Source organism: Muscardinus avellanarius (genome assembly GCF_963383645.1).
Source record: "Muscardinus avellanarius genome assembly, chromosome: 12".
NCBI lineage: Eukaryota > Metazoa > Chordata > Mammalia > Rodentia > Gliridae > Muscardinus > Muscardinus avellanarius.
In genome coordinates this window covers 70,041,775-70,113,628 of record NC_137798.1, presented here as the reverse complement: position 1 = coordinate 70,113,628, position 71,854 = coordinate 70,041,775, and the positions used below count along the sequence as shown (strand labels likewise).

General features: G+C 44.2%; 1 protein-coding gene across 5 annotated transcripts; it reads left to right on the top strand.

Moving 5' to 3' along the window:
- Positions 1-35,035: 35,035 nt before the first annotated feature.
- On the top strand, positions 35,036-66,459 carry MAX (MYC associated factor X; the record flags this gene model as incomplete). Of its 5 annotated transcripts, XM_080708101.1 has the most annotated exons (5): positions 35,036-35,071; positions 35,786-35,812; positions 44,424-44,531; positions 64,920-65,043; positions 66,272-66,459. In XM_080708101.1, the coding sequence occupies 5 exons, from the start codon at positions 35,036-35,038 to the stop codon at positions 66,457-66,459; spliced, it is 483 nt and encodes a 160-aa protein (XP_080564227.1). The 5 variants fall into 5 exon arrangements, with proteins under 5 accessions (XP_080564227.1, XP_080564228.1, XP_080564229.1 ...); XM_080708102.1 differs by lacking the exon at positions 35,786-35,812; XM_080708103.1 differs by lacking the exon at positions 44,424-44,531.
- Between the last annotated feature and the right edge of the window lie 5,395 nt (positions 66,460-71,854).

Genomic DNA, 71,854 nt, shown 5'->3' with positions numbered 1-71,854 from the left:
GCCACCATGCCTGGCTTATTTTTACTAGCTTTTAATTTAAAAATTAATGCAAGCTGGGTGTGGTGGCGCACGCTTGTAAACCCAGCATTCAGAAGGCTGAGACAGGAGGATCACAGTTCGAGGACAGCCTCAGCTACTACTTAGTGTGGCCCTTTGGAACTCAGTGAGACCCTGTTTCAAAAAAAAGAATAAAAAATAGGGTTGGGGGTGTATCTTGGAGGTAGAATGCCCCTGGGTTCCATCCCCAGTACCAAAAAAAAAAAAAATTAATGCAAGCCAGCCATGGTAACATGGGTGTGGTGGCACACATTTGCAATCCTAGTACTTGAGAGGCTGAGACAGGAGAATCACAGGTTGGCGGCCAGCCTCAGCTACTTAGTGAGGCCCTCTACAACTTAGTGAGATCCTGTTTCAAAATAAAGAATAAAATATACAGCTGGGGGTGTATCTTGGAAGTACTGGCCTCAATCCCCAGTTCCCCCAAACGAATTAATGCAAATATGACGATTAAGAAAGACTGAGAGGAAAAGCTGAGCATGGTGGTGTACGCTTGTAATCCCAGTGCTTGAGAGGCTGAGACAGGAGGGTCGCACAGGTTCAAAGCCAGCCTCCTACTTAGTGAGGCTCTCAGCAACTTAGTGAGATCCTGTTTCCAAATAAAGTATAAAATAAGTCTGGGATTATAGCCCAGAGGTAGAAAAGCCCCTGGGTTCCACCCCCAATACCACCAAAAAAACGAAAGAGAAAGAAAGGAAGGAAGGAAGGAAGGAAGGAAGGAAGGAAGGAAGGAAGGAAGGAAGGAAGGAAGACTTGTGGACTCTCTTAGAAGGAAACTAAGGAGATAACTAAATGCAATGTGAAATCCTGGGTCAGAAAGGTCATTTTGGGGAAAAGTATAAAATTTAATTATGGCTTCTAGATTGGTTAATTTGTCAGTGTTAATTTACTGGTTTTGGTTATTGCATTTATTGTAATATCACTACGTGAGATATTAACATTATAAGACTAGGTAAAAGATATATAGGAACTCTATATTATTTTTGCAATGTTTTTGGTAAGCATAAAATTATTTTAAAATTGAAACTTATAAAAAAATATTGCAAGCCGGGCGTGATGGACATGCTTGTATCCCAGTACTTTGGAGACTGAGACAGGAGGATTCCAGTTCCCAGCCAGCCTTAACTACTTAGTGAGGCCCTTCACAACTTAGTGAGACCCTGTTTCAAAACTAAAGAATAAATGCCATGAGTGGTGGCACACACTTGTAATCCCCGCTCATGGGAGGCGGAGACAGGAGGATTGTACAGGTTTGAAGCCAGCCTCTCTGGTTTAAGAGACCCTGTTTCCAAGTAAAAATATAAAATAGGTCTGGGAGTGTAACCCAGAGGTAAAAGGGTTTCCAGGAACCCCAGTAGCACCAAAAACAAAAAACAAAAAAAAGAAAAACAGGCTGGGGGCATAGCTTGGAGGTAGAATGCCCCTGGGTTCAATCCCCACCACCACACACAAAAAAAGAATATATATTTTATTTATTTATTTATTTATTTATTTATTTATTTATTTATTTATTGCAGGTCTGGGGATGGAACCCAGGGGCATTTGACCTCCGAGCTACACCACCTGCCCTATTTTTTATTCTTTATTTTGAAACCAGGTCTCACTGAGTTGCAGAGGGCCTCACTAAGTAGCTGAGGCTGTCCCGAATCGTGATCCTCAGGTCTCAGCCTCACGAATGCTAGGATTACAAGCATGTGCCACCACGCCCGGCAAGAATATATATATTTTTAAATTGCTTTTTTTTTTTTTTTTTTTTTGGTGGTACTGGGGTTCCTGGAAGCCCTTCTACCTCTGGGCTACACTCCCAGACCTATTTTATACTTTTATATTTTTGGAAACAGGGTCTCTTAAGACAGTGCAGCTGGCTTCGAACCTGCGCGATCCTCCTGTCTCCGCCTCCCAAGCGTGTGGGGATTACAAGCGTGCACCACCATGCCCAGCTAAATTGCATTTTCTTACCGGGCGTGGTGGCTCACGCTTGTAATCCCAGCATCCGGAAGGCTGAGACCAGAGGATCGCAGTTTGTGGACAGCCTCAGCTATTTAGTGAGGCCCTCTGCAACCTAGTGAGACCCTGTTTCAAAATAAAGAATATAAAATAGGGCAGGGGGTGTAGCTCGGAGGTCAAATGCCCCTGGGTTCCATCCCCAAACCCGCAAAAATAAATAAATACATAAATAAATAAATACATAAATAAATACATAAATAAATAAATAAATTGTATTTTCTTAAGCTGGGCATGGTGGCGCATGCTTGTAACCCCATGCTTGAAGGCTGAGACAGGAGTATCACGCGGGTTTGAAGCCAGCTTCAGCTGGCTTGACCCTATTTCCAAATAAAATATAAAATAGGTCTGGGAGTGGAGCCTGGAGGTAGAAGGACCCTGGGTTCCATCCCCAGTACCACTATAAAAAAAAAATTGCATTTTCTTTTTTTTTTTTCTTTTTTTTAAATTTATTTATTTTTTTTTTTGGTGCACTGTATTCATACATCATAGTGGGATACAACCTTTTGTAGACATACATGCACACATCGCCCAGTCAGCCCCCACCCAATCCCCACCCCATTCTCTCCCCATCCCTCCTTCGCATGCTTGGCTTAGTGGTTGACATCTAGTATTATAGCAATTTATCCAAAATTAAAAATGATAATCTCACATAACAGTTTCATTTGTCTGATACCAAGCTTTTGATGACTTAAAGATAACATTTCAATATTTCTTTTTGCTTTCTTTTTTACCAGAGAATATTTTTTTTCTATTTTTTTAGGTGAAACTATCATATATTTATATATTTATTTTTCAGGAAAAAACTATCCTAATATGGAATATGGATTCTAGATACCCAAAACGATCTTGAAAAAGAACAAAGCTAGAAGATATATATTTTCTGATTTCAAACCATATAAAGCTACAATAGTTGAAACAGTGTAGTACTATTCTAAAGGCAGATATATAAACCATTGGAGTTAAATACAAGCCTAGAGCTAAATTCTTCCCTATATTATCAAGTTATTTTTGACAAGGTTTCCACGAACATTTGGTGGTGGAAATAATAATCTTTTAACTAAATATTGTTGAAACATAATAATTACATGGAAAAGAATAAAGTTGGACCCTTACCTAATCCCATATACAAATATTAACTCAAAATAGATAAAAGACCTAAATATAAATCTTAAGACTATAAACTTTTAGGAGAAAATCTGGGTCATAAAACCTCACAGCATTGAAATTGGCAGTGATTTCTTGGATATGATTTCAATGGCACAGGCAACAGAAGAATATACAAACTCCCTAAAAAATAAAAAATATTGTATATCCAAAGACAATGTAAACAGAGTTAACAGTTACTAATAGAATGGGATAAAATATTTCCAAATGCTATATCTGAAGGTATATTAATATTCCAACTAGAAATCCTAAAAATTAACAACAATAAAGGCAAACAATACCATTTAGAGATAGGTAAAAGACTAACATAAATAACGAATCTCCACAGATAACCAATCTTAGTTGTCTGTTGGATGGAAATTCTTGTTTCTCTGGTTCTGGTGTGTGTTACCTATTTCTTCTTTGTAGTTAATCTCTTTGAGTATTTTCTCTAGCGCTGGTTTTGAAGACATAAATTCCTTCAGTTTCTGTTTGTCATGGAAGCTTCTTATTTCTCCATCTAATTTGATAGAAAGTTTTGCTGGGTAGGAAATTTTTGGCTGGAAGTTGTTTTCTTTCAGAGTTTGGAATATGTTACTCCAAGCCCTTCTGGCTCTCATGACTTGGTTTGGGAAGTCTGGAGTGATTCTAATTGGTTTGCCTCTGAATGTCACTTGGCCCTTTGCTTTTGTTGCCTTTAAGATTCTCTGCTTGGCTTCCACATTGGTCATTTTGACAATTATGTGGCGTGGGGATCCTCTTCTCTGATCCTGTCTAAAGGGAGTTCTATAAGTTTCCTGGACCTTTGTATCAACCTCTTGCTCTATGTTTGGAAAATTTTCTGCTATTACTTCCTTGAAGAGATTGTTGATCCCTTTGGTATCACTTTCTTTTCCCTCCTCTATTCCAATTATTCTTAGGTTAGCTCTCTTAAAATGGGCCCATATTTCTTCAATGTCAGATTCCTGCTGTTGCATATTTTTTTCTAGCTTAGAAACTATGCGTTCATTTTTGGAATTATCATCTTCAAAGAGCAAGATTTTGTTCTCCATGTGGTCTAATCGGTTGTTTGTGCTTTGAATTGAGGCCTTTACTTCATTAATTGCATCCTTTATCTCTTTTTGGCTCTCTCTGAGTTCTTTTCGAAGCACCTCTATTATTTCTACAGTTATTTTCCTGATTTGATCTTCTAGAAATCTCTGATTTTCTGTTTTATCGGGTTCTGATGTGGGGTTGTGGGCATTCATTGCTCCATTGTTATTCCTCTTTCCCATGATTTCGGAAGTTTGTGCCTTCTCTGGGTTCTTCCCTTGGGTCACTATGACTTCACTTAAGGTGCTCTGGATTTCGAGTCTGTGGTATCTCAGACCCACTACTCCTTTACTGGGTTGTATCACAGAGTCTCCAACCCAGGGAGTCGATAGAGGCTGCTTTAAACTATGGGGGGTGCCAGGTTGCACGTTCTCCTATGGTGTGATATCTTTGCTACCGCCACTCCCCCACTGGGTCAAGTCCCAGGAAGTACAGTACTGGGATTTCTCCTCTGTGGCCCGCAATTTGACTCACTGTTCTTGAGTACGCAGATGTAGCTGTACTGGACTCGGTGAATTCTCTGCTGCTGCCGCCGGTGGCAATATGGCACCGCTGCTACGCCCTCGGCCGTGAGGCTGGCGTATTTCTTCTTGGTTTTGATTTCCACTCTGAATCCCTGCAGTGTGTGCTGAGCTCAGCCACTGGGAGCTTTAGATTTTACCTGCAGCGAGAAATCCCACCTGGCTGTTCTGCAGCGGCTCACCTCGGCTTGCTGTAGCCGTCGTTGCCGCCGGCAGTATGGCGCTGCTGCCGTGTCCTCGGGCGTGAGGCCGGTTATCTTCTCTGTGGCTCAGAGCTCTGTTCACAGTCCACTTTCTCTCTGGAGCCTGGTGATTTTTTTGTTTCTCTGGTGATGGTGTTTTCTGGCTATGAAAGGCGCTGATTTTGTGGTAATGGAGACTGGTTGTTAGCAGGGCTCTTAAGCCCCCGCTTTTCTCAGTCGCCATCTTCCCGGAAGTCAAAAAATTGCATTTTCTTTAGAAGAAACTTTTTTTGTTTTGGTGGTACTAGGGGTGGAACCCAGAGGCATTATATCTCCAGGCTATACTACCAGACCTTTTTTAATATTTTATTTGGAAACAGGGTCTCACTAAGTTACTGAAAGCCTCACTAAGTAGCTGAGGCTGGCTTCAAACCTGTGTGATCCTCCTGTCTCAGCCTCCCAAGCGCGGGGATTACAAGCGTGCACCACCAGGCCTGGCTAGAAGAAATTTAAAGAACATAGAAATATTCCAGCTAGCCAGGCGTGGTGGCGCACACTTGTAATCCCAGCATTGGGGAGGCTGAGACCCAAGGATTGAGGTTCCTGGACAGCCTCAGGCACTTAGTGAGGCCCTCGGCAAATAGTGAGACCCTGTTTCCAAATAAAGAATAAAAAATAAGCCGGGTGTGGTGGCACACGCTTGTAATCCCAGCATTTGGGAGGCTGAAACCGGAGGATCGCAGTTTGCAGACAGCCTCAGGTACTTAGAGATACGGTTTGGGGCCCTTAGAAAGAGGGAAAGCTAGAGCGTAGAGCAAAACACCAGTGGGATGACCCGAAACAAAGTCGGCCCCACGTGGGTGCCAAATATGTCACGGATTGAGAGAATATGGTTGTGGGGAAACTGTTCCTGGGGACCCCTGTTAGGGTCCCAGACACAGTTTCCCTCAAACCACAACAAAACCCAAAACGACCAAAAACAGAAAAAAAAAAAGTGGGTTCTTGTCCAGAGCTAAGGATAAGTATACATAGCTCGAACACTTGCTGACGACTTAAAGAAGTTTATTAAAAAGATAGAAATACAGAAAATAGTTACAGCCCCATGCCATTCTGGCATGGGGGGAGGGTGGTCCAAGCCAATTCACCACCCCCAAGATACAGCACGTTTATACCCATGACCTCCATCTTGTTTACATAATTCTGACTTAGTGAACGGCCCTGTAAGATACCTCCCCCAGCAAGGTGTGGCAAGGTGTTTCCTTTCTTGAAGGTCGAAGGTCAACCCTCTGCTCCATCCTCCCTAGACTATCTTATACATCTGTCTTTAAGAAAGGGGAAACCCTAGCTCTCCTCTATTGACTTGTTAATTACTTTTAGCTAGGTTAATTTACATTGGAATAGCTGCCTGCTTTTAGGCAGAAATCAAGTCCTTTCTTTACCCAAGTCTGCTGCCATTTTGACACAATTAGTTTTGAAATATATTAATAATCAGAGCTTTCTCAAATCTTCCTAAGCCATTCCCAATACTGGTACACTTAGTGAGGCCCTTGGCAACTTAGTGAGACCCTGTTTCAAAATAAAGAATAAAAATAGGGCAGGGGGTCTGACTCAGAGGTCAAGTGCCCCTGGGTTCCATCCTCAGGCCCACAAAAAAAAAAAGAATAAAAAAATGGGGCAGGGGGTGTAGCTCGGAGGTAGAATGCCCCTGGGTTCCATCCCCATTCCCGCAAAAAAAAAAAAAAAAGAAATATCCCAGTTAAAAAGATGAGGGAAAGCATAAGAGAGAAATTGTTTTAATTTTATGCAAATTTTTTCAGAAAATATGAGGAGAGAATGTTTTCCCCTTACTATTCTGATACCAAAGTCAGAAAAAGACATTACAAGATAATATTATAAATCAATATCTTATGAACCTAAACGTGATAATTTTTTAAAAATATTAGTAAGTCAAATCCAGCAATATATATAAAACATAATATATAAAGACCAAGTAGAGTTTAATCCTAGAAATGTAAAGTTGGTTCAACATTGAAAAAAATTAATTGGAGCTAGACATAGTGGCACACATTTGTAATTCTAGTACTTGGAGGCTAAGACAGGAGGATCACAGGTTCAAAGTCAGCCTTGGCAATTTAGCAAGGCTCTCAGCAACCTAGTAAGACTGTTTCCAAATCAGAAATAAAATTGGGCTAGAGGTGTATCTCAGAGGTAGAATGCCTCTGTGTTCAATCTCCAGGAAGAAGAAAAAGAAAGAGGGTGAAGGGGGGAGAGGGGAGAAGAAGAGGAGGAGAGCGGAGCAGAGCAGCACAGAGGTGCATGCCTATAATCCCAATACTTGGGAGTCTGAGATAGGAGGGTCACAAGTTCAAGACCAACCTCAGCAATCTAGAAAGACCCTGTTTCAAGGCAAAAAAAAAAAAAAAAAATTTTTAAATAAGGACTGGGGGTGTAGCTCAGAGTTAGAACATCCTTGGGTTCAATCCTGTAACATACACACACACACACACACACACACACACACACACACACACATTGTTTAACAAGTCATAAAATGGGAGACAATATTTGCCCAAACACATCTTTGACAAAGAACTTGCATTCAGAAGATGTTAAAAACTCTTGCCAGGCCAGGTGTGGTAGTTCACACTTGTAATCCCAGTATTTAGGAGGCTGAGACAGCAGATCAAAGGTTTGAGGGCAGCTTCAGCATCTTAGCGAGGCCCTCTAAAACATCATGAGAACCTGTTTCAAAATGAAAAATAGGACCTGAATATGGTGGCACAAGCCTGTAATCCCAGTGCTTGGGAGACAGACAGAAGGATCACTAGTTCAAAGCCAGCCTTGACAATTTAGAAAGGCTCTCAGCAACCTAGTGAGACCTTGTCCAAATAAGAAATAAAGTCAGCCGGGCGTGGTGGCGCACACTTGTAATCCCTGCGCTTAGGAGGCTGAGATAGGAGGATCACACACTACTTAGTGAGGCTTTCAGCAACTTAGTGAGACCCTGTTTCCAAATAAAATATAAAAAAAGGTCTGGGAGTATAGCCCGGAGGTAGAAAGCCTCTGGATTCCACCCCCAGTACCACCAAAAAAAAAAAAAAAGAAAAGAAAAGAAAAGAAAGTCAGGCTGGGGGTAGAGCTTGAAGTAGAATGTCTCTGGGTTCAATCTCCAGTACCACACACACACACACAAAAAAAAAAAAAAAAAAAGCTCAGAAGTAGAATGTCCCTGGGTTCAATCTCCAGTATCACGCACGTGCACACACACACACACACACACACACACACACACATTTGCCAGGCATGGTAGTGCATACCTATAATCCTAATACTTGGGAGGCTTACTTAATAGAGTCACAGGTTCTCAGCAACTCAGCACGACCTTCTTTCAAAATAAAAAACAAAATATGGCTCGGGTATAGCTTAGAGTCAGAATGGCTCTGAGTCTCTGGGTTTAACCCCCAGTATCCACCCCCCCAAAAAGAAACCTCTTATAATTTTTTTTTAGCAGGGCTGGGGATGGAACCCAAGGACATTCGATCTCTGAGCTACACCCCCTGCCCTAATTTTATTTTTGAAGATTTAAAGAAGTTTATTAAAAGATAGAAATACAGAAAATAGAAATACAGCCCCATGCCAAAATGGCAGGGGGGGGTGACTCTGGTAATCGACTTTTTTTTTTTTTTTTATTTGGAAACAGGGTCTCACTAAGTAGCTGAAGCTGGCTTCGAACTTGTGTGATTCTCCTGTCTCAGCCTCCCAAGCGCGGGGATTACAAGTGTGCGCCACCACACCCGGCTAGGGGGGTGACTCTGAAACAGGGGTTTCTTGAGAGGAAACCGGACGAGTTCTTGTCTATGGTGAGCGAAGAATGACACCTGCAGACCTCAGGAAGGGGAGTAAAAGGTTTATTGGAAGCAGCAGGGAATGGGGGAAGGGTGGCTGAACACCCCCAAAGGGGCTGGAACTCTGGGTCCAGCAGCTGCCTTCAGGACAATACTTGAGAGTACCCCACGTCGAATTGCCTTCAGGTGCAGGCTGCATTCTTCCAGAGTCCGCGCAATCTGCCAGACGGGAGTAGAGAAAAGTGGCCAGAACTCCGGGGTCCAGTAGCTGCCTTCAGGGTCACTACCCGAGTGTCGCCCGAGCCAAGTGCCCATCAGTTGCAAACTACTTTCTCCCAGAGTCCACGCGATCTGCCAGAAAAGAGGTACAGGTCACCCCTAGGGGCCTGGTCAGCCTTGATGTCCAGCAGAGGCCTTCAGGTCACTACTCGAGAGTCGCCCGAGCCACGTGCCCTCAGATGCACTCTGCCTTCTCTCAGGGCCAACACGACCTCGAGAGAGAGAGAACAGCTCCCCAAAAGGGGAGGGAGTCCAGAGAGGGAAAGTCCCAATTTGCAGTCCCATCAGACAAAGGCCTGACCACTTGCAAGTCCACTTTTGGATAGGGTGACTTTTGAGAATTCTGGGAAGCAGCTCTCAGGATTTGCATAGGGTATTTGCAAGTCCTTTGAAGGGTCTCCTTTCCGGAATGCCAGACTTGCTCTGTGCTGGCTCCTGGGTTTGTTGATTAGTAAGCAGATGGCTTTGTGAAGCTCTGGCCTTCTTATCTCTGAGCCTTTGGAATTTCAGGTATTTGTTGCCCCTCTGGAAACTCAGGAAATTAACTTTTTTCTACTCAGGAAATTAACTTTTTTCTACTGAGGCCTTTTCCCTATCTGCCTATTTCCTTTCTATCTCCTCAACTCGAAGTGAATACACCCCTAATTTTTATTCTTCATTTTGAGACAGGATCTCACTAAGTAGCTGAGGCTGTCCGCGAACCACAATCCTCCAGTCTCAGCCTCCCAAATACTGGAATTACAAACGTGCACTGCCACGCCTGGCTTTTATAATTGAATAATAGAAAAACAACCTAATTTTCTAATGGACAAACATTTGAAGACACGTCACCAAATAATATACAGACAGCCAATAAGCACACAAAGATGTTCAACATCATTAGTCATTAGAGAAGTACAAATTAACACCTTAATGATATGACACTGCACACCTGCTAAAATGACTCACATCTCAAATACAGCCAAGACGGTGACAATGTGGAGCAACTACAGCAGTCGTGATGAGAACACAAGATTACGCAGCCATTCCAGAAGGCTGGAGGCTTCCTATCAAGATAAATATACACTTAGCATATTCTAGGTATTTACAGAGAACTCATGTCTACGCAGACTTGTACACAAATGTTTACAGCAGCTTTATCATTGAGAAAGAGAAAATAAGTGCTGCATTGGTGAATGTATAAATTATGATAGATCTCAGCAGTAAAAAAGGAATAAGTGACCACAAATAACAAGAGGGGTTAATCTACACAGCAATGTGCTATGTGAAAGAAGTCAGATGCAAGCCGGGCACGGTGGCGCAGGCTTATAATCCCAGCACTTGGGAGGCTGAGACCGGAGGATCACACTCCGCAGATAGCCTCAGCTACTTAGTGAGGCCCTCGCTGGCTTAAGAGACCATGTTTCCAAATAGAATATAAAATCGGGTCTTAGTGAGACCAGGTTTCAAAATAAAGAATAAAAAATAAAAAAATAAAAATAAAAAACAGGGCAAGGGGTATAGCTCGGAGGTTGGATGCCCCTGGGTTCCATCCCCAGACCCGCAAAAAAAAAAAAAAAAAAAAAAAAAAATTCAGATGCAGAACGCTACGGACTTCTATAGAAGTCCGTATTGCATTAAAGTGGGCTGGACGTGATGGCTCATGGCTCATGCTTGTAATCGCAGCATTCGGAGGCTGAGACCAGAGGATTTCAATTTGCGGACAACCTCAGCTACTTAGTGAGGCCCTTTGCAACTCAGTGACACCCTGTCTCAAAATAGAGAACAAGAAATAGGGCTGGGGGTGTAGCTCAGAGGTAGAATGCCCCTGTGTTGCATCCCCAGACCCGCAAAAAAGAAAAAAAAAAAAAAAAAAATTCCAATAAAGTGATGGTCCGAAAAAGACTAAACAATAGAAACAGACATCAGCTCCCTGGCTACCTGGGGTAGAAGTGGGGCGGAAACCGACTGCAAAGAGGTAGAAACAAACTTTCTGAGGTGATGAAAGTGTGGATGCGGATGTGATTGTGGAGGGGGGGGGTAACTGGGGATCAAACCCAGGGGATTTCTACTTCTGAGCTCACTCCCAGCCTTATTTTATTTGCAGGTCTGGGGATGGTACCCAAGGACATTTGGCCTCCGAGTTACACCCTCTGCCCTATTTTTTATTCTTTATTTTGAGACAGGGTCTCACTAAGTTGCTGAAGGCCTCACTAAATAGCTGAGGCTGTCTGGGAACCGCGTTCCTTGGGTCTCAGCCTCCCAAATGCTTGGATTACAAGTGTGCACCACCACGCCCAGCTTTTATTTTATTTTAAAACAGGGTCTGGCTGGGCGTGGTGGTGCACGCTTGTAATCCTCACGCCTGGGAGGCTGAGACAGGAGGATTACGCAGGTTCGAAGCCAGCCCCGCTGGCTTAAGAGACCACGTTTCCAAATAAAATATAAAATAGGTCTGGGAGTGTAGCCCGAAGGTAGAAGGGTTCCATCCCCAGTACCACGAAAAATAATTAATTAATTAAAAAAAAAAAAAGGATCTGGCCGGGTGTGGTGGCACACATTTATAATCCCAGCACTTGGAAGGCGGAGACAGGAGGATCACACAGGTTTGAAGCAGCCTCAGCTACTTAGTGAGGCTCTTAGCAATTTAGTGAGACTCTGTTTCCAAATAAAATATAAAATAGGTCTGAGGGTATATCCCGGAGGTAGAAAAGCCCCTGGGTTCCAACCCAAGTACCAATAAATAAACAAACAAACAAACAAACAGGGTCTCACTAAGTTGCTGAGGCTGGCCTTGAACCTGTGATCCTCCTGTCTCAGCCTCTCAAATACTGAGATTATAGGTGTGTACCACCACACCTGGCCCAGAAATATTTAATATCTTGCTTGTGCTGGTGGTTACATGACTGATCTATTTCTCAAGACTCATCTAATATACTCTTTTATTAAGGTACTTTTACTACATGTAAATGTTACTTCAATGAACCTGACTTTAAAAATGATATTAATAGCCAGGTGTGGTGGCACATGCCTATAATCCCAGTACTTGGGAGGCTGAGATATGAGGATCACAGGTTCTAGGCCAGTCTCAGCAATATAGTGAGACTGTCAACAAACAAACAAACAAAATGAAAAGGGCTAGGGTTTTAGTTCAGTGGTGGAATTCCTCTGGCTTCAATCCCCAGTCCCTCTCCCACCCCCCAAAAGAAGATATTAGCTAGAAGAAGTGTACAAAAGTTCCCGACACATAGAAATAAATGTTTGATGATGGCACATGCCTGTAATCCAAGCCACTTAGGAAGGAAGCAGGAGGATCACAAGTTCAAGACCAGCCTGGGCAGCATAGCAAGACACTGTCCCAAGATTAAAATTAAAGAAAGAGATACAGATGTAGCCCAGTGGCAGAGAACCTGCCTAGCATGTGCAGGGCTCTGGGTTCAATCCCCAGAACTGCAAAAAATAAAAATAAAAAAGTATGAGGAGATGAAGTACTAATTACCTTGATTTGATCTTTGTGTGCACTGTACACATGTATTGAATTATCATACTGTGTCCTACAAATGTGTGCAAGTTATATGTTGATTAAAATGATATTATAATTAATATAAAAGGTATTTGGGGAAAAGATAATGCATTTTCTTTAGGAAAAATTCAAATACCATGGAACTAGACACTCTAAAGAATGAAAATCCCCTCTTTGCCTTCAATTCCACTTTTATTGGCAGTTTGTAAATAGGCTTCCAGATGTTTTTATACCAACCCATTATATTTGTAAAAGTACATACACACGATGCCATGATAGGGATTGTTTTGTGGCCAGCTCCATCTGTATCACTTTCTACCATCATCCTCTTTTCACCATTAGATAAGAAACCTGCTCAGCACAGCTCACTGTCAGGGATGGAGTGGGCTTTCCGTAAACCCTGTGACCATCTCCACTTGCCATGAGTCCACGGGCCAGAGGGTCGGCCTGACCGAGAACAGGCATTCCAGCAGCTATCAGTGTCCAAAGGACGTTGTGTTCTTTGGACCTGTTACCAAACCAGCCAGGTCAGTTTCTCCTCCTATTTCAAATTTCCTCTCATTCTCTTGAATTGCTGCAGCATTTTGCCCTATAATTTTGCCCCAGGGGTTAGAAGGGGGGCTGATTGTGGCCTAGAAGAAAATATTTCTAAAAATATAGAACTATCCACACATTATAATTCCTATTTATTTCCTTATTTTAATCAATGTGCTTAGAGCAGAAATAGTTCTGACCCTTGAGAGATCATTCAAGGTCGCATGAGCCACTGGCTGTGATGGGAAGGAAGAGGGAGGAATGGCTATGTTGGCTTCAGCCAGGAGACACACTGTGCCAGGCTCTGCCATCCCTACCAAGCCCGGAGTGCAATGCCAGAAGCACGAGGTTTGCCGTTGGCAGCTGGAAGCGACAGCTGGACTTTGGAAAGTTGTATGACGGCTTCCGGCTTCCGTGGCATTCTCCCAACCCTCCCCAGCAAGAGCACCTGAGCTCTAGACACCCAAGTGCCTACTTCACAGGAGCTGCCCTTCACCAGCCCTTGAGCTGCCCCACAGTCAAGTGCACGGGCTTCAGACTGTGCCGACCACAAAAGGGTCTCCATTCACAAAAAGGAATTCACGAGCCTGGGTCCTCCAACCCGCTATTCTACAGACTGGAGTGGACGAGGAGCTTAGCGACTTGGCAGAGCTAACAGCAGCTATGCTGTGGTCGACCACAGGGAGTGGCTGAGGGTCATGTGACTAGGTCATGTCTAAGGGCCCTTCACATTCTGGAGTCCTTTATTATGTTCCGAATCCAAGGCAGCTGTGCTGTGAAGAGCACTTTTTTCTGTTCCAAAGACACTGGGGCTCAGCTCCTGGTTCCGCCACCTTCCAGCTATGTGACATTGGGCAGGTGGGTTGGCCTTGCCCAACACCCTCAATTTCTTCTTCACTGGACAGTTTCTGGAGCATGATGGAGCACCTAGTGCACCACCTGGGGCCCAGAAAGCATTCGGTAGTGTGGCTATCACTATGAGTTTTATTATTTGTGTGTGGGGGGGGGGTCTGGGGATGGAACCCAGGGGCATTCGGCCTCCGAGCTACAGCTCCTGCCCTATTTTTTATTCTTTATTTTGAAACTGGGTCTCACTGAGTTGCAGAGAGCCTCACTAAGTAGAAGAGACTGTCCATGAACCGCGATCCTCCAGGTCTCAGCCTCCGGAGTGCTGGGATTACAAGCATGCACCACCACACCTGGCTATTATTATTTTTATTCATTCATTCATTTATACATTCATCCATTCATGTGTGTGTGCGTGTGTGTGTGTATGTGTGTATGTATGTTACTAGGGATTGAACCTAGGGACATGCCATCTCCAAGCTATACCCCCAGTCCTTTTTTCTTTTTCTTTCTTTCTTTCTCTTTCTTTTTTTTTTTTTTTTTTTTGTGTGTGTGTGTGTGTGTGATACTGGGGAGTGAATCCAGGGGCACTCTACCTACAAGCTATACCCCCAGCCTTTTTTTTATTCTTTATTTTGAAATAGGGTCTCACTAAGTTGTGGAGGGTCTCACTAAGTAGCTGAGGCTGGCCATAAACTGCAATCCTCCTGTCTCAGTCTCCGAAGTACTGGGATTACAAACAAGCACCGCCATGCCTGTTATATATATATATACTTTGTTTTGAAACAGGGTCTTGCTAGATTGCTGAGAGTCTCACTAAGGTGCTAAGGCTGGTCTTTTTTTTTTTTTTTTTTTGTAGTACTGAGGTTGGAACACAGGGACATTCTACCTCTGAACTACACTCCCATCCCTATTTTATTCTTTTTTTTTTTTTTTTTTTTTTTTTTTTGCGGGTCTGGGGATGGAACTCAGGGGCATTTGACCTCCGGGCTACACCCCCTGCCCTATTTTTTATTCTTTATTTTGAAACCGGGTCTCACTGAGTTGCAGAGGGCCTCACTAAGTAGCTGAGGCTGGCCACGAACCGCGATCCTCCAGGTCTCAGCCTCCCGAATGCTGGGATTACAAGCGTGTGCCACCACGCCCAGCTTATTATTTTATTTTGAAACAGGGTCTCACTAAGTTGCTGAGGTTGGCCACAAACCTGTGATCCTTCTGTCTCAGCCTCTCAAGTACTGGGATTACAAGCATGCAACATACCTGGCTCATTATTACTATTATTTAAAAATTTGCTGGCTGCGCTCAGTGGTTGAGAACTGTCCAGCATGCATGAGGCCCTGGGTTCAATTCCCAGCCCTGAAAAAAATTGATCATTCTAAGCCGGGTGCGGTGGTGCAAGCTTGTATGTAATACCAGTACTTGGGAGGCTGAGACAGGAAAATTGAAAATTCCAGGACACTCTCAGTAACTAGTGAGACTCTCTTCTACCTAGCAAAATTCTATTTCAAAATAAAAATAAAATAGGGTTGGGGGGTGTAGCTCAGAGGTATACTGCTTCTGAGTTCAATTCCCTAGTAACACACACACACACATACACACACACACACACACACACACAATTTATCATTCTATAACAGAGAAAATTATGCAGTAGATAGATTAATGGTGATCTTTGAGGGCTGGGAGTGCAATGAGGGGTTAATTAAAAGGGCACAGGAGGCCGGGAGTGGTGACCCATGCTTGTAATCCCTGCGTTTGGGAGGTGGAGACAGGAGGATCAGGCAGGTTCAAAGCAAGCCTGCCTGTACCACCAAAAAAAAAAAAAAAAAAAAAAAGGGCACAGGAGTTTTTTAGGGGCTGATGGGACCGTTCTGTATCTCCATTGTGGTGCTAGGTTGTACAGGTATGCATTTTTCAAAATTGGCACAAATGTACCCTAAATTTTACTCTATATAAATTATTCCTCAATGAAAAGGGCCCCAAAACAAAATATTGCTGCAAATATGATCCCATTTTATCCCCAAATCTCCATTATCTGGGGCAAATTCTCTCCTTTGTGGTGTGGGAGACTATGGCTTGAGGAGGGGAGTGGAATTCCGATGGAATCGGAACATGCGGCCCCTCACCTGGAACTGCTGCCATGTGTCACTTGAGGACAAATAAATATTATTAGGAATACACCCTTCGGCATTTTGTCCTTGGTGAACATAATGGGGTGCGCTTACAGAAATCGCGATGGTAGTGGTCAGACACGCTCATGGCCTCCTGACACAATCAGGAGCACTGTAGACCATAATTCAGCATGCTATTTTAGTGAACATTTTTTATATAAGTAGAAGAGAAAACTCTAAAATAATGATAAAAAGCCGGGCATGGTGGCGCATGCTTGTAATCCCCACGCTTAAGAGGCTGAAACAGGAGGATCGCACGGGTTTGAAGCCAGCCTCAGCTACTTAGTGAGGCTTTCAGCAACTTAGTGAGACCCTGTTTCCAAATAAAATATAAAAAAGGTCTGGGAGTATAGCCCGGAGGTAGAAAGCCTCTGGGTTCCACCCCCAGTACCACCAAAATAATAATAATAATTAATAATAATAATAATAATAATAATGATGATGATAAAAGGTATAGTATAGAGTTGGGCATGGTACTGCATGTTTGTAATCCCAGTGCTTGGGAGGCTGAGACAGAAGGATCAGAGGTTTGGAAACAGCCTCAGCAAGTAGTGTTTAAACATATAAATCAGCAACCATTACTTATTATCATCAACCTAGTGAGACCCTGTTTCAAAATAAAAATTAAAAAATTGGACCTGGGGGTATAGCTCAGAGGTAGAAGGCCCCTGAGTTCAATCCCTAGCACCAAAATGTGTGTGTGTGTGTGTGTGTGTGTGTGTGTGTGTGTGTAAATATATAAAATGATAGGTGTGATGGTGCACGCCCAGTGTTTGGGAGGCTGAGAGAGAAAAATCACAGGTTTGAGGCCAGCCTCAGCAACTTAGGGGGAAACAATTTAGCAACACTCTGTTTTAAAATTTAAAAAAAAATGTGGGACATGGTGGCACACATTTGTAATCCCAGCATTCGGGAGGCTGAGACAGGAGGATTGCAGTTCACGGCCAGCCTCAGCTACTTAGTGAGGTCCTTTGCAAATCAGTGAGACTCTGTTTTAAAATAAAGAATAAACTGGGCGTGGTGGCGCACACTCGTAATCCCAGCATTCGGGAGGCTGAGACCTGGAGGATCACGGTTCGCGGCCAGCCTCAGCTACTTAGTGAGGTCCTTTGCAAATCAGTGAGACCCGGTTTCAAAATAAAGAATAAAAAATAGGGCAGGGGGTGTAGCTCGGAGGTCAAATGCCCCTGGGTTCCATCCTCAGACTCGCAAAATAAATAAATAAATAAAATAAAGAATAAAAAATAGGGCTGGGGGTGTAGCTCAGAGGTAGAATGCCCCTTGGGTTCCATCCCTGGTACTGCAAAAATGAAATGAAATGAAATGAAATGAAATGAAATGAAATGAAATGCAATGAAATGCAATGAAATGATACAAAGGACTAGGCCTGTGGCTCAGAGGTAGAAGACCCCTGGATTCAATCTCCAGTACAAAAAAAAAAGAAATCATATAACATAGTAAACACATAAACCAGCAACAGTCATTTATTACCATTCTCTAATATAATATGCTATACATACATAAATGTCATATACTGTACATAATTATAGGTTCTATCCTACTGGCAGCACAACAGGTTTATTTACACCATCATCACCACAAACATGTGAGTGGTCATTGTCTTATGACCTCACAGCACCATAATGCTATTAGGTGGTAGAGACTTTTCAGCTCCATTATAATGTTATGAGCCCACCCTTGCAGAGGCAGTCCACTGTTGACCAAAAAATGTATGACTGTGTTTCCATTCTGATTAGATGAGCTGCTTCAAGATGTGAGCCCTGGAGTCACTTTTTTCTCCCTTCTGAATTCCACAAAGCTTCAGAGAGCCATCTTCTTCCAGAAGCCTTAGTTTTGTCATAAGGAGAAGACAAAGTGTGTGTGTGTGTGTGTGTTGTGTGGGATTGAACCCAGGTATACTCTATCTCTGTGCTGCACTCCCAGCCCTATTTTATTTTTTACTTTAAAATAAGGTCTTGCTAGGTTGATGAGGGTCTTACTACTTGTTGAGGCTGTTCTCCAACCTGTGATCCTCCTGCCTCAGCCTCCCAAGTACTGGGATTACAGGTGTCGCCACTGTGTTCGGCAACAAAGAGTTGTTTTTGTTTTGTTTTGTTTTGTTTTGTTTTGCGAGCTAAGGATGGAACCCAGAGGCATTCAACCTCCGAACTACACCCCCTGCCCTATTTTTTAGTCTTTATTTTGAAACAGGGTCTCACTGAGTTGAGAGGGCCTCACTAAGTAGCTGAGGCTGTCCGCGAACCATGATCCTCTGGTCTCAGCCTCCCGAATGCAGGGATTAAAAGTGTGCGCCACTACGCCCAGCTCAACAAAGAGTATTTCTTTGGAGAAAATAAATGTTCCAGATTATGTTCCTCCAAAATAAAAGGAACTTGGCAGGCTGGGGGTGTGGCTCAGTGGTAGATTGTGTGCCTAGCATGCTTGAGGCCCTGAGTTCTATTTCTAGTGTCAAAAGAAAAAAAGGAACTACAGGGTTTTAGGCAAAAATATTCTTGCTATGGTAAGCAAGAGGCTAGGGAATCTGTCACATTTCTCAGCAATGACTTCCTTCCAAATTGTGTCTTGGAACACATTTTGCCTTAGTGTCAGAATGGAGACCCTGGTTAATTTATTATTTTAAATAAGAGTTATTGTCTAATTCAACCTTAAATATCTCTGTTAAAGAAGCTGTCTTTTTAATTTATTCTTTAGAAGTTTTGGGCTTTGACTATATGGAGGCATATATTATAATATGTGCAACAGTATTAAATTATACTTTTAAAAGTGTATAAAGTGTCTCTATATGTAATAAAATCCAAGGTATATCACTACACTACCAAAATGATCAATGGAAACTTTTTTTTTTTTTTTTTTTTTTTTTAGTGGTACTGGGGATGAAACCCAGAGGCTTTCTACCTTTCTACCTCCAGACCTATTTTATATTTTATTTGGAAACAGGGTCTAAGTTGCTGAGAGCCTCACTAAGTAGCTGAGGCTGGCTTTGAACCTGTGCTATCCTCCTGTCTCAGCCTCCCAAGATGGGGTCTACAAGCCTGTGCCACCATACCTGGCTCAATGGAAACTTCTAACAGCAAACTTCCAATGTGTACCAGGAAGCTAACCCTGGTGCTAACAAACAGCACATCCTCTGTTGGCTGTTGCTTGCAAAATCTATGAGCAAATGCCTTTGATTTTCTGACAAAGGAGTGAAATTAACTCAAGGACTTCAAGTAAGGTATGGGCTAAAAAGACGGGCCCTTGACATTAATCTCTTCCTCTCCACCATGACCCCCAGGACCTCAGGATTGTTGAAACACATTTAGAGAATAATTCAGAGCTGGGCATTATTTACAAGGACTGCCTTGCAAGCACAGAGAGAAGCAGAACCTAAACAAATAGCCTCTTGGTTTTCTGTCAACACAGACATTTAAGTCAGGTAGGGAAGCTCTTCTCAGCCCCCTGGCAAAGGTGGAACGATCTTCATGATTTATTCTCAGGTCTTCCAGAAGTGAATTAACATTTACCCATGCACTCTATAAAATATGACGGGATTGAAATAAACAGTTGCAAGGTTCAGTCCCATGGCATTTATTATGTCTTAGTCTATTCACACTGCTATAACAAAATACCATAAACTGGGTGGCTTCTAACAATAAACATTTATTTCTCACACCTCTGGAGGCTGAGAAGTCCAAGATCAAGGCACTAGCAGACTCAGGTGTCTGCTGAGGACCCTTTCTTCATACATGGTGCCATCTAGTGCATCCTCAAATGACAGAAGCGATAAATGAGCTTCCTCCGGTCTACTCAAAAGAGCACTGATCCCATTCATAGGGGCAGAATGGGCTTCTCCAAAGACCCCACTCCCGATATCAATGTTTAGGGGTTAGAACCTAAACATTCAGATCATAGCACATTACGTACCCACCATGTGCCAGGGATATGACTAGTAACAAGATGCACAAGGTCTTTGGCCTCACTAGTCAGTAAACAAGCAAACATGCACCAAAAAAGAACAGATGGTAATGAATGCTGCCCACCTTAGACAAGAAGTCATAAGGGCTCTCAGAGCACAAAAACACTGATGGAAGAAAGAAAAGGGTGGCCTGGAGGGCAGAAGGGGTGAGTGAGAGTTGAAGTCAGAGAGATGGGCAGAAGCCGGAGCACACAGGTCCTCTAGGGCTTCTTAGGGAGGTAGACAAGGTCATTGAAGGTTAAGCAGACAGGGACAGGATCTGATTTTTTTTTTTAATTTTATTTTATTGGTGCACTGTATTCATACATCATAGTGGGATACAAACTTTTGTAGACATACATGCACATATCGCCCAGTCAGCCCCCACCCGATCCCCACCCCATTCTCTCCCCATCCCTCCTTCCCATGCTTGGCTTAGTGGTTGACATCTAGTATTATAGCAATTTATCCAAAATTAAAAATGATAATCTCACATAACAGTTTCATTTGTCTGATACCAAGCGTTTGATGATTTAAAGATAGCATTTCAATATTTCTTTTTGCTTTCTTTCTTACTAGAGCATATTTTTTTCTGTTTCTTTTTTAGGTGAAACTATCATATATTTATATATTTATTTTTCAGAAAAAAATCTATCCTAATATGGAGTATGAATTCTAGATACCCAAAACGATCTTGAAAAAGAACAAAGCTAGCAGATATATATTTTCTGATTTCAAACCATATAAAGCTACAATAATTGAAACAGTGTAGTACTGTTCTAAAGGCAGATATATAGACCATTAGAGTTAAATACAAGCCTAGAGCTAAATTCTTCCCTATATTATCAAGTTATTTTTGACAAGGTTTCCACGAACATTTGGTGGTGGAAATAATAATCTTTTAACTAAATATTGTTGAAAAATAATAATTACATGGAAAAGAATAAAATTGGACCTTTACCTAATCCCACATACAAGTATTAACTCAAAATAGATAAAAGACCTAAATATAAATCTTAAGACTATAAACTTTTAGGAGAAAATCCGGGTCATAAAACCTCACAACATTGAAATTGGCAGTGATTTCTTGGATATGATTTCAATGGCACAGGCAACAGAAGAATATACAAACTCCCTAAAAAATAAATAAAAAAAAATATTGTATATCCAAAGACAATGTAAACAGAGTTAAAAGTTACTAATAGAATGGGATAAAATATTTCCAATTGCTGTATCTGAAGGTATATTAATATTCCAACTAGAAATCCTAAAAATTAACAACAATAAAGGCAAACAATACAACTTAGAGATAGGTAAAAGACTAACATAAATAATGAATCTCCACAGATAACCAATCTTAGTTGTCTGTTGGATGGAAATTCTTGTTTCTCTGGTTCTGGTGAGTGTTACCTATTTCTTCTTTGTAGTTAATCTCTTTGAGTATTTTCTCTAGCGCTGGTTTTGTAGACATAAATTCCTTCAGTTTCTGTTTGTCATGGAAGCTTCTTATTTCTCCATCTAATTTGATAGAAAGTTTTGCTGGATAGGAAATTTTTGGCTGGAAGTTGTTTTCTTTCAGAGTTTGGAATATGTTACTCCAAGCCCTTCTGGCTCTCATGACTTGGTTTGGGAAGTCTGGAGTGATTCTAATTGGTTTGCCTCTGAATGTCACTTGGCCCTTTGTTTTTGTTGCCTTTAAGATTCTCTGCTTGGCTCCCACATTGGTCATTTTGACAATTATATGGCGTGGGGATCCTCTTCTCCGATCCTGTCTAAAGGGAGTTCTATAAGTTTCCTGGATCTGTGTATCAACCTCTTGCTCTATATTTGGAAAATTTTCTGCTATTACTTCCTTGAAGAGATTGTTGATCCCTTTGGTATCACTTTCTTTTCCCTCCTCTATTCCAATTATTCTTAGGTTAGCTCTCTTAAGATGGGCCCATATTTCTTCAATGTCAGATTCCTGCTGTTGGAAATTTTTTTCTAGATTAGAAACTATGCATTCATTTTTGGATTGCTCATCTTCTAAGAGCGAGATTCTGTTCTCCATGTGGTCTAATCGGTTGTTTGTGCTTTGAATTGAGGCCTTTACTTCATTAATTGCATCCTTTATCTCTTTTTGGCTCTCTCTGAGTTCTTTTCGAAGCACCTCTATTATTTCTACAGTTATTTTCCTGATTTGATCTTCTAGAAATCTCTGATTTTCTGTTTTATCAGGTTCTGATGTTGTGGGGTTGTGCACATTCATTACTCCAGTGTTATTCCTCTTTCCCATGATTTCGGAGATTTGTGCCTTCTCTGGGTTCTTCCCTTGGGTCACTATGGCTTCACTTAAGGTGCTCTGGATCTCGAGTCTGTATTATCTCAGACCCCACTACTTCTTTACTGTGTTGTATCACAGAGTCTCCGACCCAGGGAGTCGATAGAGGCTGCTTTAAACTATGGGGGGTGCCAGGTTGCACGTTCTCCTATGGTGTGATATCTCTGCCACCACCACTCCCTCACTGGGTCAAGTCCCAGGAGGCACAATACTGCGATTTCTCCTCTGTGGCCCGCAATTTGACTCACTGTTCTTGAGTACGCAGATGTAGCTGTACTGGACTCGGTGAATTCACTGCTGCTGCCGCCGCCGGTGGCAATATGGCGCCTCTGCCACGCCCTTGGCCATGAGGCTGGCGTATTTTTTCTTCTCTGGTTTCGTTTTCCACTCTGAATCCCTGCAGCGTGTGCTGAGCTCAGCCACTGGGAGCTTTAAATGCTGTCTGCGCCGAAAGATCCCGCCTGGCTGTTCCGCAGCGGCTCACCTGGCTTGCTGTAGCCGTCTGTTGAGTTCGCCGCTGCCGCCGGCAGTATGGCGCTGCTGCCGCGTCCTCGGGCGCGTGTGTCTCCTCTGTGGCCCTGAGCTCTGTTCTCAGTCCGCTTTCTCTCTGGAGCCTGGTGGTTTTTTTTGTTTTTCTGGTGATGGTGTTTTCTGGCTATGAAAGGCGCTCTTTTTGTGGTAATGGAGATTGGTTGTTAGCGGGACTCTTAAGCCCCGCTTTTCTTGGTCGCCATCTTCCCGGAAGTCTGATTTTTTTTTTTAAACAGTCTCATTAAAGCCGGGCGTGGTGGCGCACGCTTGTAATCCCCGCGCTTGGGAGGCTGAGACAGGAGGATCACACAGGTTCGAAGCCAGCCTCAGCTACTTAGTGAGGCTCTCAGCAACTTAGTGAGACCCTGTTTCCAAATAAAATATATATATAAAAAAAGGTCTGGGAGTATATCCCGAAAGTAGAAAGCCTCTGGGTTCCACCCCCAGTGCCACCAAAAAAAAAACAAAACAAAAAAAACAGTCTCATTAGGTTGCTGAGAGTCTTGCTAAGTTGCTAAGGCTGTGCTTGAACCTGTGATCCTCCTTTCTCAGCCTCCCAAATACTGGAATTACAGGGGTGCGCCACCACGCCCAGCTGATTACCTTTATAAACAAGTACTCTGGCAGTTTGAATGGAGGACAGATTAGAATGGGGACAAGTCTGCAAGTGGGAAACCATCTTTTCATTAGTGCAAAAACTTTCTATCAAATGTCTACTGTGCCAGGCTCCTTGACAAGGTGAGATGGTAGAGAGGGAGAATCAATGAACTGAGTGACCTCTGTTCTGGAGGCAGAGCCAACAGGACTTGCTGAGGGTGAGAATGAGGACAAGGAAAAGACTCTCCGTTTCTAACTTTGGCAACTGGGTAGATGTGGCACTAACTTGGTGGGAGAGGGAAGACCAGGCTGGGGACAAGCAGGGGAACCCAAGGGTTCCTTCTTTCTCATCCCGTTTATTCCCAGGGTTGAGGATTGAACCCAGGGCCTCAGGCACAGCCAGGCAAGAGCTCCACCACTGAGCTATGTCTCCAGTCAGCACATCTGTGGCTACATATCCAGCCAGTAAGTTTCTGGCTACAACTGCCACCCTTTTATCTTGAGATAAGGTTTTGCTAAATTGCTCTGGCTGGCCTTGAACTTGTGATTCTCCTACCTCAGCCTTCTTGAGTAGCTGGCCATGTAGGTGTGTGCCACAGTGCCTGGCTTCTCAAGAGTGGTTTTGGAAAGAACAGTTTGAGATGCCCAAGTGACCTATGAGAGATGTCGAGTGCAATGGACAAAGGAAGGTCTGAGCTGGAAGGCTGTTGACTGATCCATGATAATGAGCAGGAACACCCAGGGAGAGGAGGAAGCCAGCACTCAAGCAGGGGAGCAAGTAACCAGTTTCTTCAAACTCACCAAGCTGAAGGAGTTCAAGAAATGCAATCCAAAAATATGCTGCTCTGGTGTGCTGGTGACTTCAAACTGAGGGCAGTTGGGGACCAGCAAATGCAGGGAGAGGCTTTCTCTGAACTTCTCTTATCTGCCTCAAGACAGCCTGCAAAAGGAGCTCAGATGTCATCAATCCCATCCCCCACCTTCCACGACTTAGGCAGGATTCGTCTCTGTAGCAGCAAAGAAGTTTTGACTCTGAGCTCAGAGCGACTTTGTCACAAGTACTGCCTGTTCCTCAAGGGCCTATTCACCTTTCCCAGGAATCTTTTACTCTCCCCTGACTAGCCTACACTCCCTCCCTCCCTCGTGGAGAGGGAACTGAAGCTCCTAGATCTCACTGTCTATTGGGGAGCTCACTGTTTTTCACTGTTTTTTGTTTTTGGTTGTGTGTGTGTGTGTGTGTGTGTGTGTGTGTGTGTGTGTGTGTGTGTGTGCCCCTGAGTACAAAATAAATGTGTATACCTTTTCTCCTTACTGTCAACTTATTGTGTAGACTCGGTTATCAGAGGTAAAGTTTTACCACTTCAAACCTGATGAGTTAGTCATTCATTCCCCCAACAGGAAATAAAGGAGGGGGCAGGCCAGTTGTGGTGGCCCACACTTGTAATACCAGTACTTGGGAAGCTGAGACAGGAGGATGGCAGGTTTGCGGTCAACCTCTACTTAGTGAGGCCCTCTGCAACTTAGTGAGACTTTGTTTCAAAATAAAGAATAAAATAGGGCTGGAGGTGTAGCTTGGAGGTAGAATGTCCCCCTGGGTTCCATCCCCAGTACCTAAATAAATAAATAAATAAATGGGACAGAGATGCCAGCATACTCCCCCATATTTTACCCTCCCTGCATAGTGAGTGGATTGATGTTCCTCACCTTCTGTGAAAATGTGAGAAGAGACAAGATTCTTCACTGTGCTTAGAGATCTTCCAGATCCCAGCTCTGGGCCCTGGCCTTAGCTCCTGTCCTGGGCCCCCCACAGCTCCCCCACACATTGCCCCTCACCCACAGTTCTGGTCACCACTGCCCTCCTCCCACGGGCTGGGAACAGAAACTCAAGGGAACTGGGCAACCCCTTGTAGTTTCTTTATACCCTGCCTATATTCTGGCACACAACTTTTCAGTTTTGAATTTTCTTTTAATGAAACTTTTTTTTTTTTCCTTTTAGGGTTGGGGATTAAACCCAGGCCTCATATATGCCAGGCAAGTGCTCAACCAATGAACTCCATCCCCAGTTCCCAATTTCATTTGACAAACTCTTCAAATGATCTAATTCGAGTGTGCCAGCTGGTTCCTGTGGGTACCTCGTGGTGACACTCTCTCCCCCAAATAAGGAGAAAGCTAGCCCAGCTGACATGGGACTGTGTTGCTAAGGTTATGCCTTGAGAAGTTTGCCGCTTAGGAAAGATAAAGGACTCATTGAGAGTGGCTGTCTTTTAATAGCTCTATTGCTTTGGCAAGATCATGACTTCACACTTAAAAAGAAAAGAAAAAGGAGAATGATAGGAAATCCCACTTCCCTCAAAATACACATACACACATGCATGCACGCACGCACACACACATGCACATACCTTGTACTGGGGATTCAACCCAGGAGCATTCTTGCCACATTGCTGAGGGTCTTACTAAATTGGGGCTGGCCTTGAACCTTCAATCCTCCTATTTATTTGTTTATTTTGTGGTGAGGGTGGAACCTAGGGGCTTTCTACCTCCCGGCTATCCTCCCAGACCTATTTTATATTCTGTTTGGAAACAGGGTCTCACTAAGTTGCTGAGAGCCTCACTAAGTAGCTGAGGCTGGCTTCAAACCCGTGCGATCCTCCTGTCTCAGCCTCCCAAGCGCAGGGATTACAAACGTGCACCACCACACCTGGCTCCAACTCTGTTTTTTTAAATTTGTATTTTGAAATACTAAGTTGCTAAGGCTGGCCTTGAGCCTGTGATTCTCCTGTCTCTGCCTTCAAAGTAATGGGATTACAGATGTGTGCCACTACACACAGGTACTAAAATACTACTCTTTCCTTTTTTTTTTTTTTTTTTTTTTTTGGCAGTGGAAGATTAAACCCAGGGGCATTCTACCTCTGAGTTATGCCCCTAGCTCTATTTTTTTTTTTTTTTTTTTTTTTTTTTTTTTTTTTGGTGGTACTGGGGATAGAACCCAGAGGCTTCTACCTCCGGGCTATCCTCCCAGACCTATTTTATATTTTATTTGGAAACAGGGTCTCACAAAGTTGCTGAAAGCCTCACCAAGTAGCTGAGGCTGGCTTCAAACCTGTGCGATCCTCCTGTCTCAGCCTCCCAAGCGCGAGGATTACAAGCGTGCGCTACCACACCCGGCTCAGCCCTATTTTTTTAAAAAACAAGCCCTGACTAGGTTGATGAGTCTCACTACTTTTAGAGGCTGTCCTTGAACCTATGGTTCTCCAGTACCAGATTCCCAAATACTGAGATTACAGTCTGGTGCCACCACACCCAGCAACCAGCTATTTCTTATTGCTGTATCCAAATCCCTTATCTTGTTTGACCTACCAGTGGCCTTCTACATATTCTACAAGGTTGACTACTCCTCTCTTGAAAGCCAAGAAGTGTGTGTGTGTGTGTGTGTGTGTGTGTGTGTGTGTGTGTGTGTTACTGGAGACTGAATGTAGGAATCACTGGGATTGTAGGTGTGTGCCTCTGTGCCAGGCTTGAAGGCCAAGAACTCTTGTACAGTCTTCTTCCTCCTCAGCAGCCCCGTCTCCAAGCCTACACTGGTTTCACTTGCCCTGGCACAGTTTGAGTTCCATAGGTCGGCCACCCACTTTTATTTCTTATTCATTTATTTTTTGGTGGTACTGGGAATTGAACCCAGGGGCATTCTACCTCTGAGCTACACCTCCAGCCTGATTTTGTTTGTTTTTAAACAAGGTCTCAGCCGGGCATGGTGGCACACGCTTGTATTCCCCGTGCTTGGGAGGCTGAGACAGTCGCACAGTTTCGAAGCCAGCCTCAGCTACTTAGTGAGGCTTTCAGCAACTTAGTGAGAGCCTGTTTCATATATATATATATAGTCTGGGAATATATCCCGGAGGTAGAAAGCCTCTGGGTTCCACCCCCAGTACCACCTCCCCCCCCAAAAAAAAAACAAGGTCTCAGTAAGTTGTCCAGTCCAGTCTGGAACGTGTGCTGCTCCTGCCTCAGCCTCCCTAGTAGTTGGGATTACAGGCATAATCAGTTTCCAGGTAATATATTTGCCACTGGATCACTTGAAGTAGTAAGGGGCTGACAACATCCTGTCTTGATAAGTTCTGATAGGGCTTTACCAAAGATGATATCTGTAGATGTAAATAAATTCTTAGATTGTAATTTACATCAGTAAAGCACTTTCTGTTCTTATATACCTGTTTTTGTGGGTGCGGGGAATGTACATGAAAATTTCTCCATGTGTGTCTCTTGTGGGGCATGGCGCATACACCTGTAATCCCAGTAGTTGAGAGGCTGAGATAGGAGGATTGCAAGTTTGAAGCCAGCCTCAACAACTTAGTGAAGCTCTCAGCAACTTAGCAAGACTCTGTTTCCAAACAAAACATAAAACAATAGATTTGGGAAACAGCCAGGAGGTAAAAGATCCCTAGGTTCAATCCCCAGTACAACAGTAAAATAAAATAAAAATAAAAACCAGATGCATTCTTAAATTCTTTCCCATGATGCATCAAGAACCTGGACGCTCTGAGTAGAGATCTCCTCTGTCTCTGGAGAGACCCCTGTGAGCCCTTTAGAGTGGCAAGACACCATATCAAAAAGAAAAACACTTTTTTGGGGGGGATACTAAGGATTGAACCCAGGCATTCAACCTCCAAGGTAAACTCCCAGCCTGATTTTATTTTTTTATTTGTAAATAGGGTCTTGATAGGTTGCTGAGAGCTTCTCTAAGTTGCCATGGCAGGCTTTGAACCTGTGATCCTCCTGTCTCAGCCTCCCAAGTAATGGGATTATAGTCATGCACTACAATGCCTGGCTCAAAGAAACAAATTTACTTATTTATTTGTGTGGTACTGGATTTTACCTCTGAGCTACACCCCCAGCCCTATTTTATTCTTTATTTTGAAACGGGGTCTCACTAAGTTGCAGAGGGCCTCACTAAATAGCTGAGGCTGACCGCAAACCTGCCATCCTCCTGTCTCAGCTTCCTAAATCCTGGGATTAAAAACATGTGCCAACACACCCTGCTCTTGCTCACATCAGGTTTTTGTAAAAAGAGGAAAGTGAAAGGTGAAGGTATATGTGACCTCAAGAGTCAAATGTGCAGCCAGGGCTGAAGGTCTGAGTTTTTATTAGGATACCTAATTAGGTGGCACATGCATGATCCAAGGGGCTGGACTTTCCTCAGGTTTGGGACATATTCAACAAGATCTTGGTTCCCCCTAAGGGGTCAGTCTGACATGTACATTTCAGCTTACATCAGCATCTCTAGTGGTTGGGTGGTTAGGTGGTCAGGTAGTTGGACCAGAGGGTCATGGTCCAATTAAATGTTAGCCCCTAGCTTCAGAAGGTTAATGGTTTCTTTCTATACCTCAGGCTCCTTTGTCTGGCTCAGAGCTCGTAAGTTGCCCACAACCTGACCATTCCACATTCCAATGACACATTTCTCCTTCAGAGACTCAGGGTTGTTTCTCTATATTCTTAATTCTATCTGATTGGTATATTGCTCAGACTGGCCTTGAACTCACAATCCTCCTGCCTCAGCCTCCCCAGTTGTTGAGATCTCAGGCCTGCACCACTGCACCTGGCTAAAAGTGTTTCTTAAATTCCAAACCTACCTACTGTAATACCAGTACTTGGGAGGCTAAGACAGGAGGATTGCAGGTTTGACGTCAGCCTCAGAAACTTAGTGAGGCCTTGTTTCAAAAGAAAAAATAGAATCGAGCCGGGAGTGGTAGCTTGGAGGTAAAATAGCTCTAGGTTAGCCAGGTGTGGTGGCGCACGCTTGTAATCCCAGTACTTGGGAGACTGAGACAGGATGATCACAGGTTTGCAGCCAGCCTCGGCTACTTAGTGAGGCCATCTGCAATTTAGTGAGACCTTGTTTCAAAAATAAAGAACAGCATGATGTGGTGGTGCAGGCTTGTAATCCCAGCATTCGGGAGGCTGAGACCAGAGGATTGCGGTTCGCGGACAGCCTCAGCTACTTAGTGAGGCCCTCTACAACTCAGTGAGACCCTGTTTCAAAATAAAGACTAAAAAATAGGGCAGGGGGCGTAGCTCGGATGTCAAATGCCCCTGGATTCCAAAAAAATAAAAATAAAATAAAATAAAGAACAAAAAATAGAGCTGTGGTATACCTCAGAGATAGAATGCACCTGAGTTCATACCCTAGCCCCCCCCCCAACCAAACTTACAAAGATTTTCTAGTTATCTTTTACTTTCTTTCCTTCTGTTTTTTTGTGGGGGTTTTTTGTTTGTTTTTGTTTTTGTTTGGTACTAAGGATTGAACCCAGGGGCATTCTACCTCTAAGCGACACTCCCAAGCCTTTTTGTTTTGTTTTGTTTTGTTTTGAAACAGGGTCTTGCTAGATTGCTGAATTAAGCTAAATTGTTGATGTTTGGTCTTGAACCCGTGATCCTCCTGTGTCAGCCTTTCAAGTACTGAGATTACAAACATCTGCCACCAGATCTGGCTTCTAGTTAGTTTTTGTTATTACATCTACTTTGTTTTAACCCCAAGAATACTAAAATCACAGGCATGTGAAACGTGTTGAGATTTGCTTTGTGGTTCACAATATAGCTCTTGTAAATGTTCATGAGTGTTTGAAAATGACATATTCTACAGTTGTTGGGTGCAGTGTTTTGTCTATTGGGTCCAATTTATTAACCAGGCTGATGGATCTTCCTCCTCTTCTATCAATTCTAGGAAGAGATGGGTTAACATCTCCAGTCCCTAAGCCTTTCCTCCTCCCTTCTGCCTACTTACTCAGACTTCCTTCCAACAATGGAGGATTCCTAGTGAGCAAAATCTGACCTGGTCTTTGCAGCCCCAGCACTTGCCCAGGTGGAGTTGATGGTCTAAGATGTCTCTGATTGACATGTCCTTTCTGCACCTGGGATCCAGCCCCTCCTACGAGCTCTTCAGCATTCAGTGCCTGTATAACCTGCTCCATGCTTACAGTTTTCACTACCCTGTGTTCTCATTTATTCTCCTGTCAGCTTCTAGATTCTGCGGGAGCAAAGATTATCTTATTTTCCCTTTATTTATTTATTTATTTGTGGGGGGGGCATTAGAGATTGAATCCAGAGGCATTTTACCTCTTGAGCTAAACCCCCAGCCCGATTTTCTTATTTGGAAACAAGGTCTTACTAAGTTGTGGAGGGCCTCACTAATTTATTGAGGCTGGCTTCGAACTTGCAATCCTCCTATCTCAGCCTCCCAAGTACTGGGATTACAAGTGTGTGCTACCACACCTGGCTTTTATTATTTTTATGACAGCTTTATTTGAATATAGTTATTGACATACCATAAAATCTCCTCCTCCTCTTTCTCCTTTTTTTTTGTACTGTGGATTGAACCCAGGGTCATTCTACCTTTGAGCTACATTCCCTATCCTTTTTTATATCTGTTTTGAGTTAAGCTAAAATCTTGCTAGGTTGCTGAGAATCCCACTTAGTTGCTGGAGTTGGACTGGAACCTGCAATTCTCCTGTCTCAGTCTCCAAAGTACTGGGATTACAGGCATGATTGTAATCACCATGTCTGGCTTATATTTCTTTTTGTGCAGTACTGGCGATTGAACCCAGGGGCATTCTACCTCCAAGCTACAATGCAGCCCTATTTTTTATTCTTTCATTTGAAACAGGGTCTCACTAAGTTGTGGAGGGCCTCATTAAATAGATGAGGCTGGCCTCACACCTGCAATCCTCCTGTCTCAGCCTCCTAAGTACTAGAATTACAGATGTGTGCCACCATTCCTGGCTTATGTTTTATTTTGAAACAGGGTCTCTATGATAAGTTGCTGAGGCTGACCTTGAATCTAGGAACTCTCAGGCTCCCAAGTATTGAGATTACTACTGTGTGCCACCGTACCCAGCTGTTAATATCCATTCTTTTTTTTTTTTTTTCTTGTTTGTAATTGAGGAACTGAATCCAGGGGTGTTCTACCTCTGAGCTATATTTCAGCCTTTTTTACATTTTTTTTTTATATTTTGAAACAGCACCTCGCTAAGTTGCTGAGGGCCTCGCTAAATTACTGAGGCTAAACTCAAATCTGCAATCCTCCTGTGTCAGCCTCCCAAGTACTGGGATTACAAGCCTGCGCCTGGGCACCCAACCAAATCTGCTCTTTTAAAGTATTACAATTCAGCTGGGTGTGGTGGCGCATGCTTGTAATCCCCGCGCTTGGGAGGCTGAAACAGGAGGATCGCGCAGGTTCAAAGCCAGCCTCAGCTACTTAGGCTCTCGGCTACTTAGTGAGACCCTGTTTCCAAATAAAATATAAAATAGGTCTGGGAGTGTAGCCTGGGTTCCATCCCCAGTACCACCAAAATAAAAAAAAGTATTATGGGAGTGGTGAGTCGGCCCGGGCCACCCTCCACCCCTCATGCCATTTTGGCATGGGGCTGTAACTATTTTCTATATTTCTATCTTTTAATAAACTTCTTTAAGTCTTCAAAAAAAAAAAAAGTATTACAATTCAAGTCGGGCATGGTGGCACATCTTTTTCCTCTTCTCTTTTTTTTTTTTTTTTTTTTTTTTTTTTTTTTTTGCGGGTCTGGGGATGAAACCCAGGGGCATTCAACCTCCAAGCTACACCCCCTGCCCTGTTTTTATTCTTTATTTTGGAACAGGGTCTCACTAAGTTACGGAGTGCCTCACTAAGTAGCTGAGGCTGTCCGTGAACTGCGATCCTCTAGTCTCAGCCTCCCAAATGCTGGGATGTGCCACCACGCCCGGCTATTCTTTTTTATTTTTTAAATTTTTTTTTGGTGGAACCCAGGGGCATTCTATCTCCAGGCTACATGCCCAGCCCTATTGTTTATTCTTTATTTTGAAACAGGGTTTCACTGAGTTGCAAAGGGCCTAAGTAGCTGATACTGTCCATGAGCCTCCATCCTCCTGTCTCAGCCTCCCAAATGCTGGGATTGCAAGTGTGTACCACCATGCCCGGCTCTTTAAAAACTATTGATGGTTGCTCATCATTCCCAGAAGTTCTGACTTAATTGGTTTGGGCTGTGGCCATGACATGGGACTTACTCTTCCAACCCCAACTGGGGATAGAATCCAATGCCTCACATATCATATGGTAGGCATGCCTTCTACCACTGCATTGCACCCTTAACCCCCTTTTTGTGATCCCTCTGCTTTATTCTCCAGAGTACTTGGGATTATAGGTACGTGCCACCACAGAAGGTAACATGTGAACTTTTTAAGTCCCCTGATGAATTTAACTGGTAATTAGAGTTGCCCTGTAGTGCTCTGCAGATAGCAGGTATCCAAGGATGGTTTGCTATAATCAATTAGCCCTAACTTCTAGTACCAAATTAATTCACACAAGAGCTACTATCCCTTCTTCCCTTATAGTCCATCACCTCTTATCACATAATGGCCTGTTTATGATTGTCACCCAAAAAATAGCAGACAAAAGCTTTTAGAAAAGATGAACTCACTTGCAAAGACTGCCGACTTCATTGGGACTGGATCACTGAACAACAAAGGCAATCCGTTTGAAGCAAAAAAATGTACAGGAAAGTTGACCACATTTACATTTGTCTTGTCAGGAAGAACTATACTGACACAGTATACACAAAAGTTGTGTCATGACTCCAAATTACCGCATTTAAAAGTGAGGAGTACACGAGTGCGGTCGCGCACACCCATAATTCCGTGCTTGGGGGGCTGAGACTGGAGGCCAGCCTCCGTAATTTAGTGAGGCCTTCATCAATTTAGTAAGACCCTGTTTCAGACTAATAGGAGAGCGGCTCAGAGGCAAAATGCCCCTGTGTTCAATCCCTAGTAACACACATGGAATAAAATGCTTTTCATTCAGAGATCAGTAACTAGTAGGGGAAGCACAAGATTTAATTAATTTAGGAGACCAGATGCAAAATAGGTTTAGTTTATCTGACTTTGGAAAATATCTTTGTTTTGTTGTTGTTGCTGTGGGTTTTTTTTTTTTTTTTTTTTGTGGGTCTGGGGATGGAACCCAGAGGTATGTGACCTCCGAGCTACACCACCTGCCCAATTTTTGTTTTTTATTTTGAAACAGGGTCTCACTGAGTTGCAGAGGGCCTCACTAAGTAGCTGAGGCTGTCTGTGAACCTCGATCCTCAGGTCTCAGCCTCCGGAATGCTGGATTACAAAGGTACGACACCACGCCCAGCTTAATATCTTTGTTATTGTTTTGCTTTTTCTTCCTGTGGAACTTGATACACACTTAAGAATGGTGGCAGAGTACTCTAATTTTTACTTCCACATCTGTTCGTTGCATGAAAGCAGGGGCAGTTCCAGACTTACATGCAATGGTATCCCTGTACTGCCTCGTGTTAGGTGCTCAATAAATACTGGTGGGATGGGTGTGATTACACCCTTTAACTGTATAGGGAGCTACACACGTTTCCCGTTTTGATCCTTTTTGCAACTCTTAATTATGGGTCTCGGAACTGGGCACTCCCTAAACTGCACAGGCTACAACAAACTCAACGGGGGCTTTAACTTCCACGTACACGTCGTCCTGTGAACGTAAGGGCTTCACGTGAGTAACTGGGTAGCTTAGGTGGTCACTCCTGTACAAATATATACATCATCCTGGCAGCTGGAAAGCGGTCCCACCGCGAGGGCAGTCCTCTGGCTTATCCTGTAACACCAATAAATACCTGCCAGTGACACCCCACAGAATCCCGAGGGTCCGCGTGGGCATCCCGAGCCGCGCCCCCCTACTCCGCAGCAGCACGCTTCTCTCCGGGCGGGTTACGCCCCAAAGCGCAAAGAGGGGCGTCCCAGGCATCGAGAAGACAAAGTAAAAGCGGTCGCGCCGAGGAGAAGCTGCGCTTTTTAGGCAGCCGGCTTCTCCCTCACAGCCTCCACCCAGTCCCTTGGGCCCGGCGCCCAGAACTCAGACGGTGGCCGGCTCCAGGAGCCTAGCTCCCTCCACGTGTCCTGTCTTCCCAGCAGCCTCTCTGCTGCCTCGGGAGGAAAATCTCCTGACAACTCGCGGCCTGCGGACTACGCCTCCCAGCAGGCACCGCGCCACTTCTCTCCGCCCCCCTGGCTGCGCAGGCGTCCTGGGCTCCGTCAACAAGCCGGGCTGGCGGCAACTGTGAGCGGTGCCTTATGGGATTTGTAGTTTTCCTGGAGCCCTCCTGGTCGCGCGTCAGCAGGACCGGGACTACAAGTCTCGGCGGCCCCGGCGCGGCGAGCCCGGTCACGTGGCAGGGGCCGACCGGGCGTGCGTGCCGCCGTTGATCCGGTGCTGCAGTGAGGAGGTGGTTCTCGCCCGTGTTGTGTGTGTGTGTGTGTGTGTGAGTGAGGGAGCGAGTGCGTGAGTGAGTGCGTGTGTGTGTGGGGGCACTCGGCTTGTTGTTTTGACTTCCCCCTTCCCTCGGCCCCTCCCCTCCCCGCCGCCGCTGCAGTGGCCGCCGCCTGGGCCGTAGGAAATGAGCGATAACGATGACATCGAGGTGGAGAGCGACGTGAGTCCCGGGGCTTCTTCCTTCCCGTGCGGGTTGTCAGGCGGGGACAGCGGCCGGGCTCTCAGCGGGGCGACGGCGGGATGGGGCCGGGCCGCAGCCGCCTCCTTCCCCTTCCCCCGGGGCCGGGACCGCCGGCGCCGCGCTCCCGGCTCGCTCCGCTCCGGGCTCCTGGCCGGAGCGGCCTCCTGGGGCTGGAGGTGGGAGCGGGCGCACGGCCCCTGGGACCCCCCTCCTCAGTGGAGGAGCGTGGTGCGGCCTCCCGCTCCACCCCACCCCGCTCAAGATCCGAGGACCGGGATGCGGTACGCCCGGGATCCCATTGTCCGGATCCTGGGAAAGGGGACGGCACTCGGTACTTGCCCCTTGGGTGCGCGACCCCCTCCTCTCGAGACCTCGCGGATCCTGGGGGTCAGGGTGGATGGAGAGGGGCTGGGAGCGCTAGATGCCCGAGCTGGTCCGAGGGGAGGAGACGGTGCTCCGGACCGCCTGTGGCCCTGGTCGGATCGCGGAAGGAGGGGCGGCGCTCGGGACCCTCCTACCTCGCCACGGGATCCCGCTGGGAGGTTGGAGTGGGGGGGGGGGGGATAAAGGGAGGGGTGTCGGGCTGACTCCCCACCCGCCGCTTCCTCTGCCGCCGGCATTTTCTTTCTTATTATTGAATGTGAAGTGTAAAAATAACTTCTATATTTTCTATTTTTTTCTCTCTTATTCCAGGAAGAGCAACCGAGGTTTCAATCTGCGGTACGTCTTCTACTCTCCATTTCATTTTCATTTCCGTTCAGTTTTAGTCCTTTTTGGGGTCAGAGAGAAAAAAAAATCGTTCTATTACTTTTAATACTGTAGTAAACTTTCCTGTTGACTGCAAAGGTGAGGTGGGCCTTTCCAGGGTTGGGGAGAGGGGTTTGCAAATCCCGTGATTCTAGATTCTCAGGTGGTAAATTCTGTTAGGTGAATGAGAAGGAGCTGTATGCAAAGAAATTAATTGTTATGTAGTTTTCAGATGCAGGATGTAGCTGCCATTATATAAGTGAGAAATAATGCATTCTGAAGTGAATAGAAGCATTGTTTTGGGGGCAAAGTTGTCAGAAGATTTAGGAACAAGTAGGGTTTAAACCCTGTCAGCATAGTTTTGTGAAGCTGAAGCCACGTGCAGTAAATCGCCTTTAAACCAAAAGTCATGTGACTGCTGGAGACCCATAGAATCTAGCACAGCATGCTAGTCTCATGTAAAAATAGTAAATGTAGATGAGCCAAAGGTCAAATCATGAAATTTTCACAGGTTTTTTTGGTCTGACTCTTTATATCCAAGTTGAAGGAGAGATATAAAGAAAAAAAAATTGTTAAAAATGGGATAGCAGAGACAGCTTTGTAAAAAGGTAATGGATAAGATCATAGTGTTAAAATAATTTCTTTGGCTTTTAATATTTATGTTCTCAGTAGGTGGTTTTATGGATTTCTATAAACACTAATCTCATTTCTTTGAATCTGCAACTGTAATGTGGTTGTAGGTCAGAGAATAAAAGGATACACACAGTAAATCAGAATAAAAGAAGTACATCATAGTGTCTAATATTTGACAGTTGGGAACAGTAAAAAGTGTATGGGGGGGTCAAAAATTAATTTGCCTGTGGGACCAGACGAGATAGTCAAGAATAAAGTAGAGGGAAGAGGTGAGGACTCGGGTACTGGTGAGCATATGCCATTTGTGGAAAGGCAGCCACTATTGGACTCCAGTGGATTGTTAAGTGAGAACGAGGCATCAATGTTGCTGGATCTTTCTATTTTTAAAGAAAAATTACAAATTCAGTTTTTCATGTAATTTTTTAGTATTTATTTTTTGAAGTACTGGGCATCAAACCCGGGGCTCTGTTGGACAAATACTCTACCACTGAGCTACACACCCCAGCCCCCATTTTTCTGATATTTAAATTGTAAATGGAACAACTGAAGGCTTGTTAGAGTTTTGGGGGTGCCAATTTGATACCTGTGGTGTAAGGAATAATCTCAGGGTAAAAGCAAATTCTCTTGGCTGTCCCTACTCTTCATTAGCACAGTCAGAAACTGCAGATTGTCCAAGCAGATGGGCATTAAGAGCTGATATTTCTATAAAATATGAGGATTCATTTGTTCCAAGGGTTGTCCCTGGGTAGTAGTTACTAAAAATAATTTGTTTCTTACTGAAACACTATCACATACTTAATATTGTTATGTGTGTTTGAACATTGAATTCCTCTCCCCCCTTTTTTCAGTTACTGTTATCCTTAATAATGTAGACTTATTAGCAGCATGGTGGCACATGCTTGTGATCCCCACGCTTGGGAGGATCGAAGCCAGCCTTGCTGGCGTAAGAGACCCTGTTTCCAAAATAAAAAAATATAAAAATAGGTCTGGGAGTGTAGCCCGGAGGTAGAAGGGTTTCCAGGAACCCCGGTACCACACACACAAAAAAATAATAATAATGTAGACTTAGAGTTTTGTGTCTGCACTTTGTTTAAAACTTTATTTCTCCAAACCTCTAGTTGTAGAATCTGCCCCAGGGCTTGATACAGGTTGATGGCTAAGGATTGGTAAGGTTCCTTTTTGCATAATCATCTTTTGAATTTGGATTATATTGGCCTTCCAGTAAGAAAAGTTTCCCCCAGCGTGAAGTTTTAACTCAGAGTTAACTCCTGCTTTTCAAAAATAGTCATCCAAGCTGGCCTTGGTGACACATGCCTATAATCCCAGTACTTGGGAGGCTGAGACAGTAGGATCACAGGTTCAGAGCCAGTCTCAGCAACTTAGCAAGACAATCTTTCCAAGGAAAAAGTAAAATAGGGTTGGGAATGTAGCTCAGAGGTGGAATGCCCCTGGATTCAATCCCCAGCACCAAAGGGGAAAAAATTTTCATCCACATGAGTGTTGATGTAAATTCATTAACTGAAATATTAACATGTTTCCACCCTCATAGAATGCTAATCTCCTTGTTTTGTATAGATGTTTTTAGTTTGCTGTTAAGTGCCTAGGTTTTTTCCTTTGGTTTTGGGAAGTAGACAAGGAAAGTAGGTTTGACCCTTTGTTGTTTTGTTTTGCTTTTTGATGCTGGGATTGAACCCAGGGCCTAGAGACACTTTGTTTTTAATTGGACGCACCTACTTGTTAAAACTCATTTTATCTGGCACAATATAATCAAAACAGCATGGAGATAAAAAGCAGATGTGGCCGGGTGTGGTGGCAAATGCTTGTAATCCCAGCATTTGGGAGGCTGAGACGGGAGGATCTCGGTTCGCGGACAGCCTCAGCTACTTAGTGAGGCCCTCCGCAACTCAGTGAGACCCTGTTTCAAAATAAAGAATAAAAAATAGGGCAGGGGGTGTAGCTTGGAGGTCAAATGCCTCTGGGTTCCATTCTGACCCACAAAAAAAAAAAAAGGAAAAGAAAAAGCAGATGTGTTAAAGACAAATTTTACAGTATATCAAACTATAGTGAAGGGTAGGGTAAAAAGGATTTAATGTTTTTGTTTTTTTTTCCTGTGAATATACTATGTACTTCTTGAGATTTAGTACAGATAATAAACTTTTTATTTAGAGGAAACTTTTCTTAAGCTTTGCCTTGAACAAATTTCAGAAAAAGTGTAGACTATGTACAATCCTATTTAGGACCACAAATGATCTTAAAAAATTATTTAGGAAATGTTCTGTGGGACCTCGTAGAAAGAGACATTCATGTATTATGTCACCACAGTATCTCAGCCTTTACTACATAAAAGATCCAGGACATTCAACAAGAGCAGAATTAGAGGAGGTTAACTAACAGAAAGTGAAACTGATTTGACGAACGTTTGTTGCTTCAGTACAAATGGAAAACAGCTTCTCCAGTGACCAATCAGCTTTGTTAAAGGAAGTAACACCAACCGTATCACCAAATTTAATACATTGCAGAATCTTCACTGGTAATATCTTTTTATTATTTCTTAAGGGGAAAAGTTGCATTTAAAGTTACATTTGGTGCTGAGGGTGTACCTCAAGTGGTAGAATGTTCATCTAGCATTTGTGAGGCTCGGGGTTCAATCCCCAGAACTGTTAAATTTCTGGGATAGATACAAGGGGGTTGTTTTTGGGGAAGAATGAAAGTACACAAGAAAGGTAGGATTTGTATGTTGTTCAGGAAATTCAAGGACTTATACCGTGTATTTTAACTGAAGATGTTTTATTTGCAATATTCCTATACAATTCCATTCTTGAACCTTTCTGATATGAAGTATTTATAACTTCTCAGTATTCTTTGCTTCTTGAGGAATTGTAGTGTATTTAAAAGGAATGAGTTTGATTGCCCCTCAGATTGGAATTTGCTTAGGAAACTATTGTCTGTTTTCAATACTTGGAATCAGTTGCATGGTGAAAGTGCTGCAGGGTGCATATACTCAGTTTCTGCTTAGAGGACTGACAATGATAACAAAATGTCAGGTTTATCGTGAATATGCCTGTTGTAAAAAGAGGTTCTTACGTTTGAAAGAGTTTTTTTCAAGATGCCAGTAATAGTGAAAGTAATGATCATCTAATCTAATTTGATTTTAATTTACAATTGCCTGACCAAGGCATTCTTCCTCTTTAATGGCAGTAGTATGCCATATTAATATAATAGTGTTCCCAAGTTTTTCCAGGCACCAAAAGATAGGAAAAGTCTCAGAAACAAATGTAGTCATTAGAAGAAAGAAACATAACCAGGCCATGAACTTTAAGCAGGAGAGGTGTTGAGAATTTGAAATATCTTTGAAGTGTTGGGAAATTGAAGTTAATATTCTCCTGTTAGAAAACTTTAGTGGTTTTTATGTTATTTCAAGTTGCAATTTTCATGTTAATTAAAATAAATATTTTAAGTTGCTTAGAAATTTGGTCTTATTTATTGTTATCTGTTTCTTATCTATCAAAAGTAATAAGAATTTTGGGTTTTTGTCTTTTGGGGGTCCTTAGTGTTTAATAAGAACACGTTGATGATGATCATAAACAACACTGTCTTCCCTAAGTTGCACTTTTTTTTTCTTTTGTGATGCTGGGGCTTGAAACCAGGGACATTCTACCTCACAGCCAAACCCCTACCCTGATTTTTTTATTCTTTATTTTGAAACAGGGTCTCACTAAGTTGCAGGGGGCCTCACTAAATAGCTAAGGCTGGCTGGGAACCATGATCCTCCTGTCTCAGCCTCCCAAGAACTGGGATTACAAGCATGTGCCACCACCCCTGGCTTCTAAGTTGCACTTTTAAATTTCTTAAAGGTAACAAATATTTAATGGACAGCACAAGTTCCCTATATGCTGAAAATTTTGTATATTGGAAAGATTCTCCTTAATGAGAGAAGTTAGGTGTTAGGTAGCTGGTAAGAAATGGCATTGTTCTGGAGAACCTTGTGCAGACTTGAATAATGAAACATTTATTTCTCCACAATATTTGCCTAGACCTTGCAGGAAGTCAGGTTGCTGACTGATGTAACGCCTTGAGTGAAGATGCATTTTCTGTGCAGTAGGTTGAAAGGAAATAGTTTGAGAAGATTTTCCTCAATTCTGAAGAGACCTTCTTAGCTTTGGTGACCTCCTGCCAGTTTAACAACTTATTCCCCAATGAAATAATGTTCACCTTCAACATTTAACTACACTTAAGATACACATGCCTGTTAGGATCAGAGATGGACAAATTATAGGTGGAGATTTTTATCCTGGCTACCAGTACAGAAAGTTTGGTGGAAATAAAAGTGAGAGCTGTGTAAAAGCCTTGGCAGACACGTCAAAGCTGGAAGCGGTTTGGTGCCGTAGTTCACCAGTAGAGCATCTGCAGGCCACCCTTTATCACCTAGCCCGGTGGTATTTCTGTTAGTCTGGGGTGCCCTGAAGGAAGAAATTTCTGGTAGAAACCTTAAATCCAGAGTGGCGAAGAATGAGCAGAGTCCAGCAGAGATGCATAGTGGAGCTATGTGGGGCCTGCTGAGTAGCTTGAGACCTGTTATTACCTAGCATTGTGCCTCGATAACTCTGCAAGGGTGACTTCAGTACCACTGATCTTTATTATCAGATAGCCTTCTCAGTACATGTGAAAGAAAGCTTACTCATCTGAATTGAGTTTTATTTGTTCAAAACACAATTGTCTGACCCTTTTTGGAAGGAAAAAAATAAAACCTGGTTTTGAGTTTGTGGGAGGATCTCAGATGCCTTACACTGAGAGTCTTCACCCATTTTTTTTCTTCAGCTCTGAAATCATGGCTCTTTGAGAAAGGGTTGCCTGCAAGTGAAGACAGTTAACAAGACAGTGATAAACCTGCCAGCTGGCCCTCTTTGTGTTGGGCGTTGGGGGAGAATTGGGCTGGGTGGATTTGTGGTTTGGAAATATTTCCCAGAGAATTCTCAGCGTTGTGTGAAGATTTTTTTCATTTGCTCTTTCAAGTCACTAGCGATACCTTTTAATTCAGAGTTGCATGAAATTAGGCATGTTATTTTTGCATGTTTTTAACTTGCTCTTGCAAGTGAGACTTGAGGATGAGAAAAAATACATCCTTGCCATTGTCTTGGGAGCTTTCATATTGACTCTAGTTCAGCTTAGCAGCTCAGGGATGGGCATGGCGGCAGGGACTGGTCTAAGGTTCCACTCTTCTGCTAGTTAAATTAGGCCTGGAACCACCACAGAAATTCCATCCACTACTTTGAGAACAACAGTCCCTAGCCCAGGCTTTCTACCAGGCAGTGGACTGCTGCCTTTCCTTGTTGAGCCAACTTCTCAAACTTGGCTGGCTCCCCAGATGAGAAGCCAAGATTTCTGCTGATGGTCCACAGCCAAGTTCACTTACAATCCTCTAACCAAAAGACTTGTTGTCCGTTTGAGTTCTTTCAGGGCTCAGTAAAGGGGGAGGGGAGTGCATTGTGGGGATGATTTGGATATTAGATTATACCTCACTCCATGTCCCTAGTGTAGGTCCAAGCAAAATTAAGTCCATTGTAGCTATTTGAGATTTACAGGGCTCTCCCAGAAAGAAAACAGATAATTAGAATTTTATTTGTATCAATAGGAGGGATTATGGGTAACTCTGGTGTCACTGCTTCTGTGCAGAGCTCTTAAGCTGGGAGGAGGGCCAGGAATCGGGGTGATTTAGGAGACAGGAGTATCTTGGGCTGCTGTTGGAGACCAAAGCTGGGAGATTAATTTGCATCTAAATAGACCATCATGGAGTGTATATAGCAAATACCAGAGGGGCATATACAAGCCAGAAGTCACCCTTCAGCCTTTTGAGTTCCTCAGGTATAGTCCTAGCCCATCTTACCTTTGATTAGATGACTGCAGTAAGTTGGACAAGACTTAAGTACTTAAATATTTTTAATTCCTTCAAGCTGTTTTATACTCCTCTTGTTAGAAGACATCTACATTTTTTTCTGCTATAATGCTATATGATACTGAGAACCTACCTGTGGGCTAGAAATACAGTTCAGAGGTAGAGCACTTGTCTAGGATGTGCAAGGCCCTGGGTTTGGTTTGATCTTCAGCACCAAAAAGGAATGAATGAACGGGGGAAAGAAATTACCAGAATACTACCTCTAGTCTCAGGTTATATGTTGTTCCAAGCCTGATTGTTCTCTCAGATTCCTCATCTTATTCCATATATTGCTGTAGTTCAGGAAATGTTCATTTTACAGTGAATTCAGACTTCAGATTGGATGTCTTTTGCAGTGTGTCTATCTTCTGCCCTCAAAAAGTGACTGTCCTCTGAAGGACCATGGCCGTGAAGGGAATCACAGTTTGTTCAGCAGAGCTGTAGGTGAGGTGTTTTGCTTGAGAGACCAGGAAGTAATGAAGTAGCTGCTGTCTTAGCTTATTGCTTCTCTGGATGACTCAGGCCTTTAAGATTAAATAGTATGAGAATTTCACTCCCTTTATTCCTCACAACTTTTCTCTTTTTAGTAGATATCTTCTGAAGTACAAAGATTCTTTAGAATCTTTGGAAAAAGCATTATGCTTTACTAAGCCAAGTTATTTACTCTTGTTCTTCATCTTTAAAATCTTTGGCATTCAGCTGGGTATGGTGGTGTGCACCTGTAATCCCAGTACTTAGGAGGCCAAGACAGGAGGATCACAGGTTCGAGGACAACCTCAGCAATGTAGCGAGACTCTCAGCAACCTGGTGAGACCCTGTTTCAAAAATAAATAAAAAGGGCTGGGGGCATGGCTCAGAGGAGAATGTTTCCGGGTTCAATCCCTAATGTCACACACACAATAATAGTAATTCTTAGTGCTCTGAGTGGATTAAAACTGTCTAATTTTTCTGTATATAGACTTACTCTCTAGGTTAGCTCTAGGTTACCCTGGCGTGTTTAGGGTAATTCTAAGAATTTATTTTCTGTACTTCCAAAGTGTAGCTGTGGTGAAGTTCTTGGTTTGGGTGAAGTAAGCACTTGACTGCCATTTGGAGGGGATGTCCGTTTAATGAGTACCCGTTGAGGCTCCCCGTAGCACTCTTTTGGGGAAGCACTTTGGTATTCCTGGCAGTCTTTGCCTTCTTTGTTATTCCAAACAGGACAGGTTCGAGGCTCTAGCTTGGGTATTTAAAAAACTGCCCAATTAGCTTGGCCTGATGCAGGTGCCTGAGAGACTTTATTCAGAGCTCTTGGGTGTAAGAAGGTCTGCCTTCTGAGAACTGCCTTTCTGGCCCAGCCTGTGTGAGGGGAAGCCCTTGGCAGGGTAGCATGTTGGATCTGCTTTAAAAAACAGGAACTCAATGCAGTTGGCACTTCTGTCAGCTCTGTCATAATGATCTCAGATTCATGAAGCTGAGTTTCTAGAGGCTTTTAGTTTCTCTCATATGATTTGATGAGAAAGTTAATCTAGTGCCTTTTAGCTGCCTGGAGACCAGCGTGGAGCCTCCAGTGGTGGGTTTAACAAGGAGAGAAGCACTGCCCCAGTGACTCAGCAGCAGCAGCACCCCCCACCCCGGTCTCTTACAGTGGGGGTGATCACATCTTATAAAGAGGCCCACAGGGAATTTTCCTAGTTACCTCCCAACCACGGACTGGCAGCTGTTCCTGTCACATAAGTAAGCTAGGGATGCCGGTGTTGCTGGAGAGCCACACTTTGTCCCTGTGAATAACTTTGATTTTACTTATGCATGAGCTGGATGCATCGAGCTACTTTGGATGTTCCTGTTGCAAGCCTTGCTCACCCCTTTCTCCCACTTTAGCAGAACCTAATTCTGGAGACTCCTCACTGTCCACTTCGACAAATCTTCCCAGTCCATCCAGGGTCAACGCTGACAGCATATCCTACCAGGCTGTGCCCCACCCACCTTCTATGAAGCAGAAGGAATGATATTTCTAATGTGCTCTTTCTTTCCTTCTAGGCTGACAAACGGGCTCACCATAATGCACTGGAACGAAAACGTAGGGACCACATCAAAGACAGCTTTCACAGTTTGCGGGACTCAGTCCCATCACTCCAAGGAGAAAAGGTGAGTTTATCAAGAAATTGGATTGGCCACCTCTGGCTCGGGATTTGTGGGGTGTAGCGGTACAGTCTCTTCTCTGGACAGGAGCGCAGTGAGGGATATTCAGGTGGCGTGGTTCCCTGTTTCTTTGGAGGATCATCACACATACCACATGCTCTTATCTTTAACAAAAAGATGTTTGATGGGAGCCGGGCATGGTGGGCACGCTTATAATCCCATTGCTTGGGATGCTGAGGCAGGAGGATCACACAGGTTCAAAGCCAGCCTCATCTACTTAGTGAGGCGCTCAGCAACTTACTGAGACCCTGTTTCCAAATAACGTATAAAGTAGGTCGGGGGCATAACCGGGAGGTAGAGGCCCCTGGGTCCCATCCCCAGGACCACAAAAAAAAGGTAAATAAAAAAATATGTTTGAGGTAAGGGAGTTGTTGCTAAGAGTGGTCTTTCAAAATCAGTATTATATGTAATAAATTACTCCTTCAAGAAATTATAACTATACATTCTAGTGTAGAGTTTAGCCTATAGTTTGTTTGGAATCACACTAAAGGTTCCCAAGATCAGTGATTCCTAGACCTCTAAGAGTATTTCTTTCATAGGGTTAAAAATCAGCAACTAGGAGCCAGGCGTGGTGGTACACGCCTTAATCCCCACACTTGGGAGGCTGAGACAGGAGGATCACACAGGTTCGAAGCCAGCCTCAGCTACTTAGTGAGGCTCTCAGCAACTTATTGAGACCCTGTTTCCAAATAAAATATAAAATGGGTCTGGGAGTATATCCCGGAGGTAGAAAGCCTCTGGGTTCCACCCCCAATGCCACCAAAAAATAAAAAAATAAAAATCAGCAACTAGGAGCCAAGCGTGGTGGCGCACGCTTGTAATCCCAGTGCTTGGGATTCTGCGACAGGAGGATCGCATAGGTTCAAAGCCAGCCTCAGCTACTTAGTGAGGCTCTCAGCAACCTAGTGAGAACCTGTTTCCAAATAAAGTACAAAATAGGTCTGGGAGTATAGCCCAGAGGTAGAAAAGTCCCTGGGTTCCACCCCCAGTAGCAAAAAAAAAAAATCAGCACCTAGTCCCAGGCATGTTGATGGACCCACCTGGGTACCAGTTGTGTAAAGAACAAAAGACTTTAGTAATGAGAGATGTTCATAAAAAATAGAAGGAAAAAAAATCTCTCCTGTCCACAACCCCCACTGGTGACCTTTAGTAACTAGCATTTTCCCTGGAGGGATAGGCACCAGCTGTTTCTACATTTTAAAAAACAGCAGCTTTGAGCAAAAGCCTGTAGGTTTGGGTCACTCCTTGGAATCTATTTATTTATTTGTTTGTTTATTTATTTATTTTGTGGTACTGGGGGTGGAACCCAGAGACTTTCTACCTCTGGCTATACTCCCAGCCCTATTTTTTAATATTTTATTTGGAAACAGGGTCTCACTAAGTTGGTGAGAGCCTCACTAAGTAGCTGAGGCTGGCTTCAAACCTGCGTGATCCTCCTGTCACAGCCTCCCAAGCACGGGGATTACAAGCCTGTGCCACCACACCTGGCTCACTCCTTGGAATTTAAAGAGAGCATCTGTTCCACAGTTAGTTCCATCCTTTTTTTTTTTTTTTTTTGCATGTGTTATACTTGGAATGGAACCTGGGGCATTTTACCTCCAAGCTCCCCCAGCCCTATTTTGTATTCTTTATTTTGAAACAGGGTCTCACTGAGTTGCAAAGGGCCTCACTAAGTAGCTGAGGCTAGCTACAAACCATGATCCTGCTGTTTTAGCCTCCCAGATGCTGGGATTACAAGCATGTGCCACCAAGCCCAGCTAGTTCCATCCTTGAGACAGTGTAGCTATCTGTGGCCCCTCAGTGGAATAACCAGCAAGCTTGGAAGATGACTTGTGGTTTTGGGGGGGTCAGTGATTCAGGTTTTAAAGAAACAGCTATTTGAGGCTAAGGATATAAGCTTAGTAGTAGAGCACCTGCTTAGCATGTGCAAGGCCCTGGGTTTGATCCCCAGCACCACAAAAAAAGAAGCAGTCGGGCGTGATGTGGTGCACATGATTATAATCTCAGCATTTGGGAGGCTGAGACATGAGGATCACTGTTCAAGGACAGCCTCAGCTACCTTGGCCCTTTGCAACTTAGTGAGACCCTGTTTCAAAATAAAGAGTAAAAAATAAGGCTGGGAGCCGGGCGTGGTGGCGCACGCTTGTAATCCCAGTTTTTGGGAGGCTGAGACCAGAGGATCACCGTTCGTGGACAGCCTCAGCTACTTAGTGAGGCTCTCTGCAACTTAGTGAGACCCTGTTTCAAAATAAAGAATAAAAAACAGGGCAGGGGGTGTAGCTTGGAGGTCAAATGCCCCTGGGTTCTATCCCCAGACCTGCAAAAAAAAAAAAATGAGGCTGGGGTGTAGCTCAGGTAGAATGCCCCTGGGCTCCATCCCCAATATTGGGGGGTGGGGGGGACCCAGAAACAGAAACAGCTGTTTTGTGTTAAAAACCATCTTTGCTCTTAGGTGTACTTGGAGTGGCTCTCCTGATTCAGCTCTGTGGTAGGGGTCCTGGGTTTGTTTGGTTATCTAAGATTACACTTGGAACCGTGACTTGTTTTGTTTATGTTATGGTTAAAGTCATGGGCTTTATACTTATCTAAGGTGTGGCTTTCCAGGCGGCCGAAGCATGGGGTAGGTCTGACCTTTATAAAAAAAAAAAACAAAACAGGCCATGTGAATACCTGGTGTTACAAAACTAGAATCTGCCGTGGGTTACGCCTGCTTAGTGTGGACTTGATTTAATGGCCTTGAACCAAGGCACTTACCTGGAATAACAGCATTCCTATGTACAGCACTAAGCACCACAGGAAATCTTTATGACTAGAGAGACTCACCCCTTCAGTTGAAGTACACACGTGTAAGTGATGATCTCGTGTCAGTCTGTGCCCATTCCTCTACCATGTTATCAATTAACGTTGCTCTGGTGAGCTGCATGGTCGAGAGCTCTCCATCTCACACCTATTCAGGAGTGGTGATAAAGGCAATGCTCCAGGGTGGGCTTGTGGAACAAACCTTACTGAATCGGCTTCCTGGAGGCAGGCCTGGGAATCTGCTTTTATAACAAGCAGACAGGTCATTCTCAGGCATTAAGTTTGAAAACACTGTGCAAGAGGTGAGTCACAGACCTTAACTATACCTCTTCCAGCCTGTATTACATTGCCATGGCCTTCTTCCTTAAGTCCTTATAATCTCATTATCCCAAATCCTGTTGCCTCCCTTCTCTCTTCAAGCAAGTTGGAGGTTTTAGTTTGGTGGCCTTGCAAACAATAGTTTGTCATTTGTTGTGGTCCACTCACTCCCATCAGCCAGTATTTATTTACTTAGAGTCTACAACATGCCAGGCACTGTCCTAGTGACTGGGAATACAGAACTGAGCAAAGCAGACAAAAGCAAACCTGTATTCTGACAAGGAAGCAATAGAAAGTGAAGTAATAATTATACACACAAAATGTCAGATAAGTGGCGTTAAGCCAGGACGCACGTTAAGCCAGGAAGGAAAGGTATAATTTTAGTTAGGGAAGATAAAGAAAGTCTCACCATCAGGGTGACATTTGAGCAAAGACTTGAAGGAAGTGAAGGAAGAAAACATGCATCTTAGCAGCAGCCCTGAGGCAGGAGCCGGGAGCTTTCCTGGGCCAGCTGAGGAAGCTGAAGGGCCAGAGTGGCCCAGGGAACTAGTGAGGGTTGGTTGCAGGAGACACTATTAGGCCATGCGCCTTCTTAATAGGAGAGAGAGGAGCTGTTGAAGGGAACCAGCAAACCCCCAATTTGAGAACTGACTACATGCTATTGTAATTTCAGAACCCTCCCTGTCCTGTCTGCTACTAGCTTTGCTTGAGTCCAGCCACTTCTGTAGAGAGAGCATGGCCCTCATTATTCTCTTTGCCAGTAGTTTCACAGGTGTGAAGTCTAATGGAACGCTTTGGTCACTGATACTTGACTTTTCACTAAATGGTACAATTATTTTTTTTAATGCAGTATTTTAACCAAAGGAAATTGACTCTTTTCTTGATTTGAATGGCAGTAATTAAGATTGTGACATTATGTAAATAGTCATGAAATAATTGTCTTAAGGTGTAAGTCTTGAGGTGCCTAGCTCAGATTCTTGAAGGGGAAGGCCTTTGAATCTTGATGTTCATTTACTTTGATTTGAGTGTCTTTATGTTCCAAGTGACTTTATACTTTGCATTTATTTATTTATTTACTTTTTTTTTTTCTTTTTTTTTTGGTGGTACTGGTGGTGGAACCCAGAGGCTTTCTACCTCCGGGCTATACTTCCAGACCCATTTTATATTTTATTTGGAAACAGGGTCTCACTTAAATTGCTGAGAGCCTCACTCAGTAGCTGAGGCTGGCTTCGAACCTGTGTGATCCTCCTGTCTCAGCCTCCCAAGCGCGGGGATTACAAGCGTGCGCCACCATGCCTGGCGATATACTTTGCATTTAGATTAGTTGTCATACATGTCCTAAGTCTTTTGGTTTTTAAAGAGAATTTAATACTAGCCAGGCACAGTGGCACACGCTTGTAATCCCAGTACTTGGGAGGCTGAGACAGGAGGATCCGGGTTTGCAGCCAGCCTCAGCTACTTAGGCCCTTCGTAACTTAGTGAGACCCTGTTTCAAAATAAAGAATCAATAGGGCTGGAGGTGTAGCTCAGAGGTAGAATGCCCTTGGATTCTATCCCTAGTACCGCAAAATATAAATAAATACATAAGTCGGGTGTGGTGGCACATGCTTGTAATCCCAGCAGTTCCGGAGGCTGGGACTGGAGGATCATCACGGTTCGCAGACAGCCTCAGCTACTTGGTGAGGCCCTCTGCAACTCAGTGAGACCCTCCTTCAAAATAAAGAATAAAAAATAGGGCTGGGGGTGTAGCTTGGAGGTAGAATGCCCCTGGGTTCCATCCCCAGTACCGCAAAAAAAAAAATAGTAATAATAATAATAAAGTAATAATTAATTAATATTGAATGAATTGGGTCCTAACCAAGAATAGGTGATTAAGAAAAAGGAAGAAACTGGGCGTGGTGGCGCACGCTTGTAATTCCAGCATTCGGGAGGCTAAGACTGGAGGATCGCAGTTCATGGACAGCCTCAGCTACTTAGTGAGGCCCTCTGCAACTCAGTGAGACCCTGTTTCAAAATAAAGAATTTTAAAAAATAGGGCAGGGGTGTAGCTTGGAGGTCAAATGCCCCTGGGTTCCATCTCCTGACCCACACACAAAAAAATACTAGGGATGGAACCCAGGGGCATTCTACTTCCAAGCTATACACCCAGCCCTATTTTTTATTCTTTATTTTGAAACGGTCTCACTGAGTTGCAAAGGGCCTCACTAAGTAGCTGAGGCTGTCCACAAACCACAATCCTCAGGTCTCAGCCTCCCGAACGCTGGGATTACAAGCGTGTGCCCCCCACACCTGGCTTATCAGGTCATTATTTTAGGAGCTTTCCCTAGATAGATCTTGGCAGTATGTCACACCAGGGCTGCTATGAGAATAAATACTCCTCTCAGGTGGCATATGTAAGTAACACTGAAGTGTGAGGCCAAGGGTCATATCAAGTCGAAATTCTTTCCGAGCCCAGCACCCAGCCCCAGAAAAGAGATCATTACAGTTGGTGATCTATTGGATTTTGCTTTTGGTCCCAGGCTTAGCAAGTTTGATCTCTTATGTTGTGTGTGTATGTGTTGAAGGGGGAGTTGGTACTGTATTGAGCCCAGGGGCACTCTACCACTGAGCTACATCCCAGTCTTTTTTTGTTTTTTATTTTGAAACAGGGTCTCATTAAGTTACTGTATGCTGGTCCCGAACCTACAATCTTCCCATATCAGCCTCCCAAGTACTAGGATTACAGGTGTGTCACCATGCTCCATTGAGCTTTTGCTTTGAGTTGTGTCCCTTGTAGTTTTTCAGCTGAACAAGGAGCCTACTGGTAAAGATAGAATGGGATTGAAGCCTTTTACCAGTCAGACTATAAAGGGTAAGGCCAGCTTTTTTTGCATGTGTGTGTGGGGATGGATACTGGAGATTGAACTGCAGGGCATTGACCTCTGAGCTACACCCCTAGCCCTGTTTTGTTTTGGAAACGTCTCACTAAGTCATTGAGGACCTCCCTAAGTTGCTAAGGCTGGCCATGAACCTGTGATCCTCCTGTCTCAGCCTCCCAAGTACTGGGATTACAGGTATGTGCCATCACACCTGGCTCCGGCTCCATTTTACTTTTTATTTTGATACAGGGTTTGATAAATTACCCTAGGCTGACTTTAAACATGCAATCCTCCAGAGTCTCTGGATTTCAGGCTTGCACCACTGCAGGTAGACCCTGGAGTTCTTGGGTTTTTGTTTGTGATACTGGGGATTGAACCTAGGAAAATTCTACCTCTGAGTTATACTCCCAGCCCCTTTAAACTTTAGTTTAGAAACAGGATCTAAATTACTTGTGTGCTGGTCTCAAAATTGTGATCTTTTTTTCTCAGCCTCCCAAGTACTAAGATTACAGGTGTTCAGTTTTTGTTTTTTTTTTTTGAGACACATTGATCCTAAGTTACCTGGGCTAACTTTGATTTTGTGAGCCTTCTGTCCCAGTGTCCCAAGTAGCTGGGATTACAGGCACCTACTACCACACCTGGTTTATATTCTTAAGGCCAAAGACTCTCATAGCAATTAGCAGGGTGTGGAATTTTGATTTTTTTTTTTTTTTTTTTTTTTTTTTGTGGTACTGGGGGTTTTTCTACCTCTGGGCTACACTCCCAGACCTATTTTATACTTTATTTGGAAACAGAGTCTCACTAAGTTGCTGAGAGCCTCACTAAGTAGCTGAGGCTGGCTTCGAACCTGTGAGATCCTCCTGTCTCAGCCTCCCAAACGATGGGATTACAAGCGTGCCCCACCGCGTGCGCCACCACACCCGGCTCGGAATTTTGTTTTTTTTTGTTGTTGTTGTTGTGGTGGTGGTGGTGGTGATGGTGGTGGTACTGGGGTTGGAACCCAGGGGCCTTCTATATCCAGGCTACACTCTCAGTCCTACTTTATTTTTTATTTTGAAACAGGTTCCCCTAGGTTGATGAGAGTCTTATTTGCTGAGGCTATCCTTGAGCCTGTGATCCTCCTATTTCAGCCTCCCAAGTACTGGCATTAGTGGAGTGCTTCACCATATTCAGCCCAAGTTTTTGTTTTGTGTCCTGTTCTGGGCTCTATCACCAGATCTTGAAGCTGGGCCTTATCATGCTATCCTTGAACTTCTGATCCTCTTGCCTTAGACTTCAGAGCAGATGGGATTATAGGTGTGTATCACCACACCTTGGCTATTGTAGTTTTGTGTAGATTCGTGTGATTATCTGATGGTGTTTGGACACTCTCTTTTTGGTCATTTTCTTTCCTTAATACCCAGTACATAGTAGGGAGCACAGTTAAGTATTTATTATATTGATGGGAGAAAGCTACCTATTCTACCCTGGCCACATTCTGGAAGATGACTCCTTCCGGTGGATGCTTTTAAGGCAAGTAGTTCATTCAGGAATACTGTGCCTACATCGTATCTGGGCTGCTGAAGGAATTGCCTTTTAAATAAAATGTAAACCATACTCCTACCATTTCACCTCATTACTTACTAAGGTTATTACATGGCCAAACTCTAATTTAGGCAATTAGTATCTTAAACTTTTTGTTTGTTTTGTTTTTGTGGTACTAGAGATGGAATCCAGAGGCATTTTGCCTGCAAGCTACACCTCCAGCTCTATTATTTTTATTCTTTTTTTTTTTTTTTTTTTTTTTTTTGGTAGTACTCGGGTTTCTGGAAGCCCTTCTACCTCCGGGCTACACTCCCAGACCTATTTTATATTTTTATTTGAAACAGGGTCTCTTAAACCAGCAAGGCTGGCTTTAAACCTGCACGATCCTACTGTCTCCGCCTCCCAAGTGTGGGGGGGATTACAAGTGTGCGACACCACGCCCGGCACTATTTTTATTCTTTATTTTGAAACAGGGTTTCCCTAAGTTGTGGAGGGCCTCACTGAGTAGCTGAGGCTGGCTGTGAACCTACGATCCTCCTGTCTCAGCCTCCCAAGCCACCATGCCCAGCCCTCTTAAATTTTCTTCATCTTAAATTGCCCAATATTTCCTTAAGCTCCAGGCTCAGTCATTGTAAAATATTTCTTTCATTTCTTATATAAACTGTACTTGTGAACCAGGCATGGCGGCGCCCACTTGTAATCCCAGCATTGGGAAGGCTGAGACAGGAAGATCCGGGTTCTCAGCCAGCTTCAGCTACTTAGGAAGGCCCTTTGCAAGTGCCTCACTAAGTAGCTGAAGTGCCTTAGTGAGGCTCTTTGCTACTCAGTAAGACCCTGTTTCAAAATAAAGAATTAAAAAAAAGTCCAAGGGTGTAGCTTGGAGGTAGAATTTCCCTGGCTTCAATCCATAGTGCCGCAAAAAATTAAAAATAAACTATTTGTGTCTTACTGAAGATCTCCAAGGGTTTTCATTACCCAGTTATGTAATGACTGGCATTCCATGTTCTCTGAGACATCCAGCTTGCCTGCCCTATTTTTCTACATGTTCCTTACATTAACCCTCCAGTTGTGAATGGTGTCCACCTCCTCTGTTTGCCTGGAAATGTTTTTCTCAGCTTTTCTGAGTTCTTCCTCAGGGTCCTTTAGACTAGCTCCTCTAGTCTAAAGGCCCAGATGACTGGTGAAAGAGGCCCACTCAAGGTCTTCCTCTCTATGCAGTTTCTCTTGTCTTTGTGTTTCCCCTGCAGAGCTCCACTTCCAGCCCTCCAGGCTCATTTCTCTTTTTTTCTTTTTTCCTCTAACTGGGGATGGAACCCAGAGGCATTCTGCCTCCAAGCCACACCCCCACTCCAATTTTTTATTCTTTATTTTGAAGTAGGGTCTCACTGAGTTGCAGAGGGCCTCACTAAGTAGCTGAGGCTGTCCGCAAACCACTATCCTCCAGTCTTAGCCTCCCGAATGCTGGGATTACGAGTGTGCACCACCACGCCCAGCTTTTTTTTTTTTTTAAATTTTGAAACAGGGTCTCACTAAAAAGTTGAGTACCTCCTTAAAGTGGATGTTGAAGAAACTTGCTTCCTTTTCCTCTCAAAAGCTGCTGTTAACATTAAGTCCATGTAATTATTAATGGGATTGAAGAAGCAAGGAAAGTTATATCATTAATTTGTGAATTCTTTCTGGTCTCAGCATATTCACACTTTGTGGGTAAATTTAACATCATGCTTTTTTCCTAGATGATATAACAATCATATTTAGTCATTTGGCATGTTTCTGTTGGTCATTTGGTTTGTGTCCAGCTTTAGAATTTTATAAACAATATGATGAGAACATCATGGTGTATGTGACTATTTCCTTAAACTAGAAGTCCCAGAAGTTGGATTTCTGGGTCAAGGATGTGAGCATCTGGTTTTTGCTGTATGTTGCCAAATGCTCTTTCGGAGGATTATTTTCATGTCGTCTTTCATTTCTTACTTTTTCAAGGAAATTATAAAGATAGTATTTTGGTAGTGTTTCGAGAGTTCTAATTATACCATCACTGGATTTTTTTTAAGAGAGTAATTTAGTGGGCAAAAGATAGTAGTTGTTTTTGTGTTTTGTTTACCTATGGGATTGAATGCTTTCCCACATGTTTAGTTACTAGCTGTATTTCCTCTTTTGGGAAGTGCCACACCTTGATTTCAGGCTACCAGGGACATGAGAAAAAAACATCAAGAATCTTAAGAGAGCCTACAGATAGAAGATCTTTGCCAGCCTCTGCTAGAGAACTAATATCTATAATATGCAAAGAAGTTAAAAGTCTAAACACTAAAAAAAAGAAAAAAATAACATAATCAAGAAATAATTTCCTGCCAGGAGTCATGGCACACGCTTGTAATCCCAGCGTTCGGGAGGCTGAGACCTGAGGATTGTGGTTCGCGGACAGCCTCAGCTACTTAGTGAGGCCCTCTGCAACTCAGTGAGATCCTGTTTCAAAATAAAGAATAAAAAATTGGGCAGGGGGTGTAGCTCGAAGGTCAAATGCCTCTGGGTTCCATCCCCAGACCTGCAAAAAAAAAAAAGAAAAGAAACAATTTTCTGCATAGTGATGCATACCTGTATTTCCAGTACTTGGGAGGCTGAGACAGGGACGATCACAGATTTGAGGATAGCCTTGGCAAGTAGTGAGACACTCACTAGTGAGTCCCTTTTTCAAATAAAAAGTAGGGCTGGAGGTATAGCTCAAGGGTAGAATGCTTCTGGATTCAATCCCCTGTACCCAAAATAAATAAATAAATAAATAGGCAATTGACCTAAATAGATACTTTACAGAAGAAGAAATATAAATGGTCAATAAACATGTGGGAAAATGTTCAACTCCATTAGCAATCAGGGAAATGTAAATCAAAACTACACTGAGATCTCACCTAACTCCAATTTGAATGACAGTCATCAAGAATACAAACAACAATGAATGCTGGTGAAGATGTGGGGAAATAGGAACTCTTACACATTTTTTTTGGTGAGATTACAGATTAGCGCAACCACTATGGAGATCAGTGTGGAGATTCCACAGAAAACTGGGAATGGATCCACCGAACAACCCAGCAATACCACTCCTGGGTATCTTTCTAAAAGGATTAAAATCAGAATATTGTAGTGATACATGCATATCTATGTTTATAGTGGCACAGTTTATAATAGCCAAATCATGGTACCAGCCTAAGTGTATATCAACAAGAATGGATTACAAAATTATGGGCTATACACACATTGGAATTTTACTCAGCAAGAAAGAAAACAAAATTATACCATTTTTCAGGAAAATGGATGGACTTGGAGAAGATTGTTAAGTGAGATTAGCTAGTCACAGAAAGTGAAGAGTCTTATTTTCTCCCATATTTGAAAGCTAGGGAGTAATCAGGATATGAGGAACTTTATTTTATTTCATATTTTTCGGTACTGGGGATTGAACCCAGATACATGTACCTCCGAGCTATACCCCTATCCCTATTTTTTATTTATTTTATTTTATTTTATTTTTATTTTTTGGTGGTACTGGAGGTGGAACCCAGAGGCTTTCTACCTCCGGGTTATACTCCCAGACCTATTTTATATTTTATTTGGAAACAGGATCTCACTAAGTTGCTGAGAGCCTCACTAAGTACCTGAGGCTGGCTTTGAACCTGTGTGATTCTCCTGTCTCAGCCTCCCAAGAGCAGGGATTACAAGCGTGCGCCACCACGCCCGGCTATTTTTTATTTTTTTATTTTGAAACAGGGACTCACTAAGTTGTGGAGGGCCTCACTAAATAGCTGGAGCTGGCTGTGAACCTCTGATCTTCCTGTCTTAGCCTTGCAAGTACTGGGATTACAAGGTGTGCCACCATGCCCAGCCCACAAGAGGGGCTTTAGATAAAGAAAAAAGCCAGGTGCCATGGTGCCTGCTTATAATCCCAGTACTTGGGAGGCTGAGACAGGATGGTTGCAGGTTCGCAACCAGCCTCAGCTACTTAGCCCCTTTGCAACTTAGTGAGACCCTGTTTCAGAATAAAGAAGCCAGGTGTGGTGGCACACGCTTATAATCCCAGCATTTGGGAGGCTGAGACAGGAGGATCCCTGTTCCAGGACAGACTCAGCTACTTAGTGAGGATCTTTGCAACTCAGTGAGACTCTATTTCAAATTAAAGAATAAAAAATAGGGCTGGGCTATAAAGAATAAAGAAATACATTGCCGGGCATGGTGGCGCACACTTGTAATACCCGCGCTTGGGAGGCGGAGACAGGAGGATCGCGCAGGTTCAAACCCAGCCACGCTGGCTTAAGAGACCCTGTTTCCAAAAATATAAAATAGGTCTGGGAGTGTAGCCTGAAGGTAGGAGGGCTTCCAGGAACCCCAGTACCACCAAAAAAAAAAAAAAGAAATATGGCTGAGCCAGTGGTGGTGGCGCATGCTTGTAATTCATGCGCTTGGGAGACTGAGACAGTTTTGAAGCCTAAGTGAGACCCTGTTTCCAAATAAAATATAAAATAGGGCTGGGGGTATAGCACAGAGGTAGAAAGCCCCTGGGTTCCATCCCCAGTACCACACACACACACACAAAAAAAAAAAAAAAAAAAAAATAGGGCTGGAGGTGTAGCTCAGGTAGAATGCCCCTGAGATCAATCCCCAGTACTGCAATAAAAATAAATAGATAAAGGAGAACACTTAGTGAGGCCCTCTGCAACTGAGACAGACCCTGTTTCAAAAAAAAGAATAAAAAATGGGGTTGGGGTGGATGGTAGAGTCCCCTGGGTTCCACCCCAGTACCCCCCAAAAATAAATAAGTAAATAAATGAGAAAGCCCAGTGGATTGATGGAGGAGGGTGGTGGAGATGAGAGATTTAATGAAGGAAACAATTCCACTGATGTCATGTACATACATATTATCAGTGCCAGTCTCTATCCTGTATGGAGAAGGGGAGGGGGCTCACCAGGTGCTGTGTGCATGTATGTCACTACCACTCTGAACTACATTATGATGGGATACCATAGTAGTGCCCCAAAGAAAGTACATTCAAAAAATAAAAACAGCCGGGCGTGGTGGTGCGCGCTTGTAACCCCAGCATTCGGGAGGCTAGAATAGGAGGATCGTGGTTCGCAGACAACCTTAGTTACTTAGTGAGGCTCTTTGGAACTCATTAAGACCCTGTTTCAAAATAAAGAATAAAAAATAGGGCTGGGGCCATAGCTCAAAGTAGAATGCCCCTGGGTTCCATCCCCAGTACCAAAAGAAAATAAACAAACCAGTAACTGCCCAAAAAATGCAGTTTAAATAAAATAAGATTTGTGTTGACCCTTCAACAAATGTCTGACTCCTGAGCCAGGCGTGGTGGCCCACGCTTGTAATCCCAGCATTTGGGAGGCTGAGACAGGAGGATCGCGGTTCATGGACAGCCTCAGCTACTTACTGAGGCCCTCTGCAACTCAGTGAGACCCGGTTTCAAAATAAAGAATTAAAAAATAGGGCAGGGGGTGTAGCCCGGAGGTCGAATGCCCCTGGGTTCCAACCCCAGACCCACCAAAAAAAAAGTCTGAATCCTGGTTTTAAGCACCATTGCATAGCATAGTGGCACTGTCTTTCCCCAGTAATCTATAGAATGGTCCTGTGGTGGGGAATAAAGAAAAAGGATGGTCCTGCAGCTGGCCTAGAAGCAGAATGCCTTCAAAGGAACTCAGCTCTCCAGCTTCCCTTGTTTGTATTGATAGGGTTCTACTTTTGAACTAATTTAATGGAGAACCAAATATTGTGCCTATCTGTTGATTTTTATTTTCAGATGATAGCTTATTCAAATGGAAATGTATACCAGCTTTGCTGAGCCCTTCTTTCTCTTAATGTGTGTAAAAGCTTCTGTAAGTTCAGAAAGTGAATGGTTTTTATTGTCTTTACAATAATGGTGCATGGTGAGTGTGGTGGCACACACCTGTACTGGAGTACTTAGGGGGCTGAGACAAGAGGATTGCAAATTTGAGACCAGATTTAGCAATTTAGCAAAAAAAAAAAACCCTTTCAAAAAAAATAGAGCTGAGATTATCCCTTGGAGGTAGAATACCCCTCAGTTCTATCCCCAGTGCAACAAAATAACTAGTGCAAAATAAAACAAGTCAGTTGGTTAAGTCAAGCAGTAGTCCTTTCATCACTTCCTGGATGTGGCATTTTGGTCCTTGGGGAACAAGACAGTTGAAACATCAGTCCAGTACTATTTTTGACAGAGAAGGGGAAAGTGATAAATACAGCCTAGGTCACTGTTTCTCTGGTCAGCACTGGGACTTGAGTATGCTGGGATTCTAAATGTTAATGATCTATTTCTACTGTTCTGGCTTTCTACACAAATCTAAGTTACTCTAATAAGATTTGTAAATCCATAAATGTATGAAGCTCTGGCTTTATATATGAAAACTTGAGATCTGCTGCTTTAAATAGGATTTAATAACCTTGGGCTTGATCCTGAACCTATCTGTGTGTACTTTAGGAATCATTTGGGATCTTAAAGGGTTCTAATTAAAACTGGGCTAAGACAGGAGAATTGCAGATTTGAGGACAGCCTCAGCAAGTAATGAGGCTTAGCAATCTAGCAAAACCCTGTTTGAAAAAATAAAATTGGGCTGGGGGGGTGGAACTTGGAGGTAGAATGGGTTCAATTGCCAGTACTACACACACAAAAAGAGTTAAAAGGTTCTAATTAGAATCAAACGCTTGGATTTGCGGCTTTCGTGAAATATGTAAGTTGACTTTTGCCATGACACAAGGAGTGGGTGGACTCTGTTGAAGCTGAGTTCTGTGAAAATGGTGCCTCTGGAGGATGGACCTTCCCTTTGGTCCACTTGTTGCCAACCCTGGGTCTTCTCCATTGTCTGTTTTGTTTTATTCTGGAATGCGAAGGGCCAGTGAGGCCGGCAGCTCTGTGGGGAGCTAACTCCCCCCACCCCGTCCCAGGCCTGCTCAGTCAGGCACTCAGGCTGTCTTGTCTTCAGGCTTTCCCCGTTTCTTCTCTGTTAGGAGGCCGTTTGGTTCTCCCTGTCTAAAAGGAAAGTAAGCCAGGTGTGGTGGTGCACCTGTAATCTCGGTACTTGGGAAACTGAGACAGGAGGATCACGGGTTTGAGGACAGCCTTGGCAAGTAGTGAGACTCAACCAAGTGAGGTCTTGTTTCAAAGTAAAAATAAGAGAGCGCTGGGGGTATGTCTTAAAAATAGAATGTCCCTGGGTTCAATCCCCAGTACCGATAAGGAAAATGAGGGGCAAAAAAAGCAGTCTTTTTTGAACGCTGCTATTATTACAAGCTACTGTTTTTCACTTCTTTTCTAGCCAAATTCTAATGACAATATTCATCCCGCTCACTCTGCACCTGTGTGGGATGGTTCACCACGCCTGGTGCTGAGACAGTCACTAGACAGACCAGTGGCTTTCCAGGTCCTGCTCCTCCTCAGTCTTTCCCCTCTGGGACAGCACTGTCCCTTTAATCCTGTTAATTTGCTTTTGTTTTTGTTTTTTTTAATGAGTTCAACAGCTGCTTCTGTGTTCCCAAAATAGGGTGTCCTGGAGGCCGAGTTTAAATTGTCCTTCCTACTAGTTACATGTAACATTGGGTAAGTTGCAGCTGTGTTCCTCAGTTTCCTTATTTATTTATATAGTTTTTAGCCACGACTCAAATTTCTATTACCAGTTTCCTCATTTATAAAATAGAGGAAATAATACAGAAAAAGGTTGTGTAAGGATACCTGGCACTTAGTAAGAACTTCAAAAACGGTAGCTGCTCTCATCATCTTCATTATTACTTCTACTGCTCTCTGCAAGCATAGATTTGGAACAAGATCTGGCAGGACTGTGCAGCATCTTTCCGTGTAGCTCCAAAGGTGAAAAAGAGGTGACTCACCTCTGCAGTCCCTTCAGCCATATTCTGTCCTGTCCATGGGCTGTGTCCAAGCTGTTCAGGGGAACTTTTTCGGCTCAGAAAGGCAGAATTCAAATTTAGAAAACTAGCAGGGGAAAAAAATTTTTGACTAGGCGCGATGGCACACACTTAATCCCAGTACTAGGATGCTGAGATAGGCAGATCTAAGATTCAAGGGCAGCCTCAGCAAGTAGTGAGATTCTCATTAACCTAGTGAGACCCTGTTTCAAAAATCTTTTAAATATCAGAGCTGGAGATGTAGCTCACAGGTAGAATGCCCCAAGTTCAATCCCCAGCATCAAAAAATAAAAAATAAAAAAATCAGCGAGACTCACTTGGTTGAGTCTCGCTACTTGCCAAGGCTGTCCTCAAACCTGTGATCCTCCTGTCTCAGTCTTCCAAAAAATAAAAAAATCATGGCTAAAAATCTGCTTGGGAGGCGGAGACAGGAGGATCACGCAGGTTCAAAGCCAGCCGCGCTGGCTTAAGAGACCCTGTTTCCAAATAAAATATAAAATAGGTCTGGGATCGTAGCCTGGAGATAGAAGGGTTCTATCCCCAATACCACCAAAAAAATAAACATAAATAAATAATTTAAAAAAATAAAATCAGCTGGGCATGGTGGCACACGCTTGTAATCTCAGCATTCAGGAGGCTAAGACAGGATTGCAGTTCTCCAACAGCCTCAGCTACTTAGTGAGGCCCTTTGCAACTCAGTGAGACCCTGTTTCAAAATAAAGAATAAAAAATAGAGCTAGGAGTGTGGCTCAGAGGTAGAATGCCCCTGGGTAAATAAAAATAAATAAATAAATCTTTGAGTCCTCACAGAGTGTCTTAAGGCAGTATTCATCTGTGGATTCCTTGCCTTGCCAGGTATCATCTGGTTAGCACACTCACGTGAATATTGTCATTTGACTCAGCTGACTGAGAACCTTTCAGAAAACAGAAACTAAAAGCCCAGGGTTGTTTCATAGTCCAAGCCATAAACCCTAGGGTTTCTTGCTGGTTTCACATTTAAACTCATAAAGGCAAAAAGGGCCTGCCAACACCTTGATGCTGTGGTTAGTCACATGATCTTGTGTGGTCTGTGGAGATGGGAGTGGGGGTTTTAGACAAATCTAACATTTCCTAGCTTCAAGCTTGTGTGTATCCCTACCCTCCAACCCTCTTCCCTGTACTAGAAGCAAATTTGGGGACATTCTGAATTTTGTGTTAATTTTTTTTTTTTTTAATGTAGTACTAGAGATGGAACCCAGGAGCATTCTACCTCTAAATTACACCCCCAGCCCTATTTTTTATTCTTTATTGTGGAACAGAGTTTTACTAAGTTGTAGAAGGAAGGCCTCACTAAGTAGCTGAGGCTGGCTGAGAACCATGATCCTCCTGTCTCAGCTTCCAAGTACTGGGATTACAAGCGTGTGCTACCACACCTGGCTTGTGTTTTTAAATTCTTTGTTGAATTTTAATTCTTAATGAGTATCCAAGGAAAGATAACATAAAGTTAATTTTGAATGGTTATTTTGAGGGGGCAGGGCTTAGTGAATGACCTGGAACACTTGGCTTCCAGCAGAGGGTAGAGGAAGGGCTGGGTACCTGGTGTTGGGATTATGCTAATCTAGCCATCTTTGGTAAACACTGTTTAGCATCTGTGAATTTTGCTTTCATCCAGAAACCTGGAAAAGTTGAAAGTGCTCTCCCTCCACGGCATCTTTTCCCTCTTCTGGCTTGTTTTGTTGTGTTTCTTGGTACTGGTTTCATGGTATGGAATATAAATGCCCAAAGGAAAAAATGGGGGCATACAGGCTCCTTACTCTGTGCCAGTCCTCCCTGAACGTATCAAACACCCTGTGATTGTAGAGGTTCTATTTCTCTTCCCTTTTTAAAAAACTAATGCTGCAGTGAAGAGTGGTGGCACACACCTATAATCCCAGTACTTGAGAGGCTGAGATTAGAGGACCACAGGTTCAAGACTAGCCTCTCAGCAACTTAGACCCTGTTTCAAAACAAGAGGTGGAGGTGTAGCTCCAATGTAGAATACCTCTGGGTTCAATCTCTGGTGCCACCAAAAAAAAAAAAAAAAGGCCTTTTGTTGCTTGTGAGGGACTATTAAAATAATAGCTAAAATTGGCAACTTACGCACAGTGGCACATACCTGTAATCCCAGCTAGTTGAGGCTGAGGCAGGAGGATCGCAAGTTCAAGGCCAGTCTGGGCAATTCAATGAGACCTGTCTAAAAATAAAATTTATAGAAATGTTGGGCATGTAGCTCAGTGCTTGCCTTGTATATACAAAACCATAGGTTCACTTCTCAGTGCAAAGGAAATTTAAAGAGATATTAGGTATAGGTATGCATAGAAATTGGTGATGGAGAGGATAGAGTTGGAGGGCTAGGTGAGGCCTTTGAGAATTTCTCCTTAGATAAGGAGCAACCATAGAGAGGAATGTGTATGAGGCATCGAGCTCAGTAATAACAGCGTACAGCATGCCTCTGCCTCTTGCATCCCCAAGCTCTGCCATCTCTCATACAATACTAATCAGTTTTAATTCCATGTTTTATATCCAGAGACGCAGGGTATTGTAATTAGTCTCTTCTAATTATTTGCTTCTCCCTACCCCCAATTAGGTTTTCTCAGTATTTCTACATAAAATAACCACTCAACTAGGCAGTCAGATCAGGCTTCTCCCTCACCCACACCCTTCACTGTGCTACTCTTGTTTACTTAACATTACCTTTTTCCAAAAATTCCACCTTGGTCTAGTGCAGGGTTCACTATTTCACATGGAGAGAGGGGTGTGTGTGTGTCTGTCCGTCTGACAGAAAGAGCTGCATCCTCCGGGCCAGTGCCTGACACACAGTAGGGAATCATCCCAGCAGAAACCACCTTTCCCCTGGCTAGTCAATCTGTACTAGCCAGGTTACACTTGTCAGCACTGCCTGTGATTTGTGTGTACATAGATAACACTTATCTCCTCAACTGGAGAGTAAGCAAGCTTCTGGGCAAAGAAGCCATGACTAATACATTTTGTTTCTCCACAATGTCTTCCCTAGTACTTTGCACATAATTTGTGTCAGATAAAAAAAAATGGTTGATTGAATGATTTCCTCTTGAGGAAATCACCCTAAGGGTACTGGAAGAGAAAAGCCTGAAAATTCTAGTACTTTCAAGGACTGGTGAATAAGCTCAGGCCTTGCGTACCTCTCTGATACCCAGCCCACTGAGGGCTAAATTGAGATTGCTAAAATTCAATACAAGTAGATTTAGTTTTGCTAGGCTGGGTGTGGATGTGCTCTTTGCCCCCTCCCTGCCCTATTGGGTTCTGGTCGTCCAGGACCGCTGGATTATGATACATACTTGTGGGGGTCGACCCTCTGAGTGAGGAGCTTCCGGGGCCCTGCAGCTTAAGTGCCACACCTCAGCCGTGAGCCCTCCCTGCCTGGGCTTCTCTTAGCTTCGTCCCATTCTGCTGATTGGACTGCTGGCTCCCCGGTTGTCAGTGACACAGTGCTGCCATGTTTGCAGCCTAGAGGGAATCTCCCAGAGAAGCTTGGCTTCCCTGAACACAGTGACCTGACTTTTTTTTTTTTTTTTTGGGGGGGGGGTCGGGTTGGAACCCAGGGGCATTCGACCTCTGAGCTACACCCCCTGCCCTATTTTTTATTCTTTATTTTGAAACCGGTTCTCACTGAGTTGCAGAGGGCCTAACTAAGTAGCTGAGGCTGTCCGCGAACCGTGATCCTCAGGTCTCAGCCTCCCGATGCTGGGATTACAAGCGAGCGCCACCATGTCCGGCTCTGACATCCATTTTATTAGCTTATTGACATATTCCTCTGACAGGACAGTGACCATGCTACCCATGGCCATTGTGGAAGCATGGTTGCTTCCTGAAATGGCCCAATCTCATGTATTTCCTGTGTTGACATCAAGCACCGACAGCTTTCACGCAATCAGGAAAACGGAAACAGTGACACAGCAGCATCATTATGTTAGGACTGGTTAACAGCAGTTTTGAGAGTCTGGCTGAAGTCTTAAGATCTTGGCGCAAAACATTGAACCCACTTTCACCCAAACCAACTTCAGCCAATTTACCACTGTTGTCACTCTGGCCTGGCTAGAGTCAGGCCCTAGCAGAGTGAGTAGTCCAAGCTCTGATTTACAGTATTTTGATGTTTTCAGACATAGCTGACTGAAGACTGAAAAGCAACTTAAAGGAGAAGGAGCTGGGCATGGTAGCGCATGCCTGTAATCTCAGTACTTGGGAGACTGAAACAGGAGGACACCTCAGCAACTTAGTAAACCTTGTTTCAAAATAAAACATAAAAGTGGGACTGAAGGTGTATCTTAGAGCTAGAATGCCCCTGGGTTCAATCTTCAGTACTACCAAAAAAAGAGAGAGAGAAAAAATAGAGGGGCCAGAATGGTAGTTCACACCTATAATCCCAGCATTTGTGGGGGGAGGCTAAGACAGGATCGCAAGGTCCCAGGCCAGCCCCAGCAACTTAGCAAGATCTTGTTTCAGAATAAAATGGGCTGGGGGTGTAGCTCAAATGTAAAATGCTCCTGAGTTCAAGCCCCAGTTTAAAAAAAAGAGAGAGAGAGGATGAGAGGAGCACATACTCAGGATAGTCAGACAGACCCAAGTCTGTGCTGCGTTCTGCCAGCATCTAGCTAGTGGCTTTGAATAAGCCACTGTACTAATCTGAGCTCTGGGTTCCTGCTAGAGCTCCTTCTGAGTCTGTGCTTGCAAGGTTCACTCCCAAAAGCACTGGACACTTTGGCACAAAGAAGGCCTTCTCCAGCCATGACTCTTTCCTCGGCCTTTTCCCACTTCGCCCTCCTGCCTGCTGTGCTGCAGAGGGACATGGTTCCTTTGCTACCAAGACTCGGTCTTTATTTTGTCCCTGTGTTTTTTCTTATATTGCAACAGGCATCCCGGGCCCAAATCCTAGACAAAGCCACAGAGTATATCCAGTATATGCGAAGGAAAAACCACACGCACCAGCAAGATATCGATGACCTCAAGCGGCAGAATGCTCTTCTGGAGCAGCAAGGTGAGCAGCTGAGCTGGTGGGGCGACTGGCCCTGCTGCACTTCGGCCAGGCCGGGCTCTCACCTGGGCCTGCAGAGTCAGAGCCAGCCCCAGAGCGTGCCTCAGATTCAGCCTCGGCTCACAGTTGAGTTTTAGAGCCTTCCTGAGCCGCCAGTGAGGAGACAGCACAGGCTAGGGAGTTGGGCATTGGAGGCGTGTATCTTTTCTGGCCTGATCTCTCCCTTTCTTGGAGCCCAGGTGCTCTGCCTGCAATAGGGGTTCCACCTGGCATTAGATGTCTGAAAAGAGCTTTGAGGTCCTTGGAGTGGAATGTGCTGTGTAAGTACCAGAGACTCCAGGTGTTCAGGGACAGTGAGCCCTCCCCATTATCAATGGTAATCCAATCAGGGCAGCCTATGGGCCAGGCCCCTGCTGTTCTCAATGCTCACACCCGCCTTTTCCTACAACCACAGGGGAAAGCGAGAGCTGATCAAGTTCTTTGTTCCTGGGGAATTCACTTCTCTTCCTCCCTCATGGAAGATGCAAGTAAAAGGAAATGCAAGTAACCACCTGGGTTAGAACACCTCACATAAAATAAATAAACTGAACGGGTTGACCTTCGAGGCTCAAGCTGAGCTGAACCAAGGGTTGGGCAGCGGGTGGCATCAGCGGGTTGGTGAAGGGGCTGAGCAGCCTGCATGTAGGGGCTACCTGTCAAAAGGCCCAGGTATTTTGTGTGTATTGGTGACTTGCTTCCAAGTGTCCAGCTTGTCATTCCAAGTGGATCTTGTACGTGAAAGCTAAGCCAAAACTTTCTTTGGCCAGTGCATCTTATATCATCCTTTCCTGCTACTGTGTGGCCTTCATACCCTCGTGAAGCCTGGCATTGCTGGGCTGGCTTCTCCTCCTCTGTCATTGCACTGCTGAATCCCACAGGGAGCTCCTGCTCTGGTCTCTACGCTGGGCTTCCGTGGCAGGACGATGACATCACATGCCTTCTCTTTAGGATTGGGTGGGATGGCAGTGACTGGCCACATCTGTTGGGCCCCCAGGTCCATTTGGGAAAGAAGGGAGGGGAAATGGAGTGTGCGATGGACCAGACACCAGAAGGAAGTTACTTCTGAGCAACCCTGAGCCTTGGAGGCCAGCAAGCAAGCCCTTAGGAAGAACAGGCTGGACCCTGAGTCTGAGACTTGGTTACTCCCCAAGTTTCCAGAAGGTGGTAACAAATTGCCTTGGTTGCTTTTTAGTTCGTGCACTGGAGAAGGCGAGGTCGAGTGCCCAACTGCAGACCAACTACCCCTCCTCAGACAACAGCCTCTACACCAACGCCAAGGGCAGCACCATCTCTGCCTTCGATGGGGGCTCAGACTCCAGCTCGGAGTCAGAGCCTGAAGAGCCCCAAAGCAGGAAGAAACTCCGGATGGAGGCCAGCTAAGCCACGCGGGGCAGGCCAGCAATAAAAACTGTCTGTCTCCTCCATCGTCTCATCCTCCTCTCAGTTCATCGTTAGGACCCTCAGAACCATTTAAGAGACTCTATTTTTCTCTCTCTTTTTTTAATTTTTATTTTTACGTAGAAGCTCTTGGACAACAGCTCTCGTTTTCCCTCCCCATTTCCATTTTTTTTTTTTTTTAATCTATTCCCTTCAGGGATTCCCTGTCCCTACCAGGAATTTTTAAACCAAAACACCCCAACTTGGCAGCTTTTTCTGTGGAGGACAGACGGCCGGCCGGACCTCTGAGCACACGATGTCCTGCCTACCCTACCAGCTCCTCCAGCCCCACCGGCAAGTGCCTGGAGGACGCCTGCCCTGCGGGCCTCTCCTCCTGGCCCCTCACTTCTGACAGACTTTGTGAATCTGTGAACTGCTCTACTCTGAGAAGATGACCAGTTTGGAGTAATGAAAACTACCCTCTCCTTTGTAAGGATTTTTTTTCCAAAAAGCTATTTATCGCTCTTGTTGAAAGACCATTTCTTGAAGAAGTTGGTATAAAAGGAAAGTGGGTGCAGATTGGCAGAGTCCCTGGCACATTTCACTCCTGCTTCTCTCAGCCGACTATTTAAGCCTACAGTGCCAGCCTTGCAGCGGCCACGTGACACCTGTGGTACGTAGGGGAGGCCAGCAGGGAGGCGCAGCCACAGGGAGTGGTGGGTGGTGCCTGGGTGTGGGGCAGGGAGGGAGGCTTGGGTAGGGTAAGATTTTGTATTAAGGGCCAGTGATAATGTTTTGATATTTATTTCCTGCTACTGAAATTTGAATCTGAGTGAATTGTCCCTATTTCTGATGATGTCGGTATTGCAAAGCGACAGATTCATAAAGTAATGATCAAATTTTCCTTTCTTTTGTGTGTATTTCTAAGAAATAGAGCCAACTGATTTTGTAATGTAAATACCAAGAGCAATTTACCTGGTACTAAACCCGCACCGCAGTGCGGCCCCTTCCTCGCCTCACCCCACTTCTTTCCTTGTCTCCTTTCTGTGATCCAGCCCTGGTTCTGGCTGTGGTCAACAGATCCCGTGGGAGGTTTTGTGTGTTGAGGCCTCATTTCTTTGTCTTTCTCCTTCTCCGTTCCTGGCATTTGCTGATTTCTAGTGTACACTCTGTAGTCTCAGTCTGTGTTTGATTCCATTCCATGGAAATAAAAAGTATGTTGTACATACTGCCGAAGAATTGTCTTGCAAGTTAAGGCTTCCCCCTTTACTATAAGACTATAAATAAAAACTTATTTTATCCTTCTTGGTCGTCCTGTCTTTTTGTCCCTGCAAAGGCCAAATGATTAAGAGAAGAACCTTCTGGAAGCTGCTGGGTCTGTGAGAAAACTGAGAGCTGAGATTTCATACTGGGGCTCCCAGAACCTGCAGCCGCCATGGTCAGAGCTGCCTTTGTTTTGAAAGAGTGGATAAACAAGTGATGGTGACTTTTGTCATTGGGGAGGGACTTTTGGGGTTCTAAAGAGGGGAGGGTTATCCATGGCAACATTTCGAGATCCAGTTCCTGCTGGCCATTTGTTCATGACCCTTGGGGAGTTTGTGGCCCAGAACTGTGGTTTGGGTTTTCCTGGTAATGAGTGCCCAGTTTGGATGTAGCTAGTATTCGCCAGGAACTTTTAGTTTCTAGAGCTCCACTTATGAATAGGAGGCAGCAGGGCTACAGGGCTGGAAGTTAAGATGAAGTTAAGAAAGCCGCAGCAGCATTCAGCACCAGCCAAACTAGTTTGGCCTTGGAAGGAAGTGGATTTACAGCCAGGACCACGTTCAGCTTTAGTTTTCCTGTCTGGCTGACAGGAAATACTGCTATTCCTCGACACAGAAGGAAGTGAAATCTGGTAAGCTGCTTGATCTAGATTGGTACAGTGCTGCAGTTTTGAGCCACTGGATGTCGAGTCCATGGTATTTCTTTTTGGTTCATGGGAGTTGATGGGTGGGTTGTGTTTCAAGAGGCAGGACCAAACTCCCCAAACTTTGATTATATTAAGGGAAACAAAGATGCTGGGACAGCTGGATCCCACTTACCAAAGACACTCCTTCTGAAGCTGGGTGTGGTAATCCCAATCACACCAGTCTTGCTGCAACTCAGACCCTGTTTCTAATTAAAGAATAAAAAATAGGGCTAGTGGTGTGGCTCAGAGGTAGAATGCCCCTGGCTTCCATACCTAGTATCACAAAAAACAAAACAAAAACAAACAAAAAACACCTTTCTCAAAGCCGTGGAGAGAGACCGGAATGAGAAGAAATGGCCATGAAGTCAAGTGATTGGATTCCACCTTCAAGTCAGTAAGATTTTCTCTTTCATTTCTCTCTACACCTGGCCTAAAGTATCTGCTTGCCACACGGCTGGTTTGCTGAGATTGGGCATTACAACCCAGCTGCTGGGAAAACCATACTGGTGAGGTGGTGGGTGGGCCGGCACGGGGATGGCGTGTCCTGAGAGCCAGTTCATGGCTCTAAGGTGTTGCAGGCCAAGGGGTTGAGTTTAGGCTTCCCTAGAATTCAGTAACCAGCTAGAAGGAAAGGGGCACAGTGGCTAGCCGGTTCCCCTGAGACGATCTAAAGCACACGATTGACGTGCTGAGCAGATTCTGGCAAGTGGTGGAGAAAGGGCAAGAGAGCTGGGGCTGGAGTCAGCCGGAGGGGACAGATCAGGCTGGCTTGTGTGGAAGTATGCGCCAGCACCCCAGGTCTGCCCATGGCTTAAACTCTCCAGCGGTCTTGCCGATCTGTGCTTTGTCTTACTCTGCACGGTCTCCTGCACCAAGCCAGGTCACCTGTTGATTTTTTTGGTCACTGGCAGGTGACTGCACTGAGGGGCTTGTTAAAAGCCACACTCTTATCTTTTGCAGTGGCAAGTTTGGTATGTCTCTGCTTTTGCAGTTTCCCCCCCAAAGCAATGGTATTTCAAATGGCCCAGTTTTCAAAGTTCTTGATCTGCTAATCGCATTGTAAAACAGTCACAGCTTCAGTAAAGAGTTCAGTAGATTCACAGAGCTGTCAGCTGGAACAGGTTTAAAAAATAAGGGTGAGGAAGCCGGGCATGGTGGTGCACGCTTGTAATCCCAGCATTCGGGAGGCTGAGACCGGAGGATAGTGGTTCGCGGACAGCCTCAGCTGCTTAGTGCGGCGCTCTGCAACTTTGCAAGACCCTGTTTCAAAATAAAGAATAAAAATAGGGCAGAGGGTGTAGCTCAGAGGTCGAATGCCCCTGAGTTCCATCCCTAGACCCGCAAAAAAATAAAATTGAAAAATAGGGCAGGGAATGTAGCTCAGCGGTCAAATGCCCCTGGGTTCCATCCCAGAACCGAAATAAATAAAATAAAATAAATAAATAAATAAATAAAGGCTGAGGAGATGAGAGGAGAGCCAGCTAAGACTGAAGAAAGCAGAATTCTATTTGTAATAACACTGTGTTTTCTGCCTGGGCTGTGAAGTCAGATTTTGTTCAGAATCGTGTCTCTGTCACTCAGTGGCTGTTACTTCTTTCAGCCCCAGTGTCCTCCTCTGTGAAGTGAGGTAATAATAGTACTAGGTAGCTATTTGGATTAAATGAGATAATGCTGATAACACGCTGACCTCAGGACTGACCTCAGGACTAAGCACCGAAGTACCAGCTGTCATTATCTACACAGAGCATGTGACTGCGGCTGACAGCAAAATGGAAAACTCCAGCTCCTGGACACCTGCCCCAGAGGCAGGGTAGGCTTCTTTACTTCTCATGCAATACTGGGGCTTGAGCCCAGGGCCTCATGTGTGCTAGGCAAGCATCCTACTCCTGAGCTACATCCCTGGCCCTACTTCTTAGGCTTCTTAGATGCTTTCCACTCCTTCCCCATCCTTACAAGTCAGTCTCAGTGACTAGAGACTAGGTGACTGAAGAGGGCCCAGTGGGGTGAGTCAGATTCCCTTCCCCCATGGTGTGGTGACCTTGAGACACCATTAGAGGACTGAGAAGGTTGCACCGACACCCCATAGTAGCATTGCCCAAAGTGGGTCCATGGGCCGTGCCCAGGGGTGCTAACCCAAAAAACTGGGCGCAGCTGTTGGGGAAAGTGAGGCACAACTGAGCTGGATTGCCAGAGTGGGTCTGAGATCAGTGTCCCTCAGGCTGAGGTTGGAGGAAGGCAGGGGAAGTGGCGTCATGCATAGCACCCTGCTTTGGTGGAGCTCTGCAGAGCGGTCCCCAGGACCCCAGGCAGTGCACCTGTTTTAGCTCTGGCTCTGGCAGGTCTCCCCAGGCAGGGTTTTGATCCAGCCAGGGCCTGGCCATCTCCAGCCTGTTCTGGGGCTCAGCTCCAAGCCTCATACCCCCAGGGAAAATGAAACTAGAGCCTTTCTTTGTTCAAAACAGTTTCTCTAGGCTGAAGAGGAGACCCAGGTAGGGGGAAAGTTTGCCAATCTGATGAATGGTCAAAGACAGAATTTCCTTCAGTGTCCAGGGCTTCCTAAGGCATGGGGAAATTAATACATTTTCAGTCTTCCCTAGGAGAGGAACAAACAAAAATGTTTTCTAGTTAATTCCTTAAGTAGAAAATTGAATTGTCCAAACTCCCAGTTCTGAATTTTGAATAATCCAGGCTCAGCTGCAGGTCCATTGGAGTGACCATGCAGGGCTTGGATTGAGAAGGCCCTCTAGGCAGGCCATGGACATCACCCAGCTAAAAGTGTCCTTGCCCTGCGGCCAGGCCAGGCCCACAGCCTCAGAGCCCATGCCCTGGCCTGTCGGGGATGTCCCTCGCCTCTGAGGTGACATTGCCCTGCTTTCCTGAGCACAGGGACACAAGGACAATCCTAGCACCAAGTGCCATTATGAGGCATGAAGGAATAAGTGAAAAGCCCTTGAACTGTGCCTGGCACCAGGAAATACTCAACAAACCTTGGCGGATCTTAGTTCTGCCTGCCCTCATGGGCCCTGGGCCATGCAACATTTCTGGGTTTTGTTGGAATACAGAGTGAATAAAAGTTGCCATCCTGCTCTGATGCGATAAAGGCCCAGAGCGATGATACAGTCCTTAAAAAAAGGGAAGGGAGGCAAAAGTCCGTTGGGTGCTGAAGGGCAGTGACAGGGGTGCTTTGCTGCTTTCCGAAGGACTTAAGCAAGACCTTCTGTTCCCTTTTGAGGCGAGTGGACTTGGGAGATGACATAGACCCTGGCTGGCCGGGTCAGTTATTAACCATTAACCTACCAGTGCCCACGGCCAGTCTCCGAGGTTTCGGTTTGTGTTTCTGCGATGCTGGTGACAGGCTGAGGCCACGAGTAGGTCTGCCTGCCCCAGCATCTTGCGCACGGCTGGTCAGGTCTGTGGCGGCTCGTTTTCCAGCCTTCTCTCCAGGGGCTT